At 42.7% G+C, this 72,089-nt stretch overlaps 1 protein-coding gene across 1 annotated transcript; it reads left to right on the top strand.

Moving 5' to 3' along the window:
- Window positions 1–7,357: 7,357 nt before the first annotated feature.
- KLHL26 (kelch like family member 26) lies at window positions 7,358–42,072 on the top strand. Its single transcript, XM_044053955.1, has 2 exons — window positions 7,358–7,652; window positions 40,004–42,072. The coding sequence occupies exons 1-2, from the start codon at window positions 7,411–7,413 to the stop codon at window positions 41,583–41,585; spliced, it is 1,824 nt and encodes a 607-aa protein (XP_043909890.1). The 5' UTR covers window positions 7,358–7,410; the 3' UTR covers window positions 41,586–42,072.
- The last annotated feature ends 30,017 nt before the right edge of the window (window positions 42,073–72,089 follow it).

Consider the following 72,089-nt stretch of genomic DNA (forward strand, 5'->3'; position numbering starts at 1 on the left):
TGCGAAATAGGTCTTTGCATTAATAGTGTAGGTGTCAGTGATGTAAGTAATGTGCCCCTCAGAAATATGTCATGTTATTATTTTTGTTTTTATATTATATTTAAGTGTGTCCATGTATGTATTTATTGTTTAGATTTTTACATACTTTTTATGAAGTATGGTGTTATATATGGATATGTCAATGTTTATGTGTTTTAATATGTGTATATGCAGGATGTTAGTGAATGGTGTTTTTAAATGATGTGATTAAAAAACACCGTCTTATTAAAGTTTCTGTATGATGGCAATTGGCTAATTATGTAATTGTGATGATAGGTTGGTTTGAAAAGATTGTAGAATATAATGATCTGAAGTAGTTAACTTCATTTGTGCAGCAACCTATGGGAATCAGATCAGACTTCGGATCCGAGCCGGCAGTTTTCAACAGCTTAGATCCAAGCTCCTTCCCCTACCCATAATCCCCTGCCAACCCTGATCTAGTTTGCCGCGGTTTAACCAACAGCAGCTCGATCTTGAGTTCCAGGTATTTAGAGGTTTTTTGTGAGAAACATTTAACTTTTTTTTTCTCTTTTCTACCCTACTTGGTTGTGAGTGCTTTCAGGTCCCTTTTTGACTAAAATCCTCCCTAGCTTAACTTTATATTTTTTGTAATTAACCTCCCCCTTCCCTCGTGGTTTCGTTAGGGCTGTGTGTGCATGTTTGGGGCCTAATGTGTGTGGCTGTCCTTCTTTAATTAAAATGTCTGAGGCCCAAAGCGTATTTTTTCTAAGTGCACCGAGTGTGGCCATAAGCTGTCCCCGGCGGATGGCCACACTCGGTGCGTGCTGTGCCTTGGGGTTGAGCACCTCTCTTCTGGTTGTTCCATTTGTGCGGTGTTCAACCCCAGGGCACTTAAGGACCGGAGGTCTAAGCTGATTCTGGCGGGTCTTCTGCCCCCGGATTCAGCTTCTACCTCCGGTCCTTCCGTGGCTCCAGCTGCGGCGGCTGCCACTCCTGCTTCCCTCCCCCCTCAACCTCCCGCCTTAGGCCCGGAGGAGAGGGAGGCTAGGAAAGAGAAAAGGAGGGAGAAACACCACAAGCGGTGGGCCGAGGCCTCCACTTGCCCCCCCCCCCTGGCTAAGAGGTCTTCTCCCTCCAGGACTTCTGGGTCTCCTCCTTCTCGGATCCGGTCTCCTTGCTTTTCACCGGGTCCTGAGGAGGAGGAGACCCGATCTCCCTCGAGGTCATCGAGGCGGCACTCCCGTCCCGCCTTGGTGGCCTCATCGAGATCGAACCGAAGCCTCGTGGATGTAGATTTGGACCGGATGATGAGAAGATTCCTCCAGGCCCAACTGCAGATGGGAGTGCTCCTGCCTCCCCCCCTTCTTTGCCCCGATAGCTCCTTCTCCGTCCCACTTCCTGGGATCGGAGTCTTCGGAGCCGGGCAGCCTTGAAGCCGGGGGTGTGTCGGCGCCGATAGTCTCGGGTACTTCGGTGCCGACACTTCCCTCGAGTCTGTCGGGTCCATTTTCGTCGGATCCGAGCTCTTGGAGCCGAGGGCTGAGCTTCGGATCCGGGGGTATCATTATGCCTTCGGCTCCGTCCAGGTCGGAGCATGCTGGTCCCTCAGATCCGATCGCTTCGGCACCGGCCCCGATCCGTCCGTCGGATCCGAGTGAAGGTCTGCTTTTGGATCCTAGAGAGAGCAGCTCTCCCTCAGTGTTCGACGTGGTGGAGAGGGCTCTGTCGAGAGATTCCAGGCCCCCGGCCCTTGCCACAGCTCCACCCTGCACTCCTTCTCTGTTGGGCCCGACTTCCATCACCCGGCCCCAGGGACAGCCTGCTTTGACATCCCAGGTCATTCCTTTGGAACAAGATGTTGCTGGTGAGACCTCCTCGGACAGCCCCCCCCGAGGAGGTTCCTCACAAGCGAAAGTGCAAGAGGAGGCACCTGGACTCCCCCGAGTCCTTGACTGAGGACATGGATTTGGAGGAAGGGGAAGGTTCCCCAAGATCACCCCCCGAAGATGTCTCTTTTGGTGACATCATGGAGATGCTCAGGATAAGAGGGGGGTGGTCTGCCCCAAAGCCTACCTCGGACGAATCCGTGTTCCTGGAGGCGTTTGAAGCAGGCCCGTCTACCTCTTGGGTGTCCCCTCCGGCCGACCCCCTGGTAGATTTGATTACTACCAGGGCATGGAAGGAGCCGGACACTGTGGAACCAGTCCCCAAGCACCCGGATAAAATTCTTAGCCCCCCCATCCAAGTCCCATTGGAGTAAGGGTCCCCCTGTAGATGCCATGTTGGTGGCGGCGGCCACCAAGAGGGAACTAGCTCAGGAGAGTCCCTCGGTCCACCCCCCCGAGCAAGGAGTCTTGGTCGATGGACCGTTTAGGGAAGCGGGTTTTTATTTCGGCTACCTTCTCTGTGAGGTCGCTGAACTACATGGCACATGTTCTTTGACTGCAGCGGGACCTTATCAAAGAGTACGCTGCGTCGCCCCCCAAGTCCATGTCGGCGGAGGACAAACAGTTGCACTCCACCTGGATGGCCACTCTCCGATCTATATCAAACACCTCTATGCGGCTACTGTCCCATGCCATGGAAGGAGCCGCTAGAGCCAGCGGAGCGGGCCTCGTCATGAGGCATCAGGCCTGGCTCCATCACTGTGATTTCGCGGAACCCTTCAAGGCGTCTTTCGCTAATGCCCCTTTCGATGGTTCTGCCCTTTTTGGCAAAACCATACGCGATACTTTGGTCCAGAGCGAGAAGGACGGGAAGACGTTGTCTGCCGTCAGGGTCCGCTTCTCTGCTCCCCAGAGGTCCTTCTCTAAGAACCAAAAGGGACAGAAAAAGATGTGGTTCCGGAAGTCGCAACAGTCCCGTCCCGCTCCGGACTCCCAGCCATTCCGCGGCAGAGGAGGGCAGGGTGGATGCCGCCCTAGAGGCAGAAGGGGCCCGAGGAACTTTGGATCCAGAGAACCTTTCTCGGACCAACCCACACAACACCCCTGAGGGGTTGCCCGACTGCTCCACTCTGGAGGCAGTCGGGGGGGCGTTTCTCAAAGCACCTAGCAGCTTGGGAGTCCATCACGACAGACCGTTGGGTGCTTCACATCATATCCAGAGGATATCAGATCCCCTTCTCTCTTTACCCACGCAGCCCCAGATACCTCCCCGATGTCCCACCCGATCAGAGGGAGGCCGCAGCAATGGAAATCCAACAGTTGCTGGAAAAAAGAGCCATCCAACATGTCCCCCCAGACCAGTGCGGGTCGGGTTTTTACTCCAGGTGCTTCTTGGTGCCAAAAAAGATGGGGGACTTAAGACCAATCCTTGACCTCTCCCCCCTGAACCTGTCAGTAAACAAAGAGAAATTCCGCATGGTCACCCTTCAATCCATTCTCCCCCTCTTGCGGGAGAACGACTGGATGCGCTCTATAGACCTCAAGGATGTGTACTACCACATTCTGATGGACAGGCGATCCAGAAAGTTCCTCCGCTTCCGGCTAGGAGCCAGTCATTACCAATTCAGGGTCCTCCCCTTTGGTCTCACCACAGCCCCCAGGGTGTTCACCAAAGTGTTAGCGGTGATAGCGGCCCACCTGAGGCTCCAGGGAATTCAGGTTTTCCCATACCTGGACAACTGGCTCCTGACCGCCCCGACAAGGCATCTACTCTGCGCAGCCAGAAACTACTTTCTTCGTCTAGCTCCCCGGCTGGGGATCACTATCAACATAGAGAAGTCGTCTCTTGCCCCGTCTCAGACCATAGACTTCATAGGGGCCAGATTAAACACAAACAAGCTCCTAGCCTTTTTGACCACAGACCGGCTACGAATCCTGAGGCTACATGTGCGGGCCATTATACAATCCCCAGCTCCTCCAGCGGAATTGGTCCTGAGGGCTCTAGGTTCAATGGCGGCGGCAATCAATCTATTGCCAATGGCGTGTTTGAACATGAGGGTCTTACAATAGACCCTCCAAGTCCAGTGGTCCTTTCTTCAATATCCTCTCAGCCATCCCATTCCCCTCAGCAGGGCTTGCAAGAGGGCCCTCTCATGGTGGCTCCAATCTCCGGACCTCCAGGAAGGGCACCCCTTTTCTATGCCCCCTCCCCTAGCCACGGTGACCATGGACGCCTCCCGCCTTGGGTGGGGTGGGGGGGTATTGTTCGGGCAGGACAGTCCAAGGCACGTGGGACCTCACGGAGACTTCACTGCATATCAATGTCCTAGAGATGAGGGCAGTGCTGTTGGCGTTGCAAGCACTTCAGGACCTTCTTCCTGTAGGAACGATTGTGATTCCAACGGACAACATGTCTGTTGTCTGGTACATCAACAAACAAGGAGGAACCAGGTCTTACCCACTCTGTCGAGAGGCCATGAGGGTGTAGGAATGGGCGATCTCCACCAACCGTTTTCTCATAGCAGCATTTTCTGCTTCTGGACACAGTTCAACACTTCTGCAAGGACTTCCGGGGCGGTCCAACATCCTAGCGGACAGACTAAGTCACACCATCCTGTTGCCATATGAGTGGTCTCTGAATCTCGAGGTAGCGAATCGGATTTTCACCAATTGGGGTCAACCCTGTTGCAATCTCTTTGCCTCTCCCTCGAACACAAAATGTTACGACTACTTCGCTCTCACCCCCCCCCCCCGGGAAACTCTGAGAGACGCTCTGGTGCATGCTTGGCCTCCCGGTCTACTTTATGCTTACCCTCCTCTTCCTCTGATGCTAAAGTTTCTGCAGAAAGCCAGTCGGTTGGGGAGCAGGATAATCCTCATTGCCCCATTCTGGCCTCGTCAAGCCTGGTTCCCTTACCTTTGGTCTCATCTGGTGAATCCTCCTTGTATTCTGGATCCCCTTCCGGATCTAATATCCCACCCCCCTAGATTTCCCAGTCCCGAACCTGGACAGTTTCAAGCTCACAGCTTGGCTGCTCCAGTTCCACTCGTAGCTAGGACTCCCGGTATCTCTTCCCCTGTTAAAGCTATCCTAGTAGCAGCGCACAAGCCTTCTACTAGAAAGATGTATAGTAGCAAATGGAAGCGTTTCTCCATTTGGACGGAACGTCGAAATTTGGATCCTTTCACAGCTATTTTGCCCGCTGTATTAGACTTCCTGTCAGGGCTGTTTCATCAGGGGGCTAGCTCCTCCACAGTCAAGGTTCAACTAGCAGCTATCTCTCATTATCAAGTGAGAAATGAACTGGGCCCTTTGATCACCACGAAATTGTGTAAAACCTTTCTGAAGGGCACCTTTCTGCTCAGACCTCCAGTGAAGGATGTAGTCCCTCCTTGGGATTTAACGCTGGTGCTTCAGGCCTTGACAGCTCCCCCGTTTGAGCCTGCAGCTTCAGTAGATCTTAAATTCTTGTCATGGAAAACGGCCTTTCTTATCGCTATCACCTCGGCTCGAAGGGTCTCTGAACTACAAGCCCTCTGTGTAAAACACCCGTACTTGACTTTTCACAAGGATAGGGTTTACCTCAGGACCAGTCCCTCTTTTCTTCCCAAGATTGCGTCTGAGTCGAATATTAATCAGTCCATTAACCTACCAGTCTTTTTTCCTAATTACCAAAACAAAGGGGAATACAAATTACACTCTCTGGATGTGCATAGACAACTTCACTTCTACATCCACAGGACATCTGGTCATAGGCAATCTGATCAGTTGTTCGTCTCCTTTGCCAAATTTAACTTGGGTAAATCTGTGTCTAAAGTCACGCTGTCTAGATGGATTTCACAGTGTATCCTTTTAGCATATGAAAGTTCTGGCAGGCCCGCACCTCAGGGAGTCCATGCCCACTCTACTCGATCTATGTCTACCTCTGCGTCCTTTAGAGCTAGAGTCTCTTTGGATGATATTTGCTCGGCAGCCATTTGGGCCTCATCTCATACCTTTATCAATCACTATAAATTGGACATTATCTCCAGAGGGAGAGCATCCTTTGGCTCTGCAGTGCTCCGGAACATCCTTCCATGAAGGCTGCCCAAGGTTCAGGTAGCTGGGGACTCTGTCCCATAGGTTGCTGCACAAATGAAGTTAACTACTTCAGATTAAGAAGTTATGTACTCACCATAACATTCCATCTGAGAAGGTAAACTTCATTTGTCAGCAAACGTCCCTCCCTCCTGCCCCCTCACCTTCGGATGTTTTTCATACTCAGGTTTACACGGTGTGTTACCTATTTTATATTTGAGAGTAATTATCTTCAAGCAGTATCTGCTTTTGGGCAAACTCGATCTGAGGTCAGTTAAGGTTGGCAGGGAATTATGGGTAGGGGGAGGAGCTTGGAGCTCGGATCTAAGCTGTTGAAAACTGCCGGCTCGGATCCGAAGTCGGATCCGATTCCCATAGGTTGCTGACAAATGAAGTTTACCTACTCGGATGGAACGTTATGGTGAGTACATAACTTCTTATTTTGATGCTAGAATGTTGATAAAAAGTCTGATGAAGTGTTGTGGGATACTCCACGAAAGCGCTTACCATACAATAAAGTTCTCTTCTTGATTTGTATTTGTGGTTTCCGTACGCTTTGGTTGGATCGTTGGATGTGTTTGTGGTCTGTAAAGATTTCATATTCATTTGATTGAATTCATCCCATGTGAATTGTAACACACAAATGTTGACTGTCTTAACTGTAATAGAACTGAGTCGTGATTTTCTTACATCAGGCCTGGTGCCACAGCAGTTGGATTTTCATTCACAGTACTAGTGTCCTACATTTAGTAGAAGAGTAGAAAGAGATATAAAGGACTGAAGTCAGGTAACAGTAGATGGTGACAGTCAGCTGTGTGTGCTTTATTTATTTTTAATTTTATTGTACTTATTTGTTGACTGCGTAACCCCACTCTTCAAATTGTCCCCTTTCAGGGGTGACCCAGGGGTATTGTTTGGTGAAATGACTTAGTCACAGAGTAGACAAATGAAAATTGTAGGAATCAAATCTTGTACCTGGGGCACAGAAAGCAGCTGACTAACTGCTCAGAGCTGTAGTCCTGTGCACTAACGGACATTTACAGCAGGAAGAGCCTAATGTGGATTGAGGGTAATATCAGCTTTCCAGTGTTCTGTTCTAGTCTTAATTTGTGCTTTCCCCATCTTCTGTGATCCTTGCCTTTGGCTTCTCCTTAAGCAGCTAACATTTGTATTTAATATTTTTAATTTATAAGCTTTCTGTTGTTTTTAATGTTTTTTTTTACTTCATTTTATTTTAATGATGTATATTTCTGTGTTCATACAGTCCTATCTCTCCAAAGCAGCACCAGAATGTTGTTGTTAATGGTAGTAAAGCAACAGTCTTGGTAGCAGCCCTGATTTACAGCAAAATGACTTCTAAAACAAACAGTTGTATTTTGTTTTGCCTATATCAAGCCTGATATTTTCAGATTTTATTCTTTGTGCATCTGTTCTCTTTTTAGTCTAATGGATTTGTTTTTGGCTCCATCACTCAGTTTCATGACTGATTTTTTTCATATGTTTAGTATGGCTGACAAGTGCAGCACTCTAAAGTGCACGTTTTCTGCTTCTGGACACAGTTCAACACTTCTGCAAGGACTTGCTGCTCTACGTGCTCAAGGACAACTTCTTGATGTAGTTCTCACTGTAAACAATGAAAGTTTTCAAGTGCACAAAGTTGTCTTGGCTGCCTGCAGTGACTATTTCAGGTGAGATTCCCAAGTTGCAGCCCTAGAAATGAGGCACTGTTTTATGGAAGTGTATACGAATGTTTTTCATCATGTCATCCAAATTAATAAGTCTGTTCTGCTGCATGTTTGTTACTGTGAAATAAACTAATATTTTTAATTATAGGTCTACATGGTTGTCTTGCTGATTGCTCGTGGTTCACTGTCCAGTGAAGAGATGGGATTAGTGAGATGGTCTATTGAATATAATTTTTTTATTCTTTGCTTAAAGTGAACGTATTTTAAGTATTTCATCATGCTTTATTTTGACTCACTTAGGAAGTGTTGGTGTCTTAAGTAATATTACATACTGTACCATAATCTGTATTGAAGAAAACTGAATACTTAAAAACTGTGGCTTTGACATTTGTTACATACCATACATATTGCAATGGGTCATAAACATAAACAGAAACACGGGTTATTAGTTCCAACATTTAGTATGAAACGGTGAGTACATTTTCGACTTTTCGGTTCAGCAGTATACTTAAACGCACAGCTGCTATTCCGAATTTTGATAGTAAACCTGTGTATGTGTTTGTGTCTGTTTTTGTGTGTGTGTGTGTGTGTGTGTGTGTGTGTGTGTGTGTGTGTGTGTGTGTGTGTGTGTGTGTATTTTTTTTTAATACTGACACTGAAGTGCAGCATGTTGGGGGTTGTTGCACTTCTGAATGTGGCATCCTTTATATGAGATGTTAAACTGAGATCCACTCTACCAAAGTTGGTGGTTGCTCTGGTGGATGTAAAAGATCTCACAGAATTTATCAGAAAGAATAGTTTTATTTCATCAGCAGCCAAGACAAAGTTCCCCTACTTAGAGTTCATAGGCCAAGTGAAATTAACCCAGTTAACATCCATCTATCCATCCATCACCCCCTTTCTCCCCATTTCTGCAAATGGGGTTGGGTTATTACAGCAACAGTGACCATTATCGGGAACAAAACATACATAAGTGTGTGTGTGTGTGTGTGTGTGTGCGCGCACGCGCGCGTACATTTGTATGTTTGTGTGCTGTAGAGCAGTAAAGGCAACGGAGATACCAGTCTTAAAATATAGCATTATTTATTATGTAAAAATAAAAAAATGACTGTTCTTCCCAAAGAAAAGTCTTAAGGCTAACCCCAAGCTCACAGCTAGTGCCTTCAAAATAGTTCCATACTACTGAGTAGGTCTTTCTTACTGGATTTCTGTCTCTCTCTCATTTCAGGATTTCTTTACTAAGGTTCATAGGTGTTTACTAGGCTAGTGACCACAAGGGCCTTTTTAAGCCTGTTCATGTATCCCAAATGTTTTACAAGTTCTGGTACCCTTGAGAAGTGTAAGCAGAGGCTTGGGAGGTGAAACATTTACAAGCAGGGGCCTGGGAGTTGAACCATTTACAGGTTGCCTGTGTCTGTTAGAAACATAGGTGCCAAGCCAGGAATGAATTTCATGTTGCCCATCCAGTTGTCCAGCTTACACTTGAGTTGGGTTAGGGAGGAACACTGCTCCACATGGATGGGGAGAGCCTGTTTCAGAGACTGGGTAGTCTGTGAGATACATACCTGTCTCTCCAGCAGGTCCTACTTATATCACAGGCAAGGTTTAAATCTTTAGAATGGGCAGTTCTGGTGCTGTTTGCTTTGTGGATGAGCAGGAGGTCCATCAGAGTGGGGTCTAACAGTGCCCTGTATGCTAGGTATAGATCTACCTCGACAGCCTGTAGGAGACAATACAGGAATAGGGTCTTGAGGCAGTCTGCATAGGAGATTTTACTTATGCCCTGTATTCTTTTAGTGAGGCACCTCTGTCGGTGTTCCGTTTGGATATGCCTGGTTAGGTACACACCAAAGGAGGCATTGTATTCAATAACAGGTCTGACAAATGCCGAATACAGTGGAACAGTGACTTCCTTGGACCTAGATGCCATACCTTTGTTTATAAGTTGCACAACATCGAATGATTTCCTCACTACTGGAGAGGCATGATGGTCAAAGGATAGATTACTGTCTATGTTTGTCCCTACGTCCCTGACTTCTGGGTCAACTCTGAGGGGTCTGTTGTTAATATGAAAGTTACCAGGGGTGGATGACATCCCAAACAATACTTTTATGCATTTATTGGCATTTACTTTTAGTCCATGGCTCTGACAACAGTTGCATCTCTGTGTTAGCCCTTCCTGGAGAACATTTGTGTTTATGTGGGGATTCAGTGACTGCTCCTAATATGCAATCATCTGCAAATTTAGTCAGCCAGATACCATTAACATTGGCCTTAACTTCAGACAAGTAAATGCCAAAAAGGAGCAGTCCAAGGACCGATCCCCGAGGAATTCCACTTGTGATTGCCCTCTTTCTAGAGGTGGACTCCCCAATTCTAACTTCCTGGGTCCTGTCTGTGAGCTGTTTGGCTATCCACTGGGTGATGTACAGGTTTATCCCTAATCTCTTGAGTTTGTCAACAATGCCCAAGTGGGGCATTGTGTCAAATGCCTTGGCCAGGTCAAGATAGGCAATCTGAACCATTTCGCCCTCATCCATGTTTTAGTGTCTTTCAGCTTTTCCCGGTTAGGGGTTGCCACAGTGGATCCACCACTCTGCAGATTGATTGGCAGTGGTGTTTTTTATGGTGTCAAGTTGCCAGCACCGGCACTCAGCCTGCACAGAAGGCATACACATACACACACGCACCTACCTGCATGTCTTTGAAACTCATCTGACAACAGTGAGGACATGCAGACTCTGCACAGAAGTAGCTCCAGCAGAGAATCAAACCAGAGTACCTCTTGCTGTGAGGTGACAATGCTAACTCCTGCACCACTGTGGCCTCCATCCATGCTTTGGTGACCTTCTCAAAGAAGGCCAGCAGGCTGAGTAGGCATGACCTGCCCTTCATGAAACTAGTCTGGGTTGGGTCCAGTGTATGGAGGTTTACTATGTCATTACTGATCATTTCTATGATAATACTTTCCATGGCTTTGCATATAAGGCTAGTGAGACTTAGGGTCTGTAGTTTCCATGGTCTGTAGATGGCCCACCGTTGTGCAGAGGAATGACTGTCGCTGTTCTCCATTCATGAGGCATGAAGCCTATTTGGAGACTACAGTTAAGTAGCAATTCCAAAGGGCCTGATTTAGGTCATGCCTTCATGATATTTAGAAGACATCCTGGGATATTCTCTGGGCCCATTGATGCATGATGCAGTGTTCTTGGCCTTAGAGAGAGGAAAAAAGATCTGTTCCCTAAGGATAGCAGGGGGAGTTATATTTGATGGTATTTCCTGAGGGAAGGTTGGGGGGAGAGGTAAAGTTGGAGCCAAATTTGTCAGGCAGTAGGTTTGCTATATCTGTTGGCTCAGTATAGATGGCTCCATTTACAGTGAGCTCTGCAAACAATTGTGCATTGCCTTTGAGGTTGCAGACATGTCTAAAGAATGCTTTGTGGTTGTCCTTAGCCTGGGAGTCCAAATGTACCTCAAATTTGTCATTGGTAGACTTTATTTGTCCTCTGAATTGTTTGTTTTGTTTGTTAGTGCTTTTATTCTGCTGGGTGCTGCACCTCCTACTTTTTGCCATGATTTTCTTCCTTCTATTATACAGCCTATTGATTTTGTGATTCCACAAGGATGGCTTAGTTTTTGTTAGTTATGTACTTCTTCCTGGTGGGTACAGCTGCCTCTGTGCAACTATTGACATGCTTATATAGGGTTTCTGTAAACAGTTCTGCTTAGACAGCAGTGTTCTCCGGGTTTATGGGGGCTTGAAATTTTGCCATGTTATCACTTAATAGTAGGAATTTAGCCTTAGAGTAGTTCCTGAATATTCCAGGGTTAGCTGGGGGTCCAGGTTTTATTTTTACTTCTAAGGAGACCATTTTTGGTCTAAACGTACCAAGGAAGACATTACACTATGGGGTGTGCAGCACTCTCCCATATTGGTGAGGACAATATCCAGTATGGTTACACCCCCGATTGGTGTATTGACAGTCTGGTCCAGGAAGTTGTTTACAAAATCCTGGAACCTCTGTGCCTGTATGTTGGGTGTCGTATAGGATTCCCAGTTAATAGTGGTATAATTAAAGTCACCTATGAATATGGTATTGGATTGGATACTGAGTGTTTACAGTATGTTTAAATATATGGTATGGGTTTCCTGGGTCATAGAGGGAACCTATAGCGTGCAAGGAAGTGGTACTGGATTTTGCCTGTGGTGATTAGAACATGGAGTAGCTCAAAGTGCATTGTCCTGTTTGACCAGCCTTGAGGTATATTTATTTTTGATGTAAATTGAGACACCTCCACCTTTAGTCCCCGTTTGTGTAGTAGCTGGTCTAAATGTGTGGAAGGCATGATACCCTTGCACTGTCAGTGTGCTCTCCAGGGCTTTAAACCATGTCTCAGTGACTGTACAAACGTCAGCATTTTCTTGGTTGAAGAGAGCTTCTAGGGAGTGGAGTTTTTTGTTAGACTCCTAGCATTGAGCAGTAATACCTTTAGATTTTCTTGGTTTTGATTTTCTATGTCAGAAGTACTTTCAGTTTGGAACTGCCTAAAAAAGTCACTATGGGGGAAGATGGTGTTTTAGTTAATTGAAAGGCTAGAGGGGATAAGTACAGACCATCCCTGGCAAAGCAGTGTTGTCTGTTGACTATCTGATTCCATGCTGACAAATATTACACCCCCCTTAGAGTGACACCATAAACTAAGACAATTATTAAAGTTATTCATCTTTTGTTCATATTGTGGCATCATCCATGGAGAAGGTAAAATTCTACTCAATGCTAGGCTCATACCAGCTTGGGCTACATATTCCGAGAGCTCCACAATGTCTCTCTTCATATAGTCTAGGGAGGTATGTATCAGGTCATTTGCAGCCTCATGGTCTGTGATTTGAGTCATACTGGTGCTTGTGCTACAGTGACCTGAGTGCGTGCTTAATATGGTGGATCCTAGCCCCCGATAAGCAACTGACCATGACTTTCTCCTTACTCAGCCTGGTGAGAGGGACATCAGTGTGTCTCACGATTGGAGTCTCCAATGACCAGAATGTTGGATTGTGTGATGGCTTGCCTTATAAGCTTAGAAGTAGAGGCTGCATGAAATGTGGCTGTAAGTGTTGGTATGGGTGTTATTTTGAAAGAGTGCATATAGGGCTGCTGAGGGTATTTGTTATGTGTACTTCATCTAGGATGTCTTAGAGTTTAGGAAGGTTACATGCAAGTGCCTCAGCATATGTGGGTCTGTATGTCTGCTTTAAATTGTGTGCGATAGGAGTAGCGTGTGAACTACTGACCACCTTATTGACATTAGAGTACTTTTACGTGATAGCTTTGTCTCCAGTGACATTGTATAAATACATCTCTCACATACCAGAGCAGTTTGTTTGAGAATTAAATGGTTGTCAGTAAACAAGAGGCAATTTCTACATTGCCTCTGGATGCCCATTTCACCAAGCTGGTAAAGGAGATAGAGGGAAAGTTCATATCCATGGCAATAGACCCTTTTTTATTGATTAGACAGTTGGAGCGAGAGTATAAAGAAGGGTCAGGAGTATCTGGTTTGCAACTATGGGGACAGTGCTTGTCACTGCAAACTAGTTGTCCTGTGTGCAACTATGTATTGCTGAAATTTCAATCGTGATTTTACAGGAAAAATGTCACTCAAGGTGTCTGTGTCTGTACACAACATTGCCAAACACTTGTGGGGAAACTAATAAGTAGACCCTTAAAATTTAAGCATGAAGTATTTAAGCAGATATTCTGAAGTTAGAAACAAATCGAGCAGTGCTTACTGAAGGCAAAGAATTCGCTTGTCTAGAATGGTGAAAAGAGGGGAGTCACGTGAATGGCTACTGCCTAGCTACTACTAGTGCTGGTCTCACCACAGCTTCACAGTGCAAAGATACAATGCTCCTTTGCTTCTTCTCTCACCAGAAGCAAAACATTAGCACCAATCCCAAGATGAGAAGCAGGCCACAGTCTTGTCCCAGATGATGTAACGGTCTGTAGGGTTGTTGTAGCCTTTTCTTGGTAGATGCCTTGAATAGCAACCAGACCAGTCAGGAATGTCAAGCACAGACACTCACTGCCCAACAAGAAATGGTCAGGAATCAATGCACTCTGCCCCTTCTCTCACCAGGAGCAGAATATAAGCACAAATTCCAAGCTACCACCTGTGAAGCAATTATTAGACTTTACATAGTGATCAGCAGTCTCACACACACACACACACACACACACACACACACACACAAATATACACCTACACATGGTTTTGCACGTTTGTGTATATTTTGTTACTTTTCTCTTATCTTGCCAAATCAATGAAGAGGTATCAGTCTGTACCAGAAAAGCTTTTTAACCAACTGGTGTGCAGTATGTATTGTGAAATTCTGTTTTTTTTTTTTTTTTTTAGTTCACCTGCAGAGTAGGTGGTGATGAGCACTGTGATGCATCAAAAACTCTAGAAGCCATTACTCTGGGGAAAAAAAATGTGGCTGCAACCAAATTCTGCATCAGATACTATCCAGGTAGAATAGATATGCCCTAAACTGTTTGGTTATTACTTCAGCTGGGAAACCCAGCACTACTTATTAAAACTGTAGTTCATAGCGTCTGTCCTGTTGTAAGCTGTGTCTAGGTCATGCCATAAGACAGATAAACAGAAATGGAAAAAAGTTATTTATAAAACAAATTTCTCATCTCTGTGAGTGCCTTCCCTGTCCCATTAAAAAAGTAGTTTTATTTTACTTCTCAGAGATTGAGCACATTTTCCATTTGTGTTTCAGCATCATGCCTCTGTTATGTTCATTTTCCTGACCACTAAAATGTGTTGCAGTGGTCATCATTTTGTTGACAAGGAAACTTTCAAGCATATGGGAAGTAGCAGTATTGCTTTATCAAACCCTGTACTGTTAAGTTAGCAAGTAACTGCTAAGATATTCTACTTGTGACTCTCCCTTTGCAATTTCTAAGAGGTCTCTCACTTTATAGTCCCTTCTTGTCCATACAGCAACATCATCCTGCTAGGATAAGCAGTACTCCCGGCCTGTGCTCCTCAGTTCTTTCTTGATGCTCACACAGTTTGGATCTCAGTAATAACTTGCTTTGTGAAGAAGGATACTAGGATGCATGCTCAAGAAGACAGATCTTGTAAATGTACCCATGGTGATTGATCACTGGCAGGACATGCAAAGGAATAGCTTGTAATTTCTGTGGAAGAAGTACTGCATCTGCTGTTGCTACAGGTGTCAGGTTTATTCCTTCAACTTTGTTCAAGTAAAAGGAGATGCTAAAATAATTCTTGAATGAAAGTAGGATGGATGAGGGAAGGGCAGGGCAACGCAACATAGGAATCACCCAGTGGGTCTCATGCAGGGTTTTGTGTAGGAGCAAGAGAGGAGAGAGAGAGAGACACCAAGTTACAGTAGAAAACCTCAGCCAGCAGCATAGTCCAAGATGGTACTTTTACTCTGTGACTGTCAGCTCTCCCCTGACAGGATGTTCTTCATGTTTCACTGTTGCAGTCATTACATTTGGGTTGTCCCTGCCAGGGTAGCCCTCGCCGGCCAGAATACCAGAGGCTTAGCATTTCTTCATCGGTTGCTGTTGCTTGAGGACTGATGTCAGGTCTTCTAAGGCAGCCGATGCCATTACATCAGTCTTCCTTGCCATGGAGCCCGAAGCGGAAGCAGTTCGCACAAGTGCTGGTCGGCCGCTACCTGAATTTTGCCTACCGAATTGAAGTTGAAGTCTTCTAAAGCTAAATACCCCATTGGGGATCCTTTTTTCTTGCACTAACTGATGTCAGAAAAAGTTAATAATTGTCTCGCCTGTGGAAAACAAATACCACACCCAGACTTCCACTATTATTGCGTCACTTGTTTAGGCCCAGACCACGACGTCCCTCGTTGTCGCTTCTGCGCTTTGTTCAATGCCAGAACTATCCATCATCAGGCCCTTATTGTAGCCAGATATTTTCGCTTACAGTCCTCGAATTCCGATATGGCTTCCGTAAGCCATCTGACAGCAGATCTTCTGAAAAAATGTAAAGATAAAGACAGAGACAGACCGCACAGGTCCAAACCTACCAACAACACTTCCGTTAAGCTAGTCGTCAGTTCTCCGGTCCTCAGTGAGGTGCTTTTCCAGCCCCTGATGCCCACTTCTGTTGATTCGCAGGCCACTACCGAGACCCTTTCGGAATCCGGTATGCCGCAAAACTCTTCTTTGATTAAGGATCCTGCGGTCGTCTCAACCTTGGATGGGTCCGCAGCCGCTGAGCATGCACATGCTTCCGAGGAAGTCCTTCGCACTACCGAATCTCGACACAAACCGACGTCTTCTTTCGTGACTACCGTTCTTTCTAAAACTGCAGAGATTTTCTTAGGCCCTGGGTACGAACCACATCCAAGAAACAGACTAACCACTCTCAGGCACCTGCTACCTTGCCCCAGTCTCAAATGCTTAAAATGGCAGAAGACCTTATCATGCTGGTCAGGGGAAGCCAAGCTACCCTTTCTAAAAAGAAAAGAGATCTGTCCCCTGTAGTTTTGTCTGAAAAAGAGTCAGATGAATCTGATGCATCTGAATATGAATACTTGCAACCCCTCTCCACTTATGAGGATTCTGATGCAGAGGATTCCATTCCTTTAGCCTCTCCCCCGGAGGATTTTTCCTTTGGGGAAACCCTGCATACCTTAAGGGAGCATTTCCAATGGGAGAGTCAGGACCACCCCCAGTCTAAAAAGCGACTCGGAATTCCTGGATCTTCCACAACACAGACCTTTCACCATCCCCCAAGTCCTGGATGTTGTGGAGGATGTTTTACACAAATCCAGCCTGACTCCTAAGGCCCTTCCTCCTGCTCCTAGAAAACCGGACAGGTACTATAGAGTCCCTGACTCCCACAAATATCTTTTTTAAAAATCCTACAGCTGACCCGGAGGTCATTTCTCAAGGGCCAAACGGAATTAAAGCAACCTCTACTAAGAATCCCACCCCTCAGACAGGGACTCCTAAGCTTTAGACAGATGGGATAAGAAAGTATATACCTCAGCTACTCTTGCTGTCATGGCACTAAATTGTCAGTTCCATATGCTGAAATTTCAGCAACATACCTTGGAACTCCTTAAACAAAAAATGTCTTCCTTTCCTGCTTGGGGAGAATCTAAAGATTTACAAGAGTTAATGCATTCTGTAAGTCAAGTAACTAAACACCCCTTGCACTGTGGTTTTGACACCCTACAAGCTTCTTGCAGGGCAGCAGTCACTGGATCTGTCATTAGAAGGCATGCATGGCTTAAGGAACAGCCCCTGCCAGATCATGTCAAATCTAAATTGTTGGATGCCCCCTTGCACAAAGATAACTTCTTTGACACTAAGGCAGAAGAGGTCTTAAAAAAGATGGGAGAAAAAACAAAATCTATGCAAACAGTTAAGGATTTCTTGCAGGTCCAGCCCCCTAGGTTCAGCAGGCATTGTCCCTCCAAACACTGGTCCTTTCCTGCTCCCAGTAAACCGGCCCAGCCTAGGCTCTGTGGAAGCAGACCCCCCCAGACAGCAGCCCCAGGGAATGCAGAGATCTAAGCAGTGGACTACCTCCACTTCAAAACCAGGGAGCTGTAAGGTAAAAACTCACAATGACTCATCTCCACCCCCTCCCTCTGCCCACCTTCACTTACCCCTAGGAGGAAAACTCTCCTTTCACTCATGCACCTGGGCCACCATTACCAAGGACTACTGGGTTCTGAACATTGTGTCTCAGGGATACAAATTTTCCTTCCACACAATTCCAACCTCAAAAGGGTTCCCAGATCTACCACCAAATCAGTGGGCAGAGGCTCAAAAGCAAACACTTTCCCTGCTCTCTATGAGGGCAGTAGAGCATGTTCCTGCAGAACAGATAGGCCAAGGTTTCTACTCCAGACTTTTTCTGGTGCTCAGAAAAGAGGGCATCTGGCACCCCATCTTCGATCTATCCATTTTCAACACCTTCCTGGTGATCCCAAAATTCAAAATGCTCACCCTCCAGCAGCTGCTACCCATGCTGTCCAAGGACGCTTGGCTAGCCACCCTAGATCTAAAAGAGGCCTACCTCCACATTCCTATCAGGGAATCATGCAGGAAATATCTCTGCTTCAGGGCAGGATCCCAACACTTTCAGTTCTCTGCGCTTCCCTTTGGCTTATCTACTGCTCCCAGAGTTTTCACAAAATGTCTGGCTCCGGCCTTTGCCTTTTGCAGACAAAGAAATATTCAGATTTACCGATATTTAGATGACTGCCTTATTCAGACAGACCGCCAGGAGAAGCTGCTCAAGCACCTGACCTTTGTAAAGACCCTATTAACCTCTCTAGGGTACACAGTCAGTGAAAAGAAATCCAAACAGGTGCCCAGCCAAAGGATAATCTTCCTAGGAGCAAGTCTGGACACAGCTTCCCAGATGGCATACCTTGCTCCAGAGAAACAAATTTTCCTGACAGCCTACCTCCCTCAACTAGCCACCAGGCCCCAGCTAACTGCAAGGAAGATTCTGCAAGCTCTGGGGTTCGTGGCATCTTGCATACTACTCATTCCATATGCCAGACTGCATATGAGGAAACTTCAGCGGTACCCAAAAAGCCTTTGGTGCCAACACCCTCAAGACCTGGAAAATCTTCTACCTATAATTCCTTGCCTCAGAACAAATTTTCTTTGGTGGGCAACAGCATGCTCCAAGAACAGGGGAATGCCTTTCTCCGCACCCCCAGCTGCCAGACCCTCACCACAGATGAATCGTACTATGCTTGGGGTGCACACCTGGACGGCAGGTGCATACAGGGCCAATAGAGCCCACAGCAAATCCCTCTGCACATCAGTCAAAAAGAGATGATGGCTGTGCAGCACGTCTTGATAGCTTTCAAACCCCTTCTTTCTCCAGGGGCTCTCCTGATCAAAGCAGACAACCCCCCTGTGATATGGTATATCAACGAGCAGGGAGGGACTTTCTCCTACCCTCTATGCAAGCTGGCCATGAGCCTTTGGCACACAGCTTCTGCCATGTAACTGCACCTATTAGCACAGTTCCTACTAGGCTCTCTCAACTCCCTGGCAGACCAGTTAAGCAGAAATCTTCTGGACCCACACTAGTGGCAACTCAACAGAAGTACCTTCACCCCAATAACTCAGAAATGGGGAACCTCGAAGGCCGACTTCTTTGTCTCCCACACCAACCATCAGCTCAGCAAATTCTACACCAGGGAGCATCACTGCATGGCTTGGAAAGTGGATGCCCTGTCCTTCCCCTGGGTCAGTTTATCGGTCTATGCTTTTTCTCCCCTACCTCTCATCCCCAGGGTACTGCTCAAAATAAGGGAGGAAAAACCATGGACCATTCTTATAGCTCCAGACTGGCCCCACCAGCACTGGTACCCCTTGCTGCGCAGCCTATCCTCACTTACCCCCATGGCATCTTCCTCAGATTCCAAACCTCCTGACCCAGAGGGAAGGGTAGTTCTTGCATCCCCAATTGCAGACACTCAATTTGGCAGCTTGGCTTATTCCCTAACCTCAAACAATCTGCCAGCCTCAGTAAACAGGTTCCGGATGTTGTCCCTGAGACCAGTCTTCCTAGCACCAGAAAGACTTATGCTGATAAATGGAAAAAATTCTGCACCTGGATCCAGGCTAAGGGAGCCAATATGGCACAGCCCTCCCTCCCTCTGATCCTGGATTACTTAGCTGACCTACTACACAGAGGCCTCTCGTTCTCTTCTCTAAAAATTCATGCCACTGCTATTTCTGCTCATGTTCCCACTGAGCAGCCCCTTTTCTCACACCCTTTGATCATACAGTTCCTAAGAGGGGCTAGCAACTTGAGGTCACCCAGAAGGGCACCAACACCAGCTTGGGACCTTAACTTTGTATTGGAAAAGTTCACTCTGCCCCCTTTCGAACTAGCTTCTTCTGCAGAGGTAAAATTTCTCTCCTCGAAGACAGCATTCCTTCTGGCCATTACTTCAGCCAGGCGAGTCTCTGAGCTGCAAGCACTCATGGCTGTGGAACCCTTCACCATCTTTCATGCAGACAGGGTATCCCTCAGATCTAACCCATCCTTCATGCCCAAGGGGGTGTTCAGCATGGCTCTCAACCAATCCATTCATTTGCCCACCTTTTTTCCTAATACCCAGAAAAAGGGGGAAAGGATTCTTCACCGTCTAGATGTGCGCAGACAGCTCAGATTCTATCTAGACAGGACTAAATCCTTCAGAAAATCTGATCAATTGCTGTCTAGTTTTGCTACAGGGGCAGAAGGCAAAGCCATCTCCAAACAAGCCATTTCCAAATGGATAGCACACTGCATCCATTTCTGCTGCAAACAGCATGGAAAGCCTCCCCCAAGGGGGTCAGGACACACTCCACCAGAGCAGCCTCCACCTTTACAGCTTTCCTCAGAGGAGTCCCCACCAGGGACATCCTGGAGGCTGCCACCTGGACATCTGCTCACACTTTTACCAAGCATTACCACTTGCCTTTCTTCTCCAGATCCAGAGGCAGGATTTACTTCTGCAGTCTTGCTGGGCATCCTAGCCAGTCCCTCGTTTCATTTACTGTCTCCACCCATTTCCTCAGCTTTGGGACTCAACCCAAATGTGATGACTGCAACAGTAAAACACGAAGAACATAGTACAGTTGTGTACACTTACCATAAATGTAGATGTGGTAGAGTGTGGCCAAATAGCAAGGCTTTCAGGAATGGCCACAATGCCACTAAAACGAGCATAAGTACTCTCAAGATGCTAAAAGTATTCTCTAAAAGACCAGACACAATGAAAGGTATTAAAATATTTAATAAGTAATAAAACGGAAAACAAGAGGAAACTGAATACAGTAAACAATGGAGTTTCAACCACAGGGATATGAAAACAATAATACAGTTGGATAGTTTCTCACATGCAGAAAACAATACTAAGCTAGTCTCACTAAATGTCCCTGACTAAAGAATTAATGTTTCCTGACTACTTACTAAAGCAAGGCAAGCTGATGTGTGCTGAGTATCTTACCACAGCAAAAGACATATGATATGATGTCTCTCTCTGTGTGAATGTGTGAGAGATATATCATGTCAGAAATCTTTCCTGTCAGGTTCTAAAGTGCTGCTGTGAGAGTTCCAAAGAAACCAGATGCTGGTTAGAGGATGACATCACCTCTGGTCACCTGACTGGCACAATACACACACAGAGCTTTGCTAAGATATGTGGCAGTATCTGAAAGCAGTAACACAATTTCAAACTTAACAGCCCTTCCAGGGTTCTCTGATAAGCATACACATTTGATTAACTGCAACAATACAACCTAATATACATGCATACATTCTTTCTGTCCAGCAGGACCTACTTTTGATGCATTTTTAACACAAGTAACTTTACAAATATATTTTAACTCGAGCATCTGTACAAATCAGTGTGATAGTCAAATAACATAAAATTCTTTACAAAACTCCAGCTATCGATCCTGGCATATTTACACATGTACTGCCCTACTCTCCCTGGCATTGATGGCACTACCTCATAACATCACATCAACAACTGTCTTTCAGTCCAGCATTACTTAAATCACTGTATTCTTGCCTTATCTTAAACCTCACTCCTTCTGAACATTATTCTGTGTGTATTGTTCCCATAAATTCCTGTTTATTTCTATGTAATTAGCTCCTTCCCCTTACTAAAGTTCCATCTTCTGGTGCTTTTATTTCTTCAACAATGTTCCATACTTCAGATAGACTTGGTTTAGATTTTAGTTTCCATTTTCTAGTGATTGCTTTTCTGGCACCCAGCAGAATTAAACATAATAAGGCCTTACTGTGCCTCGGCAATTCAGAATTTGTGTCCTAGGCCAAAAGAATAATTTCCTTAGTTACAGGCATTTTACCCCCCCCCCCCAATATTTTTGACATTGTACTCTGTAGGGAATTTTTAACATTTCCCAACTCATTACACTCCCAAAAAATATGCTCCGAGTTACAGCTTTCTTCCCCATCACATTTCCAACTTTTGCTATGTACCTGAGGAGTAATTCATTGACGTCTATTTGGGATATAAAAATATCTATGCAAACACTTCCATGCAAAAATCCTAAACCATATGGACTTTGTTGTATACTTGGAAAGCATACATATGTTCTCTCATTGTTCCTTTCTACATTGCTTTTCCAGTCTCTCTTTCCAATCTTTTCTAGCCTCCTATGAGTGATTCTTAAGTTATCATGCAATATTTTATATGAGTTATTAATTATCCCCCTTTTAACAGCAACTTTTGCTCTTCATTTCACTAACTCTACCAAAACAGTACTCCCCTCTCCCTTTCTCTTTACCTGTACTCTAATATCAATCCCTGATAGGGGAGGCAGTCTTACCTGCAATCCAAACTTCTTCTTGGCCTCATTCAATTTTATTACCTTCCCCTCTCTAGTTATTTGTTCCTAATACCTTGGTTCCTCTGCCGGTTTTCTCCTGAAATTTCTAGCCCGTCTTGATTATTTTCTGTACCACTACTTGCAATCTTCCCTGCTTATAGGTTCATTAGTAAGTTCTAGTTTATCTGCCCTAGCAGGTCATTTTAAGCCTAGCTAGTTTCACTTTTTTGTGCTCAAATTAACCTATCCCATTTGGTTAGAGATTGGCCTTAGTAATCCCATAGTTTATAATTATATATTATCCCTAATGAGACTGGGGTCATACCAAAGATAGTTTGATGAGACCCGTGCATGCAATAAAGCATTTAGGAGCTGCCTCTGTCCCTTAGCAGTATGGGGTACAGCATAGATCCAAGTTGCACTTGTATATGGACAGGGATGGACTTTGTTTTATGTGGATGGAGAGTGTGTTCCAGAACAGTGGTATCATCTACAAGATATATCTGTTCTTGTAAAACTGTTGGCAAAGTCTCCAGTTATGTGTTGGCATAGTTCTTGGAATACTTTCTAAAATGTTATGAGTGGAATATTCTGCATGGGTGGTTATCATTCCTCTTAAGAATCCCTTTCCACTATACCCTTCCACTTGTATTATATATGTTAGTCTTAACTGCATAGCTATACAATAGCCCTTCAAATCAGGTAATTTTAAATCACCCTGTTCTGTTGGGATGATCAACTTATCCTACTTAACTCTTGCCCTTTTTCCCTCCCAGATAAATTCCTTCAACTCTTTTTAACTATTGTCTACTACTTTTCCTCTGATTGATAAAAAATATGCCTGACGTATGTATGTGTGTATTAATATATATATATATATATATATATATATATATATATATATATATATATGTATATATACACATATACACACACGCGTGTATGTATGTATGTATGTGTGTGTGTGTGTGTGTGTATATATTTATATATATATGGTTCCCTATCAGAAGCCTGAAACACTATAAGCCTGAAAATCAAAATCCTGAAAACTATAGACTGAAAGTTCAAAATCCTGAAAGACCAAAATCCTGAAACTCAAAATCCTGAAAACACAAAATGGACATACTGACGTCATTGTGGCTTTGCTATTGTTAGCCCTGTGGTGTTGGGTCATGCGTTGGGTTCAGGTAAGTGTGCGGTTGGTTTTATGTTAGGGTGAAGTGAGTTAGGGTTAGGGCGCAGGTTAGGCATGTATGCAATAGTGACAAATATTGGGGTTAGGGCGGTTTAAGTGAGTTAGGGTTAGGCTGGGTCAGGTGAGTGTGCGATAGTGATGGACCTTAGGGTTAGGGTTAGGGTCAGGGTCAGTTGGTAGATATTAGTGTCTTTATAGTGACATATTAGCATTATTTGTGTTTTCAGGATTTTGAGTTTCAGGATTTTGGTCTTTCAGGATTTTGAACTTTCAGTCTATAGTTTTCAGGATTTTGATTTTCAGGCTTATAGTGTTTCAGGCTTCTGATAGGGAACCATATATATATATATATATATATATATATATATATATATATATATATATATATATATATTTATTTATTTATTTATTTATTTATTTTATTTTATTTTATTTTACATTTGTTAACCGGGCTAGTCTGACTGGATATATTTCCATTTTCAGTAGAGGCCCGGGGAGAAAAGCTCCGGCAATTATAGAAATTACAACATTAAAAATTTAAAATTTAAAGAATTAAAAGTAGAAATTGACAGAATTATATATATATATATATATATATATATATATATATATATATATATAAACTTTGACTAAAAATATTTTCACTGCTTGCATCGTACTATCCATATCCATAAACAGAGCTTCAAATTTCTCAGTTTTTGTATTGTCTTTTGTTTAGTTTCTTCACTCATATCATTCGCTACCATAGCAAAAGATTTATTTTCTGTAACTACAAATGAATTTAGGATTTGTAGCTTCATCCTTTTTTACAATTTTACGAAAAGGTATGTGAGCATGATTTTAGAAATATGTTTAATAAGAAATGTAATGTTTTCCCTTCTTCGAACTTGGAAAAGCGTGAATGGGAAGTTTTAAATTACCTTAAGCGGCAGGAGGTAAGGTTTATGAAACCAGACAAAGAGGGTGGGTTGGTAGTGATGGACATACATAATTGTAATAATCGGATGTTTCAGATTTTGCAAACTAATGCATACGAAGCGGTGAAAAGAACCAGCTTAATGGAGCTTATAGGATTAAAGGGCAGCATATGGACTTGTTTATAGACCAAAGAATTGACATGCATCTTTATAACTATCTTAATAAGATAGCACCTGTAACTCCAGTTATTTTTGGAGTACCTAAATTTCATAAGAACTCGGAACAGTCCTCCCTTATACCCAATAGTTGATGGGCGTAATAGCATTACTTTAGCTTGGGCAAAATTTTTGGATACCAAGCTAAAAGTGTTCTTGGGGGATGAAAATCGTATTTATAGACTCCTATAGATTTTTGGAAAAGATAAATAGTCTAGCATTTGATCCTAATGATTTTTTACACACTGTTGACATTAAAGACTTGTATACAACTATCCCGTAGAACACTGGTATCCAATGAGTTACTGAATTATTGCTAGAAAAAGGTGTCCCTTAGGCCAAAATAAATTTATTTGAAGAACATTTGGAACTGGCCCTTAATAATTGTCGAACTTTTGAAGAAACCTATTTTTTGCAGAAAAGTGAGGTGGCCGTGGGCTTGCCACATGGAGCAGTGTTTGCAAATATAGTAATGGCACACTGGGAGCACATATTTCTTTTCATTTGTAATTCTAGGGGTTCCTTTAGACTCTACACTTGGTTACCTGGACAGTATTTTTATAGTGGATTCTGAACCTTAGATCTCATATTGAACCTGGTCTGAACTCAGCGGTTAGTGTTAGACCAGCTTTATTAGGAGATAGATGAGTTATCTAACCTGTCCTTTCATGTTTTATTTTGTTTTATTTTATCTTTCAGATTTTTAGATTTGTTTGTTTATTCTTTGCATAAATAAAATAGTACAAATGATTGATGAGAGCATTTATTATATTAATTATATATAAATATTGTTATGACACAATTGATGGTCTTTTTATTCTTTAATTATATTGTATCATGTTTATAGTATTCATAACATAATGAAAAGCATTATTTTAATAATAATAGTATAAATATTAAATATTATATATAATATGTTGGTTTAATAATATAAATGAATCAATATTTATGACTGATGAGAACCTGTTTTATTAGACATTATATAAGTATCGTCATGATTAATTGGTGATTTATTTATTCTCTATTTTCATTTGTATTAGTATAGTGTTTATAATATTTATAATACAACAAAAAGTTAGATTTATGAATTGATCTTGAGATATAAAATCATGTCAATGTTCAGTTTGTGATACACAACCTGAATATAATACCTGCCTATGCTGATGGAATATCTTGTTGTTTCCGAAATAATTATATAAAATGTTATGCATGCTAGAATAGTAGTGCCTATTCAAACCTGACGCTATTTTGGTAATATCTTTTTAAATGACTTAATTGGTTATTTTAATTGATGGCTTAAATTGGAATATTGGGAGTGTGTTTTTATATTTAAAGACTGAATTTCAATTAATTAATGTAACCTGATGAAGCGCGCCATGGTGGTGCATGAAAGCGCTTGTTTCTCTTGTTAAATAAATTGTTTGTACCTATCGTGGTGGTTCCTTGCAGTTTTCTCTACTATTGTCTAGAGGGGGCAAGAGAAGGACATAGCTAAATTTATTGAATTCATCAATGGCACGACCCAGTTCTTGGTGTTTACATATGAATTTAATTATGAAAGAATGTCCTGTTTGTACTTCTTGAGAAGGATGGATTACACAATGGGTACACATCCAAAATGTTTAGGAAAAGTACATATTCAAATTCATTCCTCCATTTTAGTAGTTCTCATCTATACCATCCAAAAAGATCGGTGGTTAAAAGTCAGTAAGGGCCGCAAGCATTGTCACTTGAGATAGTGATTTTACCAAAGAAATTAATAGATTGGTGGATATGTTTAGTGAAATAGGCTATCCCAGACACTTTTTAAATGAATTAGTGGATGAGGTGTGCTTAAAGAGAACTAATGGGCACTTTAAACCAGTCTTGAATAAAATAAACGGGGAGGGTAACAATATATCAAATATTTCTAGTGAAGCAGCCCTGATAGCAGTAAGGAATAATGCCAATTGTGAGTCCCATAAGAACAGGACTAAACGAATGACCTTTATAACTATATTTGGTACTAATTATAAATGGGTGAGCGAAATTTTATACAAGAACTGGACGATTGTTAAGAAGTATCATTTTGTTAGAAACAAAGTAGGGGACCAGTCACTAATTGTTTGCAGAAAAGGTTCCAGTGTTAGGAATCTGTTAGAGAATGGGCAAACTCAAGACATTAGGAATATGTCTTGTATGAAGAAGTGTGGATTTTGCCCTTACTGTAAAAATATTAGGATGGGAGAATCCTTCATTATTCGTTGTGTAATTTATAAAATTCAAGGAAAGTACAATTGCGATTCAAGAAGCATTGTTTATGTTGCATTGTGATAAGTGTCCTAGTTTTTTCATGGGTAAAACTAAATGTAGGCTGCGAGAGAGGATTTATGAACATGATTATTAGGGTCTATATTATTTGAATAAAAGTTCAAAATATTGATCGTTGTAAACAGCGAAAATGCCCAACATCGATGTGTGTTTTGTGAGATCGCTGTACAGTGAAGATTGGGAAATTTGCCCTTTCCTCACTGTAGTGCGATCTCAGAGTTGGTATATATAATTAGCGGGGGGTGTAGGGCGCAGCCCCCCACAATACAGGATTCTATGTCCGGCATTTTCGCTGTTTACAGCGATCGATATTTTGAACTTTCGTTCAAATAATATAGATCCGATTATTACATCAGGAAGAATTACCCTAATGCAATAGCAAGGCATTTTCAGCAATATAAGGATCATAGGTTCAAATTTATAGCTATAGATAATGTGGGCATTAGCTATAGGGGTGGGTCATGGATGCTACAGCTAGAGAAAAAAGAACTAAGTTGGCAGATCCTGTTGAATGCCAACCGTTGGCTGGAGTCAATGAACATTGCTGCATTAGTAGCCTGCTTAAACTGAAAGCACTGGCCCAATAAGGGTATACGATGGGGGTGGTTTTCCGTATTTTATGTTATATTAATTTGCTAACATACTTTTTATATGTGTTTTAATAACTGGGGGAGCATATGAGAGGGAGTTTATAATGGTGGCATTTTTTACCTGTTATTTCTAGTATTTTACAAGTCCAACTTTAAGCTTCAAACAGCACTTATAATACTTCATTTTATTGAATTTAAATAGTATCCATGTCTAAAGAGATTGTGACTTGAAAGGAAAACTTCATTTTTTTTATCAATGGTTTTAATAGCACGCTGTTTTGTCATTTTTAATTGCATTTTTTGTATAAAGTACCAGTCGGAATTATTCATAGCATTTAATAACATTTTTTGTGTTTTATATAATATGAAACTGGATGCTATATAATTTAATAGGAAGAGGAAGTGACATAATTTCTAATTTTAATTGAATGGAGAGTGATTTAAGATTTATTTAATTGTTGTAAACGACTGTTCTTTTTAGCTGAAGTTCACAAATTAGTATAGACAAAAGTGCTTATCTTTTAACTTTATTTGGTTATTAAAACTTTTCGTATTTCATTTGTGGCTTTTCCTTTTAGCCTTCGTAGATTTAAGTGTTAAGTTTGTAAGGTGTTCTGTCTTATCATTTAGGATAAAATCACTCTCATCAAACTAAACAAACAACTCAGGGAACAAATAAAGTCTACCAAATCAAATCTGAGGTAAATTTGGCCTCCCAGGGCAAAGACAACCACAAGGATTCTTTAGCTATGTCTGCAATCTCAGAAGCAATACACCAATTGTGTGCAGAGCTCATTGTTAATCAGAAGATATAGCAAACCTACTTGCAGGCAAATTCAGCTCTAATTTTACTCCTATCTCTCCCCCTTAGCCTGTCACCAGGAAATGCCATAAAATTAACTCTCCCTACTGTCACTGGGGAACAGGTCCCGATTGCTTTCTCTGTGGCCAAGAACACTTCATCGGTGGGCCCTGACAATATTCAGGATGCCTTCTAAATAGTATGAAACATGACCTATCCTAGCTTCCACCAAGGGAGTATTGTTCATGGGTTGGGACTGGAACATGAGATGCAATAATGAAGATGTGTCAGGGGGACCTAGCAGGGAAAATATAACAAAAGAGGGTAGATTTCTGAAGAAATGTAAGAATTTTTGGAATGAAACGTGAATTCACTAGCAAGAACCTCTGCAGCCTTTACATATTATTCCCCAAGATACAATAACTGGGTTAGATGTGACAGAAAATATGTTTACTGGAGCATGGGTATTTAATTGAAATGTTTGAAATGCAGCCAGTAACTATTTCAGACCATGTACTGGTACAAAAAACTAAGATAAAGATGCAGGGAAGTCAAGTAAAGTGAGACACTTTTGCTTTCTTACTTACCTTTTAAAACAAGAGGAATTTAAGGAGTTGGTAATGGAAACAATTCAGTTGCTGTTGGGGAGATACAAATTTCTTTAGAAGGGAGTAGTATAACATATAAATGGAATTTAAATTATAGTACAATTGAGAGAGACATATATTGGAAGTAATTAATGGGGAATACTTGGAGGGATTATCAAAGTTGAAACTATTGTAGACAAAGGGGAATCTTTCAGAAGTAGAAGTAGAGGAGCAATTCCTGAGAGCTAAAGAGGAAATAAGGGTGTTTGGATAATATGCATGAGTTTAGAAATGTTGTTAATCAAGTATTTTTTTTTATAACAACCCCTTAACACAATAACTATTAGCACAATGACTTGGGCAACAGAAGATACAAAGGCATGTTGCCAAACACAGGAAACCTGTAACTAAAAAAAATAACCAGAGACTCTATAAAGGCAATTTCTGTGAAAATCTGTATAAACCAGAGGAAATGGGAACCAAGAAATGGCACAAAATTAAATATTTACAGAGGACTTAAATACACAAAAGTTAGAGGAAGATAAAATTGAAGAATCAATAGCTAAGATTGCAGGTAATGAAATAAAATAATTACGGTATATAATCAACAAAGAAATCTCCAGGAACAAATGGTTTTCCTGTGGAAATTTGAAAGGTGGGGAACAAAGTGATAAAGATCTGGAAGGTTTTATTTAACAGTATTCTAGGAAGAAGGACAATATCATTACATTAGAAGAAAGTTGTGGTGGTTGTAAGACAGGGCAAAGACCTTATAACCCAACTTCTTAGACCAATTTCAATTTTGAACTATGATTATAAAGTGAGCATGTCTATATTAGCTAAGAGAATGGCTAAGGTGTTGCTAAAACTGATAGATATGAGTCAGTGTGGTTTTTGTGGAGGGGAGGCAAGCATCTGATAACATTAATAGAATGATGATCCAGAGGGAAACCGTGCAAGATGTCACTTTTGTTGCTGAGTCTTGATGCATAGAAGACATTTTATAGTGTTAGATGAGATTTTGTAGTAAGGCATTTGTGGTATTTGCATTCCCTGACAGATTAATGAGGTTAATTAAGAAGATGTCTAAAGGGTCAGAAGCAAGAAACACGGTAGAAAGGTTTCCCTTTGGCATCCTTTGTTTGAACAGTGGCACCAGACATGGTTGCCCTATTTCTCCTTTGCCATCTGTTTTATACTTAGAGCCACTGGCAAAGAAAATAAGGGAATCATTAATTCAAGGTTATAGTTGGTATGGTACTCAAGAAAAATTAGCCTGATTTGCAGATATTAGTTTGTATTTGATGAGTCCAGAAAATGATATTTCATTGTTGTGGGACATTTTGTGACCCTTTCAGTTTTTTTTTCCAGGGTATAAAATAAAGACAAACCAAAGACTGTAGAGGTAAATTATGATGCTCAATACATAGATCACCATTGCACTAGCTTAAGCTATTTGGATCTTACCCTCTGTAATGGTTAGATGGTTAGCTTCCATGAGCTTTGGACTCCTTCCCAGGTGCTCCAGCTGCTAGGAGTGCACAGGCTGCTCCATGTAAAAGGCATTTGGAGAACCAAAACACTTCAGAGCTTTTTGACAGCAGAAGTAAGTGCTTCTTCGGTGGGCCCCATAATTCTGTTAGTTGCCTAGTAATGTTCAAGGGCTGAGTAGTTATGTCCCGGTTGGGGAAAGCCTTCCTATTTTAATTGAATTGTATGAGGATAAACCTGTGTTTTCTTCTGTCAGAAAATGCTTATTTATGCAGAAGAAAACTGTGATTGGGACTGTCATTCACTTTGAAGGGAACTGCCATGTTGGTACTTTTGTAAAAGTGTTTTTTTTTTCAGGAAAAGGTTAATTTTGGAATAAATGAGTACCTATTTATTGAAGGTTAGTGTGTTTGGGACATAATATTGTCCTTGTGGGGGTTGGTCAGTGATTTACTTACCTCAGAACCACTTATTTTATGCCATTCACCTTCCTGGCTCATCAAGTCTCTACTAACTGCATTTCTGAGCTCCTTCATGGCTAACTGATGGAACGGCAATCCATCTCTGCCATGGAACCTTCCCTGGTGCATGAAAAGAGTTTTCAAGAGTCAGTGTGGCTGTTAGTTTACCTCATACTGTGGTGGGTGATTTTGCTGTGGACTTTTGTGTTACTCAGATTACCCATCTTTCTTACCCTGTCCTCTTGGTGTCGCCTTCCAAGCCATCAAAGACCAGGAGGTAGCTGCATTTTCTGCGGGTGTAAGGATGATCTTAGCTGGTAAGGAGAACCACTGTTGTCAGTGTCTAGGGATGTGGCAAGCGATGGGGCTTCACTTGGCTGGGATGGAGTTCTGAATGGTGGGTCCAGTCTTCTCTTTCTATTTAAATGGACAAAGAATATTTACTGGGATTTTCTACGGAACTCATTGCTTATTTTTCTGTTTCTTCAAATTTTCTGGGCAAGAAAAGAAAGAGTTCCTTCTCATTCTGACAGAACTTTCCAGTCAGAAGAGCAGTCATTACAGACTGAGAGTGTACTTCAAGACTTTCTTCTCGGTCTGAGCATTCTGGTTCTTTAAAAAGTATAGCTTTGGATTTTCTGCCTGAATAAATGTCTTTCACTGACATTTTATCTAACATAAGAGTAATTAGTAGGCTAGCTGCCCTTTGAGCCATTTTAAGCCTACCCAGTTTTACTTTCAAAGGTGAAAATCAAACTGTGCACCTTATGTCTGTAAGGTAAACACTTTAACCATTATGCCAACTCCCAATCCCTTCATCAGTATTCCTCAATCAGTTTTCATCAGTGAGATTCCTATGGCATAGAATATATATTGTGCTTTGTTACAGCTGCAGATGCCTAAAGCTGCACCCATCTCTCTTGTATTTACCACTCTGTTTTTCTCATTGCCTCCCATCTTCCTGACAGTCAACCTCCTGCTTCCAAGAAGCCTGCCTGGTTATACAGGATGCCCCAGACACGCAAGTACCTGGTTTCTAATCCTAAAGCAGACCTAACAGTTATTTCTCTTTCTAAGTCTGCTGCTGCTAAACAGTTTACTGCAACTCCCCCCATTTCCTTTGACAAAAATGAGAAAGCAATGGGGAAGAAAATGTCTTCTTTAGTACGTTTAACTTTCAAGATATTTATTTATTTATTTCAAGTTTGATTACCGGGGAAGTCCACTGGGCCCAGAGAGCCTGTTTTCAGTGGAGGCCCAGCGAGAAAAGCCCATGATACAAATTACAGTAAAGATAGCAGTCCAATAAAAAATAAAATACAAGTACAAATGCAAATACATATCAAATAATACAAAGCATGAGCAATATTGCCCATAGTGGAAAAATATCGTGCAGATACATTTTAACAGATTCACACAGTTAAAGACAAAAGCTATTTACAGAGTGTGAGAGATCGTATGGGAATTGGCTATAGAAGGTTATAGCCAGCTATAAGGTGCTTAGGAACTCAGGAGGCTTTTGATAAAGAGTTCTGGGTAGGGAGAATGCAGTTAGATTTCCATTTGGAGGAGAGCTAAGTGTAAAGCTGAGTTTTGAAGTTGTTTGTGTTTGACAGTGTCTTTAGTGTGGAAGGGAGAGAGTTCCATTTCTTACCTAAGGAGAAGGAGTGGAGAAGTTGTCCAGCAGGACATTTAGATTTGTGGACAGTAATTTAAGTTTTTGTGTTCAGATCTGTTTGGGGTTTATGTGAGAAGGATGTTAGAGCGGAGCATTTGGTTGGATTAAATATTAGTCTGTGTGCTGTAGTGAGCAGGAGGAAGTCCAGGTAATTTGTGAATTCTAACCAGTTGAGGGATTGGAGGGTAACACAGTGATGAGTGGAATGTTTGGCTTTGGTGCAAGGAGAAAGAGGAAAGCCAGCGAAACGTTATCAGTGAAGCTGAGAACTAGCTCAGAGGTAAGGAAGCACTGGCATAAAGCACTGTGTGTGAAATTAGAAGGATGCAGAGGGTTGATGGGATAGGAGCTGAAAACAGGGTAGTAGCAGTTTAGTAGAATGTAGTATTAATAGGGCTAAAACAGGGCAATGGTAAATTAACAGAACAGTTACAGTACTTTTGGCTTGTATTAAAAGATAGGTAGTGGTTGAACAATCCCACCTGGTGGCCTTACTAAGTACAATGGTAAGCTGCGAGCACTCAGAGGTTTGGAAAAGAGCCTAGGAGAGGAAAGGGAAATAAAATCCCTGATAGACTGCTAGCGAATGCACACAGGGTTAATGTACAACAGTGGTAGGTATAGGATATATTTTTATTTTACAATAAGGTACATACACATTTAAAGTTAGTTCTTGGGGAGGCAGAGTGGTTACAGAAGCACTGCAAGATCCCCTTAGGATGAACTTTACAAAAATAGCAACAAGAATCACAAACAAAAACAATATCAGGTAGTACTTACATGTGAGCACACTACTGGGGATTCATATGAAGCAAGACAGAAAAGCCAAGTCAAAAGATGGTGCCTTTCTACATCAGGTTTTTTGATACCTCTATAAGCAGGAGTGGGGGGGATGTGTGCAGGTTCAAGGTGGGGGAAGGGGTAGATACAAAGTAATACAAGGTTGTGAGTCAGAAAAACTAACCCATGGTGGGCACACTAAACTACCCCAGCAGAATAAACCTGTTAGAGGGGAAGACACTAGTTCAAGTCCATGGCCGGGATCAAAGGTTAAATGTTTTAAATGTAACCAGTGGGGCCATGTAGCATATAGATGCCCACAGAGGCAAGGCGGGGAACAAAAGATAGGAGTGCCAGCAAGTGGGAGTAACAGTATGCCAGTGGTACCAAACTATTACAAGGTTATATCCTATCTTAGTGGATGGAAAACAGGCCACTACAATGGGAGAGAAGAGCCTCTGACATAACCATTGTGACGACTGCAGTGGTGAAAGAGGAACAATGCTTGCTTGGACAGTGCACACCAGTCGGAGCTTTAGGAGGGACCCCATTCCAAATGCCTTTGGCTAGGGTTCACCTTGACTGCGAGGGTGGAAAATAAAGCAAATAAGTAGGTGTGTTTGAGGATGTCCCTGCAGATGTCCTGATAGGGAATGGTTTTGATAATGCAGTATCTTGTGTGTATGCAGTTACATGCAGTCAGGCTTGGAGACAGGCATGTGGGTCTGGTAGCCTGGGGGAGACCAAGACAGACATCACACCTGTAGCAAGGGCTGGTGGTGTGGCTATTTCAGAGAGGAAGTTACCTGTAGCAGTGAGCCTGAAGGTGAGCCACAGTTGCTGGTAGGTACTGATGTTCCCTTGGACAGAATGACTGCAAGGGCAGAGGTGAATAGTAGTACTCAGGCTGACAGTGAGGCACTGCTGCCAGAGGATACCAAACTTTACAAACGTAGAGCTGAGAAAAGCTCATCTCTCAGACCCTAATTTAAGAGGCTTGCGGGAGGTAGCTAGGGAGGAACCTGATCCTCAAGGAAAAGGGGAGTCTGTATGCTGGAACAAAGGGTTACTGCACAGAGAGTGGACCATGGAGGAGGGCTAGAGGGTGAGGTAATACAGCAGTTGGTAGTGTCTAGGGCCTACCATCTGGCACTTCTACCCATAGCCCATAACATTCCTTTTGCAGGTCATATGGCCATAAAGTGTGCCAATAGATGTATTATGAAAAAACTTTTATTGGCCTGGGATTGCAAGGGACGAAAGAGGGTACTGCAGGACCTGTGAGCAGTGCCAGAAAGTAGACCAAGTGAAAGCTCCTTTGATGCCTTTGCCTGTGATTATCCATTTCAGAGGGTAGCTATAGATATTGTGGAGCCTCTGAGTACCCCAAGCTCCACAGGGAGGAAGTATATCCTGGCGGTTGTAGATTATGTTACTAAATACCCTGAGGCAGTGTCTCTGTCCTGCATTGACGCAGAGAAGGTGGCAAATGCGTTGTTAGAGATTTTCAGCAGGGTAGGTTTTCTGAGAGAAATACTGACTGACAGAGGTGCTAATTTCATGTCAGACCTGTTGGTTTGTCTGTGGAAGCACTGTGGGTGAAGCACCTAAAGACCACCCCTACCACCCCCAGACTAATGGTCTTGTGGAGAGGTTAAATTCTGCACTAAAGGCCATACTACAGGCATTTGCAGACCAGTTTGAGAGAGTGGGACAAACATTTGTCCCATCTGTTGTTTGCTTACAGAGTGGTACCCCAGGAATCCACAGTTTTTTCACCATTTGAGTTGCTGTATGGCCATAGGGTGATGAGATCTTTAGGTTTGATTCCTGATGAGTGGGAGGGTGAGTGTGAATCCCACAAGGAGTCTTATGTGGCATATGGCCTAAACCTCAAGACAAGGCTTGGCCCAGCAGACCTAGCAGGAGCCCAGCAGGAGAAAAAGCTCTGGTACTACAGAAATGCTCGAGCCCGAGAGTATGCTAAAGGATAGCAGGTGATGGTTCTCATTCTTGTCAGACCCAATAAGCTGCAGACAACTTGAGAGTGACCCTTCAAAGAGGTAAGGAGGGTTACTGATGTTAACTACATGATACAACTGCTAGGCATAAGGCAGGGGCTCATACTGTACCATGTTCACATGCTGAAACCTTACTGTGATAGGGATGCACTGGTGCTAAGTATTTGCAGTAGGAGGCAGGAGGAGTCTGAGGGGGATCTACGGCTACAGGGAGTCAGGCAGAAAAATCCCAAGTTACTATGATGGAGCCTAGGGTTTCAGGCATATGATATGATATGACAGTGCAGCACTGTAGTGGGGTTAACAGTGCCATGACAGGGTATGGGGTAGTGTATTCCCAGATAAGTTCATTCCTCTGAAGCAATGATTCTCAAGGGGCACTTGAAAAACTAGCTTGAGTCTTCATAGGGGGAGAGGTGTGATGATAGGAGGTACTGCCAGCCATGCCAGGAGAAATACGGAAGTCTATTTGTAACGTATGCCAGTACAGCTAGCTGGAATATTGCAAATAATTGTATGTCATTTGTATATCAAACTGATTTGTCCAGATGTTTGTGGTGAAAATGTATTTGTAAGGTTTACTTGTGTTAAAATGTATTAACAGTGTGCCCTGCTGGAAGGAAACAAGATATACATGCATTATTGAAACTCTTTAAATATGTACATTGTAACAGAATATACTGGAAATGAAGAAGTGATTCTTAATCCACCTGACTTTGCAAAATACATCTGAAGTTAAATTACTTTATGGGTTAAGCCATAAATATGTTATCCTACAGTTTTGAATGGAGCCAGCGACGCAATGTCTGTGATAGAGAATATGTTGTAGCTCCTGTAGGAAAAGTGGAATGGTTTTATGTTTTTTGACTCCCAGAAGATATGAGCAAAGCCTCTATGTGTGTGTATGGTAACACACAGCTGATAAAAATCCTGTCATCATCTTGTATTGGTGATAGCATGGGAAACAGAGTCAGACGATCAGATGTGTGTGATATCATTCTGTAAGCCAAAACTAATATTTAGATTTTTAGCAGGAATTTGCTCTCAGCATTCTGCATTCTGCCTTGGATCTGACAACAAAGACAACTTGCCCACGTCATCTTGCCTTCTGGTGGTAAATAACTTAACTAGGGAACAGTAATTCTTTTATACAAGTCAGGAAAATATAGTGAGATTAGAAGTACTGTTTTTCTATAACTGTGTGAAACTTCCCATCAGTGTTATTTTTAATATTCCCCGTGACTGAAACTCTGGTGTTTACTGTAAATAGATATTTAGTATTTCTTCTTTTTTTATTATTTATTATTAAATATATTTCAACTTCTCATTGTGGCTGGTCCTTTTAGAAAAATATTTGTTTTGAGAGTATTTGCATATATTTATTTGGTGGTAACTGTGGCCACTCCTGAAGCCTGGTTGTTTGGTCAACATTACCATTTGTATTAATATTAACTTCACTCAGTGTAATTGGATACCCTTTTAAGAGCCTTACAGTAACTGACTGGTGGCAGTGATAACTACCTTATAGTCTGGGCAAAAGGGGGGGACGGCAGGCAATCTGGCTTCACAGAGAGGGTGCTGGAGGACTTGGCTTGAACACTCAGCTGAGGACCAACCATACAGCTGTACCAGTGGGAAGTCTTACTGGGGACTTGGAGGGAGACAGATATAGAGGCACCTAAACCTCAGGCTGAGTGTGTGCCCTGAGTGCTCTAAGGGAAATTGTGCTTGATGCATTGAGGTCAGCATCTGGAAATACTGAGTGTATCCATTTGTATTTCAAGTGCACATCCCTCTCCAGTGTTAGTGGTGAGGATTCAGACTCCTTGATTTCTGGCCCAGTGTGGGGATGTCACACCCCACTCGGGAATTGTTGACAAAGTTAAGATGTTAGGTATAAACCCTAATGTCACCCAATGGATAGCCTTTTGGCTCACAGACAGGACCCAGGAAGTTAGAATTGAGGAGTCCACCACTGCACAGAGGCCAGTTACCAGCAGAATCCCTCAGGGGTCAGTCCTTGGAACTACTGCTTTTGGCATCTGCTTCTCTGAAGTGAAGGACAACTTTAAGGACCTCTGGCTGACAAAATTTGCACAAGATTGTAAATTATAAGCAGTCGTAGAATCCCCCACTGTCACTTATGCTGTTCAACAAGGGCTGACACAGATAAATCACTGGTGCCATGGACTAAAGCTAAATGCCAATAAATGCAGAGTAGTACCCTTTGCGAAGTCAACCACTTGTGTTAACTGCCATATTGATAACACACCCCTAAGAGATGGTCCAGTTGTCAGATACTTGGGGACATATATAGAACGTATTCTAGCCTTTTACTATCTCATATCTTTTGTAGTGGGGAAATAAATCTATGTTTTGCAACTCGTAAACAAATGTATGGCATTTAGGTCCAAGGAGGTAATTGTTCCACTGTATTTGGCACTCATCAGACCAGTGATTTGGTATGTACCTAACCAGGCATTCCAACAATTGGAGTATCCACAGAGGTTCCTCACTAAAACAATACATGGAGTAAATAACATGTCCTATGCAGACTGCTTCAAAGCCCTGTCCCTGTATTCTACCTCAGGTAGATTTATGGCTTGCATAGAAAGCATTATTGGACCCCACTCTGATGGACCTCCTAAAGATCTGTAAAACAGACAATACCAGAACTGTCTAGTCTAAAGACTTCAAACATTGACTGTGATATAAATAAGATATGATGGAGAGACAGGTATGTATCCCAGACTCCCTTTTCTCTGAAAGTGGCTCCTTCTCTATGTGAAGCAGAGTTCCTTCCTAAGTCAGTTCAAGTTAACCTGGACAATTGGATGGGCAACCAGAAATTCTCTCTTGGTTTGGCATCTATATCTGTAATGAACACAAGCAGCTTGTAAATGATTCATCTCCATTCACATTTCATTAAATGTAACATGTTTTTGTATCTGTAAAAATGTACATCTTTTATAGCATATCCTTGTATCTGTAAATATGCTTTGTTAATTTCTTATGTGATCTTGTTCACCCAGACTGTGCCTGCAAGTGGTTGATTGAGATCAGTGCACTATCTTGGTAAACACATTTAAATAAATAGATAGATAGATACCAGAACTTGTCAGAGATTTGTGATGCATGGCTAGGTTTAAAAAGGCCCCAGTGGTCTTTAGCTTAGTACACACCTATTGACATACTCCTTCAGTAGATGAACATGCATTGGCGCAGTGAGGGAAATTTCTGTACCAGTGTAGTGGTTTTCTCTTTTACTCCCTCATCTTGTTGTGTAGTAGCTGCTGCTGCCTCTCATCAGAGCTCAGCTATCACCACTGGAACCCCTTCTAACTTCTCGTAACTGGACCAAACCTTCCTAGTGACACAAGTAGCACAGTACTTTCCAGTGTGTGTGCTGGCACAGATCCAGTGAAATCTGCATCATCTTGGAGTTTGAGTGATTAGTCTACAGAGTCCTGTCCATGCTTTTCTGTTTTTCTTTTCTATTTGTCAAGATGCACCCCTTCACTTTCTTAGAAGGTACTTTGTTGTGTGAAAGCTTTCTGGCTTCACACACTTCTCTGTATGAAATCTGTGTAAAATAACTGTACCTTGGTAAGTGATCCATTTTCCCTGTGTGGTTGATTGTCGTATTTTCTTGATGAAATACTCTATTTCAGACTGAACACATAGTAAGGGCTCCTGCTGCAAGACTCCTTTGCTTCCTACAGCTTTTTTGAGGTAAATCCAGATAAGGAGTGTAGCCTTAAGTTGATGCTGGTATCCAACACATGCTATGTCATATACCAGTGTGCGCTGTAAAGTTTTTGAGTTGAAAACTCTCTAATGATTCTGTAAATGATTCATCATTCCAAACAGACTTTCATAAACCATGAAATGTGTGTTATCTTTAACTAAAAAAGTAATGTTGGCAGAGTGGTACTCACTTCACATACACAGTGTAAGACTGTTATAAACTCATCTTCTTTTGCATATGCACTGGGTAAATATGCCACACTATATTGGGTACGTCAGTGTCTCACCTCCCCTCAATTACAATGCATGTGCTATCTCAGTGGAGGTGTACTTCCACCTTGATTAAATGTAGCAGTCAGTTTCATGGCCACAGATTCAGTGGAATTTCATTTTAATAAGAATAATGTGTATGTGGAGTCCACAGCTGTATCATAGTTAGCCTTTTGAGAGAAAATGTCATAGGAAACGTGTACCTTTTTAACTGCCACAAAGTATTTGTACCCTGCTTTGTGAGTAGTCTGCACATCCTGTCTGCATCCACATGGATTTTCCCTGTGCTGCAGTCATTTCCTATATCACTAAATATGCCTTGGGTTAATTGGTACCTCTCAGAAACTGCCCATAGGTGTGTGTGTGTGTGTGTGTGTGTGTGTGTGTGTGTGTGCATGTACACGCACACGTGTGTATCCTCCAGTAGGTTGACTCTCCAGTCAGAATAGGCTTGTGTGCCTTGTGCCCATTTAATGCCAGGATAGGCACAGCCCCACAGTGGATTAAGTCATTAGAGAATGGAGTGAATTAAGTCCTTTATTTCCATAAAATGAAGATATGAAGAGATCTTGTTTCCATCTCTTATGCTGAGCAGCAGAGCACAAAGACACAGTTGTACTATTCTAAAAATGTTAGATTTTAATGTATATATATTTTCTGTGCTTGTCATTCTGCTTGTGAAAAATGGAGGGTTAATAGGTTAATGGTGCTCATAATGAATATCAAAAGTCATAATTTCCTGCAATATTTCAGAAATTTTGCACGCTTAATAGAGCTGATCTGTTTATGTGTTCTTGATATGAAATGCAATATTAGGAGCATTTACTTAAAATTAATTAGCATTGATTTTGAGCTAATCATTCTCATCACTAAAAAAAATCCTTTTTCTTGATTTACAGAGCGATGTTCACAGGAGGCATGAGAGAAGCTACCCAAGATGTAATTGAGTTGAAAGGTGTGTCGGCAAAGGGGTTGAAACATATTATTGATTTTGCATACAGTGCTGAAGTCACACTGGACCTTGACTGTATACAGGATGTACTAGGAGCTGCAGTTTTTCTCCAAATGGTGCCAGTTGTGGAGCTTTGTGAGGAGTTTCTCAAATCTGCCATGAGTGTTGAGACATGCCTGAACATTGGGCAGATGGCAACAACTTTTAGCCTTTCTTCCCTGAAGGAGTCTGTAGATGCATTTACCTTTAGGCACTTCCTTCAAATTGCTGAAGAAGAGGACTTCCTTCATTTACCTCTAGAGAGGCTTGTCTTTTTTCTACAGAGCAATAAACTGAAAAATTGCAGTGAGATTGACCTGTTCCATGCTGCAATCCGTTGGTTGCAGCATGACCCATCTCGACGTGCAAGTGCAAGTCAGGTTCTTTGTCATATTCGTTTCCCACTAATGAAGTCGTCTGAACTTGTAGACAATGTCCAAACAGTTGACATCATGGTAGAAGACATTTTGTGTAGACAGTATCTGTTGGAAGCCTTTAACTACCAAATCTTGCCATTCCGGCAGCATGAGATGCAGTCCCCTCGAACCACTATCCGCTCAGACATTGTCTCTCTGGTAACATTCGGTGGTACTCCTTACACAGATAATGACAGGACTGTGAGTAGCAAAGTATATTACTTGCCAGACGTCACTGCACGCCAATTCAAGGAATTAACTGAGATGGAGATTGGCTGTAGTCATGCTTGTGTTGCAGTGCTTGACAATTTTGTTTATGTAATAGGTGGGCAACATTTGCAGTATCGAAGTGGTGAGGGAGCAGTAGATGTTGGTTTCCGATATGATCCTCATCTGAATCTTTGGCTACGAATACAGGCAATGCAGGAATGTAGAATACAGTTTCATTTAAATGTGTTACATGGAATGCTGTATGCAACTGGAGGAAGAAATCGGTCAGGAAGCTTGGCATCTGTTGAACGATACTGTCCAAGAAAGAATGAATGGACATTTGTATGTTCTCTTAGTCGCCGGACTTGGGGTCATGCAGGTGCTTCTGGAGGAGGCAAGTTATATATATCAGGCGGATATGGAATAACCGTGGAGGATAAAAAATCTTTACATTGTTATGACCCAGTGACAGACCAGTGGGAATTTAAAACCCCAATGAATGAACCAAGAGTCCTTCATGCCATGGTCACTGTAAATGATCGGATTTATGCACTTGGAGGCCGCATGGATCATGTGGATCGCTGCTTTGATGTCTTGGCTGTAGAGTATTATGTGCCTGAGACTGATCAGTGGACATCTGTGAGTCCAATGAGAGCTGGTCAATCTGAAGCTGGTTGCTGCTTGTTGGAGAAGAAAATCTACATAGTAGGTGGTTACAACTGGCATCTGAATAATGTGACAAGCATTGTTCAGGTATATAATACAGAGACTGACGAGTGGGAGCGTGACTTGCACTTTGCAGAATCGTTTGCTGGTACTGCTTGTGTGCCAGTCATATTGCCACAGATTACAACGCAGCGATAGCTGAGTTTCCTATTTAAACTGCTGAACTCTGCACCTGTAAATTAATATGTCAAAAGAAAAGAGAATTTTGCAGGTTTCACTTATTTATTCTGGCACAACAGCTGATTTCTGAAATCATTCTCAAAATGACAGAGACCAAATTTATTTTTCAGATTGTGACTTGTAATATCACTTGATGTCCTTTCATTTCACTGTTGCAGTATTCTTAATATTAGGGATCCCCTGCCTAGGGCATCCTGATGTCTGGCAAGTATACCAAAGCTTTAGGTTGCTTTAAGGTATGCAGTATGTCACACATATGCTCCTCGTGTAGCATAGGGCATAAAGTTGACATTCAGACGTACCATCCTCAGAACAACTTTGCCGCCAGTCTAAATGCCATCTCTTGATCTTTGGTCTGAATGCCTACATTCTGTTCCTGGTTTCACTGAGCCATTGCAGATAAGTGCACCATTGGGGTTCTTTTTTTACTTGTCTTTTTGTTGCTTGTGGGGTTTCATGTCATCTAAGAAGGATAAATGCCAGTGTGGGAGACAGATTCCCCATAAAGACCACCACGAGCAGTGTCTGTTTTGCCTTGGCACTTCGCGTGACCATACGTCCTGTTCCATCTGTTAGGCTTTTGTACCAAAAACTTTGCCTAGTTGACTTTCTTCTTTGGTGCTGTATCTGGAAAATCAGCGACTTAAACTTCTTGCGAAAGATATTATGGTGGGAACTTCCCACCCTGAGACAGCCATCAGAGAAGAAGGCCAGTAAGCCTAGGCCAGAATCATCTGCTGTTCATCCTCCACCGGACATTTCCCCTGAGGTGATTGCATGCCCAGAGGTTCACCTGGCTTTATTGTCTGATTCCTGTGCTGCGACTGGGTTGGAGGCCTGCAGGGATGCGACTTTGCAGGTGTCCATTTTGGACATTTAGGGGAACCACGGTCGATCATTTCCGAGAGGCCTTGGGTTGTCCCTCAGACTTTAGTCAGAGAAGAAGTCCCTACTACTGTTATTGAATGCCGTTCTGGGTCTGGACCTTCCAAGTTTTATAAGGCAGACATCCCATTAAAGAAAAAACAAAAAAACTAAACACTTTTCTGCCTCTAAGGATCCACAGAGTGAGTAGAAGGCCTTCATTCAAGGTTTGTTTAGTGCTTTGATGGCATTGAAACCTCTTCAGAGTGTTTCTGTTCCTGGTCCCCCTTGGTCCTCTACTCCCCTTAAAAGACCCAGGGAACAGGATTCCTCTGAGGAGGAGTTTGATTCGGATGAGGAATCCCTTGCTTACTCTTCTCAGATTCCTTCTCCTTTGGACTTTGGGTCAGAGGAAGAAGAATCGACCAGTCCTGGTGCTCCTTTTGAGGAGATTTCTTTTGAGGACACAATTTCCAGGATGATGGACTGTTTTAAATGGGATTGTGCTCAGGATTGCGAGATTCATAAGAGGTACTATGAGTTGCAGCAGACTGAATCCCCTAAGCCTTCTGCTGTACCTCCTGTTTTGGCTGCTTTGTTGAATGTGTTTTCCAATGCTCTAAAGCTTCTGATTCTCAGCCTCCTGTTCCCAAGAAACTTGATAGCTTTTATAGGGTGCCTGAGGACTGTAAATTTTGGTACAAGTGTCCTGCTGCTTGACTCCTCAGTGGTGTCTATAGCCTCTGACAAGCCCTCTCAATTGCTTCCTTAACACAAATTACTGCCTTCTGATAAAGATAGCAGAACCATGGAAAGGCTAGGTAAGAAGGTTTGCACCTTGGGTACCTTGGCTTTTAGGGCTGTTAATGATCAGACCCATATGTCCAGCTACGTGTTGGCTCTCCTATCTCAGGCTTGTCAGGTTATATAGGATATTCCAGACTCTGAGGGTAAAGTTTCTACTCTTTCCCTGTTAGGAACATCCTCACAGATGACTTGTCATTCCATCAAGTGTAGTTATGATACAGCAGATGCTTCTTCTAGGGCTGCTGCTTTTGGGTCATTGATGAGGAGGTATTCTAGGCTTCAGCTTCAACCTTTGCCTGATGACATCAAGGCTAAGTTGATGGATGGCCCTTTTGATGATAAGCACTTGTTTGGTGAAGCTGCTGCTGATTTGTTTAAGTCCCTTCAGGATAAAGGTAAGGCTTTAAAGGAACTCAAGGATGTTTGTTTCATCTATTCCTAAATTTCAAAGAAACTACCCCAGTAAGCCAGCCTTTTTTCGCAGGCATTCTCTCCCTCCTCCTAATGACAAAAAGGTGGCAAGTGGGCTCCTCCTGCTAAGTTTACTCAGACTTCAGAGATTCAGAAATCTTCCTTTCCAGATAAACCAGGTGCTGTCTATCATATTCTTCCCAGCCACTTTCATCTTTCTCTTTATCTATCTCTCTTCCAGTTTGGCTACAGATTACTCAGGATTCCTGGGTTCTGTCCATTACTCGCCAGGGGTATTTCATGGTGTGGAAATCCCTTCTCCCTTTTATAGGTATTCCTCAACATCCTCTGTAACCACTTTTCTTTTTCCCAGAGGTACTTTGGGACCTTTTGACTTGGGGTACAATTCAAGAGGTGCCTGTGTCCCAAAGGGGGAGGGGGTTTTAATCCATGATATTTCTAGTTCCCAGAAAGGAGGGTTCTTGGAGACCAGTTCTTAACCTCTCTCATATAAACACTTTTCTAAATGTGCCCACTTTTCAAATGTTGTCCCTTCAGAATTTGTTCCCTCTTTTGCTTCCTCAGACATACATGGTGTCTCTGGATCTCAAGGATACTTATCTTCATATTTCAATTCACCCCATTTTCAGGAAATTTTTGCTTCTCTGTTGTTTCCTGGCATTTTCAGCTCTCTGCTTTGTCCTTTGGTCTTTATACTGCCCCAAGGGTATTCACCAAATGCCTTGTTCCTGTAATAGCTTTTTGCAGGCTTCAAGGGATCCAAGTATTTCTCTATTTGGACGACCTATTGTTTCAGGCATCCCTCTCCAGAGATCCTTTTGCAAAATCTCCATTTTGCCATCTCTCTTCTTCAGAGCCTGGGGTTTACAATAAAATTCAAAAAGTCTTCTCTGACTCCTTCTCAGGACCATGTTTTTCCTGGGTTGCAGGATTCAGACGGTGACTTTGCTAGCATTTCTGCCTCCTCCCAAGGCCTTAACCTTCATCTCCTTCTTTCAAACTGTTCTTCCTCTAGCTTCCATTACAGCCATATGTTCACTTTGGCCAAGTTTCACATGAGGAAATTTCAGTGGTTCCTGAAGTCATTTTGGCTTCATCATACTCCTCACCTAGAATTTGTAGTTCCTGTTCTGCCTTGTCTCAAGAAGGAACTCCACTGGTGGATCTAGCAGTTGTCCTTAAATCCAGGGCTCCCTTTTCATCCACCTCTTCCCTCTTAGGAGCTGTTCACAGATGCTGGATGGGGAGCATCTTTTGGCACCCTGAAGGTGAAGGGGGTCTGGTCTCCTTTTCAACAGAAGGAGCAGATCATTGTCAGAGATGAGCCCTTCCACTTGGTCTTCAGACTTTTCATCCTCTTTTCTCCCCAGGACCTCTCAAGATGTTTACAGACAACACCACAGTGATGTGGTATGTTAACATTCTGTCAGGTCAAAACATTGTGGCAGACACTCTGAGCAGGTCCTTAATTCAATCCCACAAATGGTGCTTCAAAGGGATGTTTTTCTGGACATTGTCCACCAGTGCGGTACTCCTCAAATAGATCTTTTTGCCTCCCCCTCTGAACAGACAGCTCCTGTGGTGTGGAAGGTGGACGCCCTCTCTTTTTCAAGAAGGGGATGTTTCTTTATGCATTCTCTCCCCTCATTCCAAAAGTACTTCTCAAAGTTCAACAGGGCACCCCCAAAATCATGTTGGTGACTCCCTTTTGGCCTAGACAGCATTGGTTTCCTCTTCCCCTGCATTTAGCCAAGGGCAATCATCACAAGTTTCCTCATAGGGTGGACCTACTTGGCAAATGACAAGGACCTCTCATCCATCCCCACCTGTCCACTCTTCAGTTGACTCTGCGGGTGATAGGGTTTTGATTCCACATAGACACCTTTTTTCTGAAGATGTGTTTAGGGTCCTGCAGGAGGCCAGGAAACCCAGTACTAGGAAATCCTACTTATCCAAATGGAAGCCTTTTTTTTTGTTTGGTGTCTTTCTAGTAAGCTGGATCCACTATCTGTGGATATTCTTTTGGTTCTCTCTTGTCTGTGTGAATTGCTCAGTGCTGGGTTGGCTTATTCTTCTGTTAAGCCCCAGTTATTGGCTATCTCTGCTTGTCTGCCTTTATGTCCTCCTTTAGCTTCTAGGTTTGAAGCGAACAATTTCTTAAGGACGTCCTTCATATTAGGCTTCTCGGGAAGCCTGTTCTTCCTCCCCGGGATCTTAATTTTATTTTGGGGAAATTAACTGTGGCTCCTACAACTGCAACATTGCTCTTGAAAGACTGTTCTTTTGTTGGCCCTTATTTCTGCCAGACAGGTGTCCGAGCTTCAAGCCCTTATAGCTTCTCCTCCTCCTTTTGGTGTTTCATAAGGACAGGGTGTCCTTGCATACTAATCCTTCTTTTATGCACAAGGTGGTGAATGAGTTGTTCCTTAATCAGTCTATTCATTTGCCCACTTTTTTGTCTTCTCCATAATTTGCTGATGAGAAGGTGCTGCACACTTTGAATGTGTATAGACAACTTAGATTTTATTTGGCTAAAACTAAGACTATTAGGAAGTCTGATCAGCTCTTTGTTTCCTTTCATCCCAGGTCCTTGGGATTAGCTGTATCCAAGCAGACTATTTTTTCTTAGATTTCAAAAGCTTTTTGTTTTTGTTATTCTTTTCAAGGTAAGAGTCTTCCTTTTTCTGTTGAGACTCATTCTACTAGAGCTGTGGCTTCTTCTGGTGCTTTTTCAAGGGTTTTTATAGTAACTCCATTCTTGGGTCAGCTGTATGGACTTCTAAGCATACATTTACCAAGCACTACAACTTGGATGGGGCTAGGGGCATCCTTCATACCTTCCTAGAGAGCTCTGATGGTCCTTCCCCTCCCAAGTTTCTTCCTGAGGTTTGACACTTTCCCTAATACTAAGAATACTGCAACAGTGAAATGGAGGACATAGTACAGTTGTGTAAAATCTTACCACAACAGCAGATGTCCTTCTCTTCATTGTTGCAGTATTCACTCCCTCCCTCCTCCCCCAGTCCATTTCTTTTCTGGATGCACTGGTTACCTCTTGTATTTTCCTGGACTAGCGTTCCTACTGAGGCTTTCAGTTCTGTGGTGGTACGTCCAGACGTCGTCTTTATGCCCAACTCTAAGCGAGGAGCATACATGTGACATACTGTGTATCATTACATCCGAGTGACGCCTCCAGGTGCATCTGCAGTTACCTCCTACTGCTCCTCTAGGCGTCAAATATTGCTTGTTCATATTTGCATTAATATTTCCAAAACCATGCCCTGTACAAGGTATCAGAATATTTTATCTTGAAGCATACATGATGGCAAACACAATTGTATTGATATTTGACCTATGTCAATGAGTATTTGTTAGAATTGTAAGGTGATAACTTTATTTTTTAAAGGCTCAAGCCACGCCCACTAGGTGTTAAAGGTGCACAATCAAAAGAGCTGTACTGGAGGGAATCCTAAGGCTTTGATAAACTGGCCAGACATCAGACCACCCTAGGCAGGGGGATCCATAACGTTAAGAATACTGCAACAGTGAAGAGAAGGACATCTACCGTTATGGTAATATTTTGCACAGGTATACTTTCCAAAACATACTTCTTGGTTTTAGTTTTTTAGCTCAAAAGAGTTGTATATATTAACGTGTGTCAAGCTGTGCTATTGTATTACAGTTTTTAAAACCAGGCAGTGATGCAATGAAATGTTTCTAAAACAACTGCACGAATACATTTTCTAAACATGTTTGTAAATACTCTCTGGGAAGTTAAGAATTAACTTAAGCAAACAGCACATTTTGAAATGGGAACTAAGAGTTTCCAGCATGTAATTTTCATTTTGGCAGAAATAAGTTATTAGTGAGACAGCCCTTTTCTACTTCCCCCATCATCTGACTTCTCCTGCCTATTGTTTTTCAGTATACTCATTAGGTGCTACATCCTACCAAACATTCAAGCCTGTTTGGATGACTTGTTTTGTCCATAAGTACCTTTTGTCTAATCGTTGTGTGATCAGTGAGAAGCCTTTTGTCCTGTATTTTTAGGTGGTTTGAGTTTTTCTGTCCCCAGTGATGCACAGAAATGATGGCATAGTGTCAGTCTGTTTGTGTTTTGTCAGAGTATCTCACATTCTTTAGCTGCTTGCAGTTGCATTACCACCCACGATCATCTAGTGAAAATGCTGCTTATTGCTTTCCATCCCTGGGGGTGCCAACATCTCCTCACAGCTGTCCCAACCACTGGCTGTATTTTGAGCTTCAGTTATTGTTGTAAGTAGTCAAGCAGGAGCAGATTGGTCTCGGCTGAAAGCACTTTTATCAGTGATAGAGCATGCAGTCTTCATTTATTTCATACTACTGACATTTGCTGTACCATCATTTCTCTCCTCTTAAAAGAGATTAAATAACTGCCATGGAAGTTTGCCATGTATTGTAAGTGAAGGGCAAAGGAAAAAAAAGAGATGTTGCAGAACTGTTTTAGCTCAACAGAATATGGAATATGGATTCCCTGTAAAAGCTGATGCATTTTAAGTGTATAGAACCACCCAATGCTTTCACTTGCCTTTGTTATGACCATAGAAAAATTGTGGGCATCGTATGCTAGGAAGAGTAATGGTTAGATGTTCTTTGTGTTTCACTGTTGCAGTCATCTCATTTGAGTTATCCCTGCCAGGGTAGCCCTTGGCTGGCCCGAATACCAGGGGCTTAGTATTTCTGCTTCGGTTGCTGTCGCTTCAGGACTGACGTCAGGTCATCAGTAGTATAAAGTAAGGCAACCGACGCCTTGAAGCTGAAGTCTTCTAAAGCTAAGTACCACGTTGGAGATCCTTTTTTCTTGCACTAACCGATCTCAGAAAAAGTTAACAATTGTCTCGAATGTAGAAAGCAAATACCACACAGAGACTTTCATTCTTACTGCGTCACTTGCTTAGGCCCAGACCACGACGTTCCTCGCTGTCGCTTTTGTGCTTTAACGCCAGAACTATATGTCGTCGGGCCCTTATTGTAGGTAGATATTTTCGCTTACAGTCCTCGAATTCCAATATGGCTTCGGTAAGCCATCTAACAGCAGATCTTCCGAAAAAACGTAAGGATAAAGACAGTGACAACCCGCACAGATCCAAACCTACTGACGACGCTTCCATTAAGCTAGTCGTCAGTTCTCCTCCGGTCCTCAGTGAGGCGCTTTTGCAGCCCCTGATGCCCGCTTCTGTTGATTTGCAGGCCGCTACCGAGACACTTTCGGAGTCCGGTATGCCGCAAAACTCATCTTCGACTAAGGATCCTGCGGTTGCCTCACCCTTGGATGGGTGTGGAGCTGCTGAGCAGGCACCGGCTTCCGAGGAAGTACTTCCCACTACCGATTCTCGACACAAACCAACGACTTCTTTCACGTCTACCATTCTTTCAAAAACTACCGAGTTTCTAAGGCCCAGGATATGAACCAGACCCAAGAAAACGACGACCCAATCTCGGGTACCTGCTTCCTTGCCTCCATCTCAAATGCTTAAAATGGCGGAAGACCCTATCATGCTGATCAGGGGAAGCCAAGCTACCCCTTCGAAAAGGAAGAGATCTGTCCCCAGTAGTTTTGTCTGAACAGGAGTCTGATGACTGTGATGCATGTGAATATGAAGACATGCAACCCCTCTCTGCTTATGAGGATTCTGATGCAGAGGATTCTATTCCTTCAGCCTCTCCACCCGAGGACTTTTCCTTTGGGGAAACCCTTCGTAACTTAAGGGAGAATTTTCACTGGGAATATCAGGACTACCCTCAGTCTAAAAGGAGACATGGAGAATTCTTCCTGGATGTTGTGGACAATGTTTTCCTGGAATCCAGTTTGACTCCTGACACTCCTGCACCCAGAAAACCTGACCGGTATTACAGAATCCCTGACTCACACAAATTTCTTTTCAAAAACCCTACTGCTAACCCTGAGGTAATTTCTCAAGGGCCTAAAGGAATTAAAGCAACCTCTGCTAAGAATCCCACCCCCCTCTGATAGGGATTCCCGAGCACTAGACAGATGGAGTAAAAAAAGGTATACACCTCTGCTACTCTTGCTATCAGAGCACTAAATTGCCAGTTCCATATGCTAAAATTTCAGCAACATACCATGGAACTCCTCAAACAAAATGTGTCTTCCTTTCTTGCTTGTGCAGAATCTAGAGAGTTACAAGAGTTAATGCATTCTGCAAGTCAAGTGGCTAAGCACACCTTACACTGTGGTTTTGACGCCCTAGAAACTTCTTGCAGGGCAGCAGTCACCGGTTCTGTCCTTAGAAGACATGCATGGCTTAAGGAACAGCCCTTGCCAGACCATGTTAAATCAGAATTATTGGATGGACCCTTGCACAAAGACAACTTATTTGGTGTTAAGGCAGAGGAAGTCTTAAAAAAGATGGAAGAAAAAGCTAAATCTGTGCAGACAGTTAAGGATTTCCTACAGGTCCAGCCACCAATGTTCTGCAGGCATTGCCCCTCCAATCACTGGTCCTTTCCTGCTCCCACCAGGTCAGTTCAGCCCAGACCCTGGGGAAGCAGCCCCCCCCCCCCCCCAGATAGCAGCCACAGAGAATGCAGAGATCTAAACAGTGGAATTCCTCCACTTCAAAACCAGGGAGTTCTAAGCCAACCCCTCATGGTAAGAACTCACAATGACTCTCCTTCCCCACCTCCTCCCTCTGCCCACCTGCACTTACCCCTAGGAGAAAACTCTCCTTTCACGCAAGCACCTGGGCCACTATTACCAACGACCGCTGGGTCCTCAACATAGTGTCCCAGGGATACAAATTTTCTTTCCTCACTCTTCCAACCCGAAAAGGGTTCTCAGCTCTACCTCCAAACCAGTGGGCAGAGGCGAAAAAGCAAGTCCTTTCCCTGCTCTCTATGAGGACAATAGAGCATGTTCCTGCAGAACAGGTAGGCTAAAGTTTCTACTCCAGACTATTTCTGGTACCCAGAAAAGAGGGCACCTGGCACCCCATCCTTGATCTATCCATTCTAAACACCTTCCTGGTGATACCGAAATTCAAAATGCTCACCCTCCAGCAACTGCTACCCATGCTCTCCAAGGATGCTTGGCTAGCCACCTTAGACCTAAAAGAGGCCTACCTCCACATCCCTATCAGGGAATGATGCAGGAAATATCTATGTTTCAGGGCAGGATCCCTGCACTTTCAGTTCTCTGCACTTTCCTTTGGCTTATCTACTGCTCCCAGAGTTTTCACAAAATGTCTGGCTCCCACCATTGCCTTTTGCAGGCAAAGGAATACCCAAATGTACCCATATTTAGACGACTGCCTAATTGAGGCAGACAGTCAGGAAAAGCTACTCAAGCACCTGGCCTTTGTAAAGTCCCTCCTGACCTCCCTAGGGTACACTGTCAACTAAAAGAAATCCAAACTAGTACCTGCCCAAAGGATTATATTCCTGGGAGCAAGCCTGGACACAGCATCCCAGATGGCATTCCTTACACCAGAAAAGCAAACTTATCTGACAGCCTACTTCTCTCAACTAGCCACCAGACCCCAGTTATTCGCAAGGAAAATCCTGCAAGCTCTGGGGTTCATAGCATCTTGCATTCTACTCATTCCATATGCCAGACTGCATATGAGGAAACTTCAGTGGTACCTAAAAAGCCTTTGGTGTCAACACTCTCAAGACCTGGAAACTCTTATACCAATGATACCTTGCCTAAGGAAGGATTTTCTTTGGTGGGCAACAGTATGCTCCCACAACAAGGGACTACCTTTCTCACCACCCCCCGCCACCCAGACCCTCACCACAGATGCATCAGACTATGCCTGGGGTGCACACCTAGACAGCAGTTGCATACGGGGCCAAAGGAGCCCACAGCAAATCCATCTGCACATCAACCAGAAAGAGATGTTAGCTGTCCAGCATGCATTGACAGCTTTCAGGCCCCTTTTCTCCCCAGGGGCTCTCCTGATCAAAACAGACAACACCGCTGTGATGTGGTGTATCAACAAGCAGGGAGAGACTCACTCCTACCCTCTATGCAGGCTGGTCACGAACCTTTGGCACACAGCCTCTGCCATGCAACTCCACCTGTTAGCACATTTCCTGACAGGTTCTCTAAACTCTCTGGCAGACCACTTGAGCAGAAATCTTCTGGACCCACATGAGTGGCAGCTAGACAAAAGAACCTTCACCCTAATAACTCAGAAATGGGGCACTCCGAAGGTTTACCTCTTTGCCTCCCACACCAACCATCAGCTCAGCAAGTTCTGCACCACGGAGCATCACTGCATGGCTTGGAAAGTGGATGCCCTATCCTTCCCTTGGGTCAAGCTATCAGTCTATGCGTTTCCTCCACTACCTCTCATCACCAGGGTACTGCTCAAAATAAGGGAGGAAAAACCAAGGACAGTTCTTATTGCTCCAGACTGGCCTCACCAGCACTGGTACCCACTGCTGCACAGCCTGTCCCCACTGCCACCATGCCATCTCAATCAGACCCCAACCCTCCTGACCCAGAGGGAAGGAGAATTCATGCATCCCCAATTGCAGACCCTCAATTTTGGCAGCCTGGCTTATTCCCTGACCCCATATCAATATGCCAACCTCAATAAACAGGTTCTAGATGCCATACGTGAGGCCAGACGCCCTAGCACTATAAAGTCTTATGCTGACAAATAGAAAAGGTTCTGCACCTGGATTCAGGCTAAGGGAGCCAATACGGCACGGCTCTCCCTACCCCTCATCCTGGATTACCTAGCTGACCTGCTACACAGTGGTCTCTCTTTTTCCTCTATTAAAATTCATGCCTCTGCTATCTCTGTGCATTTCCACACTGAGCAGCCCCTTTTCTCACACCCTCTGATCAAACAATTCTTAAGAGGGGCTAGCAACTTGAGGCCACCCAGAAGAGCACCCACCCCAGTTTGGGACCTTACCTTTGTGTTCGAAAAACTCACCCCGCCCCCCTTTGAACTGGCATCTTCTCCTGGAATACAGCTTTTCTTCTTGCCATCACTTCAGCCAGAAGTGTCTCCGAGCTACAAGCACTCATGGCTGTGGAGCCCTTCATCATCTTCCATGCTGACAGGGTTTCCCTCAGAACTAACCCATCCTTCATGCCCAACGTGGTGTCCAGTGTGGCTCTCAACCAATCCATTCATTTACCTACCTTTTGCCCTAACCCACAAAACAAGGGGGAAAGGATACTGAACTCTCTAGATGTGGACAGACAGCTCAGATTCTATCTAGACAGGACCAAATCATTCAGAAAGTCTGATCAATTACTGGTTAGCTTTGCTGCAGTGGCAGAGGGCAAAACCATCTCCAAACAAACAATTTCCAAATGGATAGCACACTGCATCCATTTCTGTTACAAGCAACATGGAAAATCTCCCCCTAAGGGGGTCAGGACTCACTCCACCAGAGTAGCCTCCACTTCTGCAGCTTTCCTCAGAGGAGTCCCCACCAGGGACATCCTGGAGGCTGCCACCTGGACATCTGTTCACACTTTTACCAAGCATTACCACCTGCCTATCTTCTCCAAATCCAGGGCAGGCTTTGCCACTGTAGTCTTGCAGGCCATCCTAGCCAGCCCCTAGTCTCCTTGACTGCCTCCACCCTTTTCCTCAGCTTTGGGAATCAACCCAAATGTGATGACTGCAACAGTGAAACCCAAAAAACATAGTACAGTTGTGTGCACTTGCCATAAATGTAGATGTTTGAGTGTATTCACTGTTGCAGTCCTGGTTTTTCTCCCTCCATTCCCCTCTTCTTTATCTCTCTCTCTCTCTCTCTCTCTCTCCTTACAGGGAACATTTTGGTATTTACTTTCTACTGGTGGGGTTCTTCCACCATACCCTGGCTCCCACTTGGGGGGTTCTGAAAGTTAGGGCAAGAAAAACTGATGTAATGGTGTCGGCTGCCTTACTTTATACTACTGACAACCTGACATCAGTCCTGAAGCGACGGCAACTGACGCAGAAATACTAAGCCTCTGGTATTCGGGCTGACCAAGGGCTACCCTGGCAGGGATAACCCAAATGTGATGACTGCAACAGTGAATACACCCAAACATCTACATTTATGGTAAGTGTACACAGCTGTACTTTCTGTGATTGTCTTACTAAAGCTGTCAGAGTTTCTTTGACTACACCTTAAATTATGTCATTTTTTAGCTGGAAACCCTAAACGTGGCTTACTGCATGGCACCCTTTAGTACTTATAATGGAATAAGTCAAACCTTGTATTGTTCTAAATTCATATACAAGATGTTCTCAGAAATGGAATTCACCAAGATGTTAACTTAGAGGTTGCTTCCTTATGGTCATTATACACCGAACTTGTGCAGTGCTCAAGTGTTTTAACGGAAAAATTATTTCTGTGTGCAGCTCTGTTTAGGACATATGATTTAAGAGGTATAACAGAGTGTTGCAAAATAGATGACTATTGGATTCTGACCTGTTCTGGCTTTCCCAGATGTGTGTAAATATTTGAACTGCATAGCATTTAAGAAATGAAATATGTTATTGCTGTATTTAAAGTTGTCCTTATTTTCTCCCTACAGAGTTTCCCTGTGGATGGGAACATCAGAGAATCATCCTTGCTTAAAGTTAACAATGAGGATGGTTGGTAGAGGATGTCTCATTTAAAATGTGTGTGTGAATAAATATACATACATACATACATACATACATACATACATACATACACACACACACACACACACACACACACACATATATGTGTATGTGTGTGTCTGTACACATAGGTATCTGTATATCTGTGTGTGTATGAACACACACACCTTTTAGTAAGCTGTAGTTATTTCTCTAAATGATCTCCTAGTTCACAGCACTTATTTTTCAGAAATTATGAAAAAATTAAGCTTCTCTTTGTAATAAATAGTCTTCCTTACCACTGTTCTAGCTGAAAATGCTATTTTACCTTTTTTGTCCTTGGTTAAATATGTAGTAAATAAATTTATTTTTAAGTAAGGCAGGAGTGTGGCCTTCTCTATAATGTACTTCTATTGTTTTATCCTCTTTCACTTTTGTTAAAAACAGACGTATTATGTTCAGAAGTTAGTTAAAACTTATGTATGCATCTCCATCAGTCAGTTACTGCAGTGTCCTGTCTAATTATACCAGAATTAGACTGATTTTTACAGACTTGTGATTCCACTGTCAGTATGTCTGTTATTCCTTACAGACAAGTGGTCATCATAATCAGTTGAGTTAGCATGATTTGCTGAACAGTATTTATTATCCAGATGATCAGAGAGCAGATAGTAGTAGATTACTTGTTTCTCATTGGCTGCTTGGCTGTTTTGCAAAACTCACAAGTGTGAACAGGCTTTCAGTGAAAGCTACATAAACACTTTTTTTTCTGTGGTGGGAGCAAAACCTGACAGTACCATGTAGGACCTTCGCTAATTAAGTTACCGACTCTTGAGTTAACTTTACAGTAAGATTGAGAAGTTATCCCTTCCCAGTCCTGCAGCAACCCCCTTTTTAAATAATTTAGTGCTTAGTTGTCCAGAAAGGGTACATATGTTATCGAAGGTTCAACTCAGCGAACCTCGGTTCGTCAAACCCAAAACCGTGAACATTCATTTAAACAAATGTTCACATCAGCGAATGTTTACACAGGAAATGGGATTAGTTGGCCAACATCAGGAAGTTTGCCCTTTTCCCCACTGTAGTGCGATCTTGGAGTTTGTGTGTATATAGATAGGGGGGTTGTGGGGGGTGAAGCCCCCCACCTGTGTGGGTTTGACATAGTGCTGTGTGTGTTATGGTCACAATGTTGGTCAACTTGATATCTGCATTGCTTGCTGTACTTATTTCCTTGCTTCGCTTGAAAGAAAGTTACTGTTTGTCGTTTTTGCATTTAAGTTACCTGTAACACATTGCACTTGTTACCTGGCACTTGCTCACTAAAGCAATTATAAGTCAGCACTAAAAATTAAAAGCACTACACCCTCACTCCCCATTGGCCCTTGTTTTCAATTATAAAGGAATTCCCAATATTATTCTAGCATGTCCAAAGGTCAGTTGTCAATATCCTCTCCGGTCCAGCTGGTGAATATGGGAATCTTGAGGCAATGTTACAACTGCCTCATGTACACAGACAACCCTCTCCTCCTCCCAACAAATTCCAACACATGTGAGAGATGCAACCATATAGCCAAACTGGAGGCTAAGCTCTCTCAACTCAGTACTGGCATAACCAGTCAGGAGGAGAAGGAAACCACACTCACTACAATTCCAGTCTCACATAGACCTACCACGACAGCAAACCAAACGCATAATCACACAAAAACATACTCGGAGGCTCTAAATAAAGATCTGCCTAAGCAGCAGAGACCTCCAAAGCAGACACCCAAGCAACCACTACCCCAAAACAAAACACGTGCAACACATATCTCACAAAGCCAGTGTGCCGAACAGTCACAGCCCTTAAGACTAAACAACACACCTGATACACTTGTAATAGGTGACTCTATCGTCAGGCACACTGACGTCCTGCTCACCAGGCTGAACAAGGAGAAAGTCACGGTGAGCAGCCTGTCTGGCGCTAGGATCCGCCACATAACACAAGCACTCAGGTCACTCCAAGACAAGTACAAATATGACTCAGTCATTGTCCATGCTGGTGTGAATGACCTGAGACGTACCTCCCTGGACTACATGAAAAGAGACATAGAGGAGCTCTCTGAGCATGTAGCCCAGGCTGGTATGACCCTGACCTTGAGTAGCATCTTACCCTCACCAAGAATGATGCCACAATATGAAGACAAGATGATCAATTTCAACAATTGGCTTAAGTATTGGTGTCATTCAAAGGGGATCCAATGCCTGTCAGTTTGGGATGATATGCACGGCAAGCCACGATGCTTTGCTAGGGACGGCTTGCACCTGTCACCCCTGGGCTTTTGGATATTGGCAAAGGCTCTTGCTACCCCCATAGTGCCTTTTTTAGGCAAGTCTCAAAAGACAAACCCACCTCCATAGGTATCACAAGGGATAAGAAACCAAGAGTAATGCTACTCAACGCCAGAAGTCTAAACCTCAAGATGCACGCACTCGAAACTCTCCTTAGCATGGAGAACATCGATATCTGTGCAAGTAACAGAAACCTGGTTCAGGACTCCTGAGAGCACCCCAGCACTACCAGGTTATACCTCATACCATGCTTTTTGGCCCCAAAACTTGGACCGAACCACAAAAGGAGGAGGAGTATCGATATTCATCAAAGATACTCACACCTCCAGGTTGGTGGCAAAGCACGAAGCATCAGAGACTATCCATGTGCAACTAACAGTGGGTAAAACTGCCTTCCAGTTTATAGCCTGCTACAGACCACCCTCCCAAACCCAGGAACCCCACTCGGCCTTCCTGAGAACACTGGAAAATATGAAGGTCTCTCCGAACACCATTATATTGGGCGACTTCAACTACCCAAACATAGACTGGGAGCATTACTCTAGCTCCAACACCCTTGCCCAAAGGTTCCTAGAATTCATAAACTCAAATGCTATGGAACAACTTGTTACCACTCCCACAAGAGGGGAAAACATACTGGACCTGATCATCACCAACATGGGGACTCTATGCTCCAGACCAAAAGTGTATCCCTCACTGGTAAGATCAGACCATAAACTGGTCTCACTGGATATTCACATCCTGACCCCACCCCCTGCCCAGAAAACCACAGTGAAAAACTTCTCTAAAGCAAATTTCACACTCCTCAAAACCGAGGTGGAATCCTTCAAAGCCCCCGGGCCTGTGGAAAATACGGCTCAGACCGCAGAATCCTTTATAAATGCATTCTATGAACACCTTCAGGAATGCATGGATCATGCAATCCCAAATAAAACCAAGACCCAATCCTCCAAAGGCAGATGACCTGTCTGGTGGACCCCAGCCATAAACAAACTATACAATAGAAGGAGGAAGCTACTACATGATAGAGCAAAATCCCAAAAAGGGAAGGCATCTCTGATCAGTATTAGCAAAAAACTAAGGGCACTCATAAAATCATCAAAGGCCAGCTTCAAGAGAAAAATTGCACAGGACACTAAGGATAATCACAAGGCTTTCTTTAGTTATGTTAGGAACCTGGGTGGGAATTCCCAGATATGCTCAGAATTAGTCCAAAATGACAAAAAATACACCGAACCCACAGACATTGCCAACATCCTAGCTGAGAGGTTCAGCGCAAACTTCTCCCCCCCCCTCCCCACCAAAAGGGCAAATATCTATCCCAGCAGAGTGCTGCCCCCCTGACATCTCAGATGCTCAGGTGGGAGCCGCCCTGTCCAAAGCAAAAAACACAGCATCAATGAGACCAGACGGTGTCCCAGGCTGCATCCTACATGAACTCCAAGAAGAGCTAAACACAAACATAAAACTACTGTTCAATCTCAGCCTTACTACAGGATATGTACCCAAAGAGTGGCATACAGCAACAGTGGTCCCTCTCCACAAAGGTGGTGCCTCAACGGACCCTGGAAACTATCGCCCCATAAGCCTGACTAGCTTGGTCTGCAAAGCTATGGAAAGGATCATCATGGACCTCATAAATAAAGATATTGGGGACCTACAGACACTGGATCCTACCCAGTTCAGCTTTGTTAAGGGCAGATCCTGCCTCTTAAACCTGGTTGACTTCTTTGAAACAGTCACCAAGGCCATTGACAAAGGAAAGGTGGTCCACACAGCCTATCTGGACCTCGCAAAAGCCTTTGATACAATACCCCACTCGGGCATTATAGATAAGCTCACCAGCTTAAATATAAACCCCTATGTCACTAGATGGGTTGCAAACTGGCTCAAGGACAGAACCCACATGGTTAGAATTGCTGGAGCCATGTCAGACTCCAAACCAGTTACAAGTGGCATCCCACAAGGCTCAGGCCTGGGACCTCTCTTGTTTGGTATATATTTCTCGGAGGTACAGGCCAACACGGAAGGACTGTGGCTGACCAAGTTCGCAGATGACTGCAAACTGGGCGCCATAATCGACTCTCCAGCCGACACAAGCATCCTCCAAAAGGGCCTCATAGAAACAGACAACTGGTGCCAGAGCCATGGCCTCAAGCTAAACGCTAAAAAGTGTATAGTCATCCCCTTTGGCAAAAACAAGTGCCCACAAATTACCACATAGGTGGTAATCCATTAAGTACAGAAGAAGTAATTAGGGACCTGGGGACCCAAGTTGATAGCAATCTCTCATTTGACAACCACGTGGCCAAAGTGGTTAGAAAAACATTTTATATAGCCCACCTAATCATGAAGGGATTCACATCTAGATTAGGGGAGGTCATCGTGCCTCTTTACTCATGCCTCATCAGGCCCATAATCGAGTACAATGCCCCTTTTGGGATGTACCTTACCAAACACCTGCAGCAACTGGAAAGACCCCAAAAGTACCTCACCAAGAGGATCAAAGGGCTCAAACAGATGCCATATGCTGCCCGGTTAAAGAAACTCCAGCTCTACTCAGCGGCATACCGCCTGCTCAGAGGTGACCTGTGCCTGCCGTATAAGGCCATGTCCAACCCGGAATTAAGGGACATGCTGCACCTCAAAAAATCCAAATCCCATTGAGCTACACGCTCGAGAGACTTAAACCTCAGCACTGAAATAAATAGGACATGCTGGAGGGACAGATTCATAACCCAGAGGCTCCCTTCACTCTGGAATAAAATCCCAGTCCAGGTTAGGCAGAGTCCCTCATTGATTCTCTTCAAGAGGAGTCTTGATGAGTGGATGGGGGATCGTAGGTTTACCCCGGGTATCACTTCTGTGTCACTGTTAGACAGAGACATAGTATACTAACCTCGAAAAAGGGCATAGCAAAATTAATTTAAAATGGGTGGTGAAAGCCAAACACACTCTGGCTAGGCTTATAAATGCCCTAGGGCAGATAGCCTAGTATGAACCTATGAACCTATTCTGTTCCCGCTTTAAACCATTCCCTGATGTGAATGTTCACTGAAGTAAACATTTGCTGTTGTAAGCTCAACGAACTGAGATTCGTGGAACTGACCATTTGATGATATGATATTGACCCATCCAGAAATCCAGTTTGAACAGTTTGCTTTCACTAAATGGGATACTTCCATTCCCAGTGCAGTTTTAACTTCAGGAGTATTGGATAATTCAGCAGTATACAGTCTACCTTTGGAAATACCACTGCTACCTTTTCTTCCAATGTTGATCATTATTTTTTATCTTTTTTTTTTTTTTTTTTTGCCTTTTGTCTTTTAAACTTGACTTTGCTTTATGCACACAGATCTTTGATTCCTATGTCTTCTTGCACATTCTTTGGTCAGATGGTTTAGAACATAAGCTGTGAATCTGGTCATGTCAGTACAGTGAAAGTAATTTTTTTGTTTTTCTGAACAATTTTGTTTCACTTTGTGATTATTTTAACCACATTGCTTAAAAAAGTAATGTAACAGCTACAGTGTTATAATGGTATTCAGTTCTACCATGTCTCCATTTGAAGTCACTTGTATTGAATCCTTCCTTTTTTTGTTCAACAAGAAATGTCTTTATTAAGTTATTACTTATGACATAAACAGTCATACATTTATATAAATGAAAACAAACCATATTGACATAATCTTAGTTGTGAGCATTTTACATCACAAACCATGTTGGCATAGGTTCATAGGTAAGTACTAGGCTATCTGTCCGAGGGCATATGTAAGTCTAGCCAGAATGTGTTGGCTTTCGCCGCCCCCTAAGATTAGTTCCCTGTGCCTCTGTCCAGCAGAGCCATTAGTTCCCTGTGCCTCTGTCCAGCAGAGCCATTAGTTCCCTGTGCCTCTGTCCATCAGAGCCACTGCACTGATCCCCGGGGTAAATTTTCTGTTTCCCATCCACTCGTCAAGGTTTGTCCTGAAGAGTGTTAGTGAGGGGATGTGCCTAATGTAGATTGTAATCCTGTTCCAAAGCATGGGGAGTCTCTGGGACAGGAATCTATCCCGCCAGTAAGTCCTATTTATCGTTACGGTGAGGTTTAGATCCCTAGAGCGTGTGGCTCTCGGGGATTTCATTGTTTTTGGTGGAGCATGTCCATAAATTCTGGGTTGAACATGGCCTTGTATGTCAGGCAGAGATCACCTCTGAGTAGGCAGTATGCAACCGAGTACAGCTGGAGATGTTCTTCGTTTTCCATTGCTGCAGTCCTTACTATTGGGTATAGTCCGCATCCAGTCGGCCCGAATACCAGAGTATAAGGCTGACGTCGGTCAGGGCGCATTAGACTGACGTCAGTACGTCAGGGTACTAATGCGCATGACCGGCGTCATATCCTCAGTCTTTTTTGCCGCGTGGTCCGATGCAGAAGCAGTTTTGCGAGTGCAGGTTGGCGTTCTGAAATATTTCCGAAACCGGAGTTTCAGACCGAATCAGAGTTGGCTAAGTAACCGTTGGGAACATTTTGGTTTTTCTTGCCTCAATATTTAACCGGATGTCAGAAAAGTGAATAACTGTATTTCTTGTGGGAAACAAATACCTCATAGGGATTACCATACATTGTGTATACCTTGTTTAGGGCCTGAGCACGACGTTGTTGGTTGCCGCTCTTGTGCTCGGTTTAACAAACGCACTATTAAGAGGAGGTTAGACTGTGCCAGATTAGTGTTTGGGAAGCGTTGCAATTATAAAATGCCGTCGGATGCTCCGACGCCGCTTCGTCAAGAAGCGCAAGGACAAAACAGCGAAGCCTAGGGTTGATGAACCGGCAGTCCCGGACGTCGGTTCTTTAGATGGCTCAGTGGAGCCAGAGGTTTTGCCAGGAGTTTCTATAGAGTCTCAGGCAGAAACTTTACTTTTACAGGATGTACCCTCTCAGGAGGCAGGCCAGGCTGAGGGGGCTTCTCAGGTAACTATTCTTCCCTCTCTTCCCAAAGTAGTTAGAGCCTCTCCTTCTGTTGCCAAAACTTCTTTTAGAGGTAGGCCAACTTCAGCTTCAGTAGGGGCTTCTCCTAGCCTTCGGGTTCTGTACCTAAGAAACATATGCTTAAAATGGCAGAAGATTTGATTACTATGATTAGAGGTTCTATGGGCCCTCCTGATAAGAGGCCTAGAGTGGAACCAGAGTTTGACAGTTTTGAACAGGGTTCAGGGGCTTCTGAGTCTTCTGCGGAAGATTTGCAGGAGTATCCTCATTATTCTGATTCTGATGTGGATGATGCCACTCCTTCGGCTTCTCCTCCTGAGGATTTTTCATTTTCAGAGACTCTGCATTCCATGAGGGAGCACTTTAAATGGGAAGGCCAGGATTACTCTGATTCCAGAAAGAGTCCTAGGGCGGACCCAGAAACTGTTTCTCAGGGGCCTAAAGGTGTTAAGGCCTCTGTGGTTAAAAATCCTGTTCCCACTGACAAAGAGGCTAGGGCGTTAGATAGGTGGGGTAAGAAAGTGTATACTTCTTCCACTCTAGCCATGAGGGCGTTGAATTGTCAGTTTCACATGCTGAAATATCAAAATTATCTCCTTTCACAATTGAAATCTAAGGTGGATGCTTTGGCGGAAGGTATTGATTGTAAAGACTTGCTGGATTTAGTTTATGTGTCTGAACAAGTGGGCAAGCATTCTTTGCAATGTGGTTTTGATGCTGTGCAGGCCTCCTCGAGGGTGGCTGCCACTAGTTCTGTTCTTCGCAGGCATGCCTGGTTGAGGGATCAAAATTTGGCTGAGCATGTTAAGACACGGATTTTGGATGCTCCCTTACAGTCTGATGTGTTGTTTGGTTCACCTGTGGAAGCAGTTTTAAAGAAAATGGAGGACAAAGCTAAGTCTATGCAAACTGTTAAAGATTTTTTGCAGGTACAGCCACCGAAGTTTAGTAGAAATTGGCCTGCTAAGGGGTGGACATATCCTGCTTATGATTCCCACTCTAGGGGTAGGTCTAGACGTGGTAGGGGCAGGGCTCAAGGTTCTTTTCGGCCTAGAACAGGTAGTTCACCTGCTCAGACTTCTGGTGAGGGCAGGGGTCAGTCTTTTCGTAAACAGACCCACTGACCTGCCTTTTCAGCTGCCAGTAGATTCTCGTCTGGCAGCTCCTTTGGAAGGACGACTGTCTCTTTTCAAAGAAAATTGGGATTTCATTACTCAAGACAGATGGGTGTTGGACATCATTCAGCCAGTCCCTGTATCAGAAAGGGGCCTAGGATTTTATTCTCGCATGTTCCTAGTACCAAAAAAGGGGAACACGTGGAGACTGCTTTTGGATTTATCTCTCCTCAACACTTATCTGGACATTCCCAAGTTCAAGATTTTGATGTTACAACAGCTTTTACCCCTGCTGGGCAAAGATCACTGGATGGTAACTTTAGATCTCAAGGAAGCTTACCTTCATGTGCCTATCAGGCTAAGTTACAGGAAGTATCTGCGGTTTCGAGCTGGAGATTCTCATTATCAGTTCTCTGCATTGCCCTTTGGCTTATCTACTGCGCCCAGAGTATTCACAAAGGTTCTGGCTCCAGTGATAGCTTACTTCAGGCTACAAGGACTTCAAATCTATCCTTATTTAGACGACTGCCTGATTCTGGCTCAAGAAAAGGAAGACCTTCTACAGCATCTGGAATATCTTGTAGCAGTGCTAAGATGCCTAGGGTATTCTGTGAACGAAATAAAGTCCAGTCTAGTACCCTCTCAAGACATGTGCTTTCTGGGTGTGAGACTGAATACAGCAGCCCAGATGGCCTTTTAACCCCGGACAAACAAAAGAGTCTATCACTTTACTTCCATCAACTATCTCATCAGTCCGTGCTGACTGCAGAGACAGTCCTTCAAGCATTAGGGTTCATGGCATCTTGTATTCTGGTGCTTCCCAATGCCAAACTGCATATGAGGAAGTTACAATGGTATCTCAAAATGTATGGACACAGCACTGCCAGGATTTAGACACTGTCATTCAAATAATACCTTGCCTTCAAGAGAATTTTTGTGGTGGGCTCAGGAATGTCACCTAAACAAGGGACTCTCTGTGACCCGCCAGAGGCGAGTCAGATTTTACCGACAGATGCCTCAGACATTGCTTGGGGAGCTCATCTACATGGAAAGTGGATACAAGACAAGTGGCCTGCCAGACTACAGCATCTACATATCAACATGAAGGAGATGTTAGCAGTCCAGTTCGCATTGCTGGCTTTCAAGGAGTTACTTCTTCCAGGGCAGGTGTTGATTCTAACAGACAACACAACTGTCATGTGGTACTTCAACAAACAAGGGAGAACACATTCTTATCCTCTATGCAGGCAAGCGATGATTTTATGGGAGACTGCGCTACGCTTGCACCTAACTCTTCAGGCAAGGTTTCTGCCAGGAGCACAGAACTCCTTAGCAGATGTGTTAAGCAGACAAATCATGGATCCCCACAAGTGGAAACTGGATCTTCATGTATTTCAGAAATTGACAGTGTCATGGGGAACTCCAGACATAGATCTGTTCGCTTCTCCACTAAACCACCAGCTGCCACAGTTTTGCACAAAGGGGTTTCATCACACAGCTTGGAAAGTGGATGCTCTGTCTTTCAGTTGGACAAACCTTCATGTGTATGCCTTTCCGCCTCTGCCTCTTCTTCCAAAGGTACTGTTAAAGGTCAAACAGGACAGGCCAAGGATGATTTTGATAGCTCCAGATTGGCCTTGGCAACACTGGTACCCTCTACTACGGAGTCTGGTAAAGAAGCCTCAATGGCCTTAACCTTTGATTCCACATCTGTTATCCCAGCAGGACGGTTATCTGCTCAATGTCAAGCTTCACTCTCTTCATCTGACAGCCTGGCATATTCTGTGTTGAAACACAGCAGGTCTCAACTTCCTCAACAAGTTTTAAATGTGCTTAGGGAAGCTAGAAGACCTAGTACAAGGAAAGTGTACGCAGCAAAATGGAAGAGATATTTATTTTGGAGTAAAGCAAAGAATTTGGAGATTTCTGAGCCTAATTTGAGTATGGCTCTTCAATATCTTACTGAGTTACTGGACAAGGGTCTGTCCTTCTCTTCCATTAAGATTCATGCTGCAGCAATCTCAGCTCACTATGATTGTGACCCACCATTGTTTTCGCATCCTTTGTTCAAGCAGTTTCTTAGAGGGGCAAAAAATATAAGACCCCCACGTAGAGCTCCTACTCCTGCTTGGGATCTCAATTTTGTGTTGGAAAAACTTACTCTACAACCTTTTGAGCCTGCGGCTACTGCTGAATTGAAATATTTGTCATGGAAGACTGCTTTTTTGTTGGCTATTACTTCTGCAAGAAGGGTGTCTGAGTTGCAGGCCCTTATGGCAGTCGAGCCCTTTTTAATTTTCCATAAGGATAGGGTATCATTACGTACTAATCCTTCCTTTATGCCTAAGGTGGTTTCTAGTGTGGCTTTAAACCAAACTATTCATTTGCCTACTTTTTATGCAGACCCCCAAAATAAAGGGGAAAAGATTTTGCATACTTTAGATGTACACAGGCAATTGCGTTATTACTTAAGCAGGACTAAGGATTTTAGGCAGTCTCAGCAGTTGTTTGTTTCTTTTGCTTTGAGTTCGTAGGGCAAGCCAGTGTCAAAACAAACTATTTCTAGGTGGATTGGCTTTTGCATTGCATTTTGTTATTCCCATCATGGCAAGGAGGTTCCAGCTGGGATTAGGCCTCATTCCACTAGGGCTACTGCCACTTCAACAGCATTTCTACGAGGGGTGGCAACTAAGGATATTTTGGAAGCAGCTACTTGGAGTTCAGTGCATACTTTCTCTAAGCATTATCACCTTCCTATCTACTCTAAGTCTAGGGCTGGTTTTGCCACAGCTGTTTTGCAAGGCATGTTGTCAGCTCCTGCTTCTTTATGATTTGCCAGCCTCCCTTACCTCTGCTTTGGGATTCTACCCAATAGTAAGGACTGCAGCAATGGAAAACGAAGAACATAGTACAGTTTTGTACCTACCATAAATGTAGATGTTCGAGGATTCCATTGCTGCAGTCCAATTTACCCTCCCTCCTTCCCCACTGTGTTTAGGGGTGGTTGTGTAGGTGAGTTTACCTGCTTGTATTTTTGTATATATTGTTCATGTTTTGGTGCAGGTATTTTGGGCCTTGTCTTTTTAGGGTCTTCTGACATCTGGGGCAAGAAAAGACTGAGGATATGACGCCGGTCATGCGCATTAGTACCCTGACGTACTGACGTCAGTCTAATGCGCCCTGACCGACGTCAGCCTTATACTCTGGTATTCGGGCCGACTGGATGCGGACTATACCCAATAGTAAGGACTGCAGCAATGGAATCCTCGAACATCTACATTTATGGTAGGTACAAAACTGTACTTTTCTTCAGTCGGGCTGCATAGGGCAACTGTTTAAGGCCAGTAATCCTCTTGGTGAGGTACTTATGTGGTCTTTCCAGCTGTTGCAGGTGTCTTGTAAGGTACATCCCAAATTGTACTCTATGATGGGTCTGATGAGTGTTGGGTCTGATGAGTGATGAGTAGAGGGGCACAATAAACTCTTTTGTTCTAGATGTGAACCCTTTTGTGATTAGGTGAGCCACATAGAAGAAATTTCTAACCACCTTGGCAGTATGATTATCAAAGGAGAGATTACTAACTACTTTTGTCCCCAGATCCCTTATTTCATTTTCTGTATTTAGGGGGCAACCACGTATGTGGTAGTTCACGAGTACTTTGTTTTTTTCCAAAGGGGATGACTATGCACTTTTTGGCATTTAGCTTGAGGCCATGATTTTGACACTAGGTATCTGTCTCAGTGATACCCTTCTGGAGGATGTATAGCATAATTTTAGTTGCAGACATTATGTATCACTTATCTACCCAATCATTGTCAGTCAAACATTACATAGCTCATTCAAATCCTGTCTTTTTGTAAACCTCATTCCTCAACTGCATGTATTCTTCCCACAATTTCCATTTTTCAGTGTGATTTGCTCCTCCCCTTTTCTAAAGATTCCATTTCCAGTTATTTTGTCTATGTTACTATATTCACTACTTCTAGTATAGTTGGTTTAGACTTTGATTTCCATTTCCTAGTAATTGTTTTTTTTTTTGGGCAGTCATCATAACTAGAATCAGCAAAGGCTTACTATGTCTAGGCAATTCCGATTCTGTACCATAATGCAAAACCTATTTTCTTTAGTCATACCAAATTGCTCACCCATTATTTCTGATAGAGTAGTCTGCAGGGAAAATATATTCCCAATTACCTCTTTCTTCCCCATCACACCTCCAACATTTGATATCTACCTGGGGAATAATTATTTGGAGTCTACTTGTGGTATTAAAACACATGTGCAAAAACTTTCAAGCAAAGATCCTAAATCTTCTAGACTTTTTTGCATATTTGGGAGACCTACATATATCTCCCATTATTTCTTTGTGAATTGCTTATCCAATCTCTCATCCCAATCCTTTCTAACCTTCTCCGATTGATTCTTATAGTTACTGTGCAATATTTTATATGCTCTACTAATTATTTTTTTTTAACAGTAGCTTCTGTTCTAAATTACACTGAAAACTGTACAATTGCTGGTCTTTCACTTAGGATCCACTCTTTCTTTCTCTTTGCCTATACTCTATCAATCCTGGATAGAGAAGGTAATTTGTAGCCTGCAGTCCAAATAAATTCTTGGCCTCTTCCTATTCTGTTATCTTTCCTTCTCTAATTATTTGCTCCCAATGCCTTGGTTCTTTTGCCAGTTTTCCCCAATAAATTCCAGCCTCTTCTTTCCTATTGTCTGTATCCCTAATTGCAGTCATCCCTATCTGCAGAATTTTCTTTCTCCATTCCCATGTTGGCATAGTTCTTAGAATATTATATTCATAAAGTAGCAGAAAGTATTCTGTGTGGGTTTTGTTGCTCTCCTTAAGGATCTGCATTCAAAATCCCCGTCTCTCCTTCTTTCTTGAACCCCCCCCCCCATTTCGCCATCTTCCCTTTCCACTTTGAATTGTAGATTTCTGCTTGTGCTGTGTATAGGAGCCTTGCCTGTGTAGCTCGGAAATACCCATTTAAATCGGGTAATCAAAGACCACCTTGTTCTTTTGGAAGAATCAGCTTATCCCACTTGACTCTTGCTGTCTTCCCCTCCCAGATAAAATTATTCCACTCTTTATTAATTGCTATCCACAACTTCTATGGTTGATAAAAATGTGCCTGACCTGTGAATAAAACTAAAGGGACTAAAAACATTTTAACTGCTTGTATTTTACTATCCATATCCATAAAACAGATCTTCCAGTTTTAGTTTTTGTATTATCTTTTGTATAGCCTCTTCCCACATATCCTTAGCTGCCACAGCAGAATATTTTTAATCCATACTCCTAAATATTTAATTTCATCATGTCCCCATAAATAGGGATATTCCTGAACCAATTTGTGTGTGGGTACATAATTCACTGCTATTGCCTTTGTTTTAGCTTCATTAATTTTGTATCCCCAAAAGATCTGAAACTGTCTTAAAATGTTCCATAACACAGTAATGTCTCTTTCTGGTTTTGTCAGATATAAAGTAATATCATCTGCAAATAAAGACAGCTTTTCTTGACTACCGTACCAGTTATATCCTTGAATTTATGAGTCCCTTATTTTCTTTGCCTGTGGTTCTAAACATAATGCAAATAATCAATGGGAAAGAGAACACCCCTGCCTGGTTCCTCTGCTCAGGTAGAAATTATCAGAGAGGACCTCACCCACTTCACTTTTCACCTCTGATCCCTCACATATCCCCCTAATTAAACTTAAAATTTTTCAGGAAATGCAAATACTTCCATTGCTCTGCTCATAAAGTCCCAGCTTACTCTGTCAAATGCTTTCCTGCATCAAGACCCACCAACAATAATGGTATTTTCTTACATTCTGCTTCCATCTGGACCGTCCGTGTTCTTTTAATGCTGCCAAATGTTTGCCTCCTCTCCATGAAACCACATTGATCCATATCTTTCAGGTTTTGGCATTACTTTTGTCATTCTTTTAGCAATTATAGACATGAGTACTTTATAATCATGATTTATTATTGAAATGGGCCTGTATGAAGCTGGGTCTGATGGATCTTTATCCTCTTTAGGTATTACATCTACAATTGCTTTCTTCCAGGATGTTGGTATTTCTCCGCCTCTTAAAATACTGTTACACAAAACCTTCCAGATCTTTATCATTTTTCCCCCTCCTAGCTTCCAAACTTCCACAGGAATACCATCTATTCCTGGAGACTTTCCTGTAGATTGGTTATACATCATATTTTTATGTCATCTCCTCTAATCCTAAGCATTAGTAATTGAGCCTCATCTACCTCTAACCTTGGCATATGTAATTCTTCCATAAACATTTCCATTTGTATCTTTTCTTGATTTCCATATTTCTGTGCTTTATACAGACTTTCATAGAAGTTCTGAAATATTTCTAATACCTCTACAGGATCCCTTGTTACTTTTCTTGTTCTTGTTTTATGTCCCTTAAGCTTGGCGACCGCCCTATCTACTTTCTGTTGCCTGAGTCATTGTGCTAAATGTTTTTGTGCTGCAGTGTTATCAAAAAAGAGTTGCTTAATGGGAATCTTTCTAAAACCATGCATATTATCGAGGTAATCCCTTATTTTCTGCTTGGCGTTCTGCAGTCGATTGTCCGCTTCTGTGAGATTCCCCATATTCTGCAATACTTTAATTCGTTAGTCACCATAAATAATTCTTGTTATTTCTTAACCATAGCTTCCTTTTTTTATTTCCACCCTTTTTAAACTCCACCTTAATTCTGTCACACTCCCTAGCTATATCTTAAGAAGAAATTTCTATCCTCTCAAATGGCCCCTGAATTATCTCCACTACCTGTTCCTTAAATTCCTCTCTTTTCAGCATATAGATGGGAAAGCATCAGTGTCTCATTTTTATTAGGAGGTCTTACTTTGATCCCATTAAGACCTCTGATGCTTCACTTATTTCCAGTAAATCCTTTCATGTTAATATTTCCTTTGTGACTCCATACAGGCATGAAGGATTGTTGATGCTCTTAAGGATTATTGATATTTTGTTCTGCTTCTGTTAATTTTCTTGAGAGCAAAACAGAGTTTGAAAAGATTAAGGTATCTCGTACCCATTGTGATGAATTTATACCAGAATGTATAGTATCCTTTTGCATAACCTTTATTGATGTTTTCTTATAAAAATCAGGGAGGAAATTTAGAGTTCCTGTAATTTTACATGTTTTCTTCTTTTTTTACAGGCACAGAAGAGTAATTTATTTTTGCTTTTGCCATTTCATACGCTTTTTTAATGGGTCTATATTAAAACCCCAGAAGATCTAAAACGCAAATGTATGTACATCGACGCATAAAGGTCAATGTACATACACAGCGAAACATGTAAACGGCGAAAATCAAAATGCCGAACGTGTTTCGTCAGCAAAACGTGCCACACAGGTAAGTACAAAATAAAAAAATATATATATTAACACTCTGCACCCCACTCCCCCCTTCTTAAATATACCAACTCCGAGACCGCACTACAGTGGGGAAAAGGATACATTTCCTTATCCCCACCACCGTGCTGCTGCCTAGGAAACACGTTCGGCATTTTGATTTTTGCCGTTTACATGTTTCGCTGTATATGTAGATCGACCTTTATGTGTTGATGTACATACATTCGCGTTTTAGATCTTTCGGATTTCTAACAGATAACCTTTTTTAATGTCTACACAGATTTAGTTTCAACAATACATCAACTCCAACATTTTCATTAATACTCATAGGCATTAATCAGGCAGAAATACTTTGATACTCCATCGCTGACATTGAGCATGTCTTAATATTTGACAAATCTACGTTTTCCTCCGGTGTTCCATCCAATCAGAATTGTCTTTGTCCCCCACCACTCCATGTGTTGGACATCTTGATAAGTGTTCATCTGTTTTCAGTGTTCCACGTGTTTAGAATAGTCAGTTTTCCCTTGGTTAAAATGTATGTTTATTCTATTTTATTCATAGCTATTTCAGTTTTCAGTCCTTTGTGCTTTTAGCTTTTGTTCTTGTGTAAGCAAATAGAGAACTGATGTTTGTTTGACTTATTTTCTAGATGTATTTGTTCCATTGTTTCCCAAGGTAATGTTCAGAGCAGGCTTTTGTTTTAGTTTGAGTGATCTACCATATAGTTAATAGATTGATAGCAGTTATTCCACTGCAACCCTTCCAGATCTTTTTTTTTTCTATTCCAGATGGCTACTATGAGTGCAGTTCAGAAGGACCATTTTTTGCTGTTGATTTTAAGTGATAGTTTGTTGTAGTTGCTGCCTGCTACATATAGTATTGTATATCATGCCATTATGTTTTGATTGTAGGGATAATCAATGAAAGCATGTATAGCTGTCTGTAGTATTTTCGTGATCATTTAACAGTATCTAAAGTTGGTAATATACCCTTTGACATTCATTGGCAGGTGTATTTTATATGGTAGAACTGGTCTTCAGTTTCTCAACTTACTACCATTGATTCTTCCAATATTTTTAAGCAGACAAAATGTTATAGATATACTAGACATGGTAAAAAGAACTCCATCTCCTCCAATTAGTAGAAGGAAAGCCATGTTAGGATTACTCGGCAGACAGCTTTCCCAGGCTGGTAGAACCCCTCCCCAATCATACAGTGGATATAAAAAGTGTACACACCCCTGTTATATGCCAGGTTTTTGTGATATAAAAAAAATTAGACCACAATAAATCATTTCAAAACTTTTCCCACCTTTAATGTGACCTATAACCTGTACAATTCAAGACAAAAACAAACAAATCTGTTAGGGGAACAGGTATAAAAAATAAAAAAATGTACAATAAACTGTTTGCATAAGTGTGTACACGCTTAAACTAATACTTTGTTGAAGCACCTTTTGATTTAATTACAGCATTTAGTCTTCTTGGGTAGGAGTCTATCAGCATGGCACATCTTGACTTGGCAATATTTGCCCACTCTTCTTGCAAAAGTCCTCCAAATCTGTCAGATTGTGAGGGCATCTGTTGTGCACAGCCCTCTTCAGGTCATGCCACTGATTTTCTTTTCGATTTAGGTCTGGGCTCTGGCTGGGCCATTCTAAAACTTTAATTTTCTTCTAGTGAAGACATTCTCTTGTTGATTTGGATGTATGCTTGAGGTCATTGTCATGTTGAAAGGTGAAATTCCTCTTCATCTTCAGCTTTCTAGCAGACGCCTGAAGTGTTGTAGCAAAAGTGACTGGTATTTGGAACTGTTCATAATTCCCTCCACCTTGACTAAAGCCCCAGTTCCATGTGAAGAAAAGCAACCCCAAAGCATGATATTGCCACCACCACCATGCTTCACAATGGGGATGGTGTTCTTTTGCTGATGC

The sequence above is a fragment of the Protopterus annectens genome, chromosome 13.part0, assembly GCF_019279795.1.
Source record: "Protopterus annectens isolate FY-2018-M chromosome 13.part0, PAN1.0, whole genome shotgun sequence".
Lineage (NCBI taxonomy): Eukaryota > Metazoa > Chordata > Ceratodontiformes > Protopteridae > Protopterus > Protopterus annectens.

What these genes read in the sequence shown, in the direction of transcription:
- KLHL26 (XM_044053955.1), top strand. Translation starts at nt 7,411, where the DNA reads ATGGATTTGTTTTTGGCTCCATCACTCAGTTTCATGACTGATTTTTTT. An exon ending in GCCTGCAGTGACTATTTCAG is followed by an intron (nt 7,653 to 40,003) that starts GTGAGATTCCCA and finishes CTTGATTTACAG; the next exon opens with AGCGATGTTCACAGGAGGCA.